Raw genomic sequence first — 72,089 nt, forward strand, 5'->3', positions numbered from 1 at the left:
CTCAAGGTCTTGTTCTTGGCAGAAATATTGTCCCGATCCCAGGGGTTTACAGAGGACATGTGTATTAACTGCTTTGTTACTGAAAATCCCGAGGTCAGCCTCTGCCTAGGATGACCCTAAAGCTGTTCTGATCCTCTAAGAGGCATGGGCACCCAGCTAGAAATAGCTAAATCATTTTTGAGTCATTGTAGCCTGTGCACTGGGGCCAAGTTTGGGCTGAATAGCAAGGGGACAGAAAAGGGGGTGTGAATTGAGGCCAGAGCTGGGGAGTGGAAGAGGTCGACTGATGCTGTCATAGTCAGCTGTACTGGGTTACACAGGGTCCCCCTCAATCCATATCCACCCAGAACCTGTGAATGGGACCTTATTTGCGAATAGAGTCTTTGCAGATATAATCAAATTAAGAGGAATTTATACAGGATTAAGGGCTTCCCTGGTGGCTCAGACAGTGGAGAATCTGCCTACAGTGTGGGAGACTTGGGTTTGATCCCTGGGTTGGGAAGATCCTCTGGAGGAGGGCAAGGCAACCCACTCCAGTATTCTTGCCTGGAGAATCCCCATGGACAGAGGAGCCTGGAGGGCTACAGTCCACGGGGTCATCAAGAATCGGACACAACTGAGTGACTAAGCACAGCACATACTGGATTATGGTGGGTCCTAAAACCAATATGACTGGTGTCCAGCAATAAGAGGGACATTTGGACATAGAAACCCAGACACCCAGGTACACACACACACACAGAGGAAAACACCCTCCCTTGTGAAGCTGTAAATCACTGTTCTTAGACAGTGTCCTCTGCACCTTTCACTTGGGCTTTTTTATTGTCACAGTAGCAAAAATAAAAGCATTTTCTTCTAGTATCACTGACTGATCTTATTTACATGAAGTCATCTGTACTCGCTGGCCTTATAGCAACTTCTCCCATCTGGATTCAACTTTTTGAAATTAGGTATTAATTATTTATTTCTGGCTGCCCTGGGTCTTCCTTGCCCTGCTGGGGGCAGGCTTGTCCAGTTGCAGTGAGAAGGGGCTACTGTTTAGTTGTCGGGCGTGGGCTTCTCATTGCGGTGTCTTCCCTCGTTACAGAGCATGGGCTCTAGGGTGCATGGGCTTCCGTAGTTGTGGTGCACAGGTTTAGTTGCCCTGAAGCATGTAGAACCTTCCTGAACCAGAGATAGAACCCGTTTCCTCTGCATTGCCAGGCAGCTCACCAGGGAAGTCCTCATATTTAATTAATAGTCATTAATAATCTCAGTCTGGATATAAACCAACAGTAAACAAAAAGAAAATGATGGTGACCCACAAAGAGAATGCCACGTGATGATGCAAGAGGGATCAGTCGTGAGCAGCTGCAAGGCCAGGAAGGCACAGGAGTCTGGAGACGAGAGGAGCTGGGAAGAGGTAAGCCAGGATCGCCCCCTAGAGCCCCTTGCTGAGAGACCGCGGTGATGCTGACACCTTGACTTTGGACGTCTAGCGTCCAGAACCATGAGAGAATCAATTCCGTGTTCCGCGTCACCCAGCCCGTGACGTGGCAGCGCTGGGAAACGTGCAGAGTCGCTTCCAAGCTGCTCAAAGGCCAGCCTCCTGGTGCTCACACCCCTGTGCGATGCTTTCTTCTCTTCTGTGGCCCGGACCTAGAAAACCTGTTCCCAGCTGATACAGCAAACACGATGAAATGCCGTTTCCGCAGCTGGGTTATCAAAGGCTGAGTTCCATCCTGCTCACTCTGTCTTGCTCTCTCACTTGCTGTCTCTGATAGATCTGGTTGTCATGACATAAGCTCCTTATGGAGAGGCCCTCCTGGCAAGGAACGGAAGAAGGTTCCAGCTAATGAAGAGCTGAATCCCACCAATGGCCTCAGGGGCAGACTTCGAAGTAGATTCCCCCCCGCCCCCAACTTTTGCTAGTTGGAGCCTTGTGATGACTGAAACCCCTGCATCTTGATTACACCTTGAGAGACTCGGAGCCAGAGGACCCAGGAAACTGTGCCTGGATCCTGTACCCAGAGAAACTGAATAATAAGCTGCGAATTTATTGCTTGAAGACACAGAATATTGGGGTAATTTGTTACACAGCGATGATGGATAACTAACAGGGGCAAAGAGTAGGTCAAGGCAGGTGCTCGGGAACAAAAAGAGCCTGAGCTGGGGCCCCTTCTTCAGTGAGCGCTGTGTGCCGGGAAGAGGGAAGACGGTGACAGAGCCCCTAGGAATGTGCACAGACATCCATCCTCCACGTCACACGCACATTCCCATGCCAGCGGAGAAGGCGGCCACTCAAATCTAAGAGTTAAATGTTGTTGTTGAAGGCCGTGTGCTTTGGCAGAACTCCCCTGAAGGGAGACATGGGATTCTTTCCTTATGGACTGCTTCAGACAGACTCAGAAACTTTCCCCAAAGTCATTCTTCATTTACTGCTGGGGCTTCTCTTCCGCATCTGGTGTTGCCTGGAAGGAGGTGTGGAGAAAAGAGGAAAGGCGACTGGATTAGGAGTCAGGAGCCCTTGCTTCTTTTTGCTTTTTAGTTACTCGTTATTTGGCTGTGTCGGGTCTTACCCGCTGTGGGCTCTTCAGTGCATGACGGGGGATCTGCCTCACGGGCTCTTTCCAGCTGGGGCTCTCAGGCTCAGTAGCTACCGCTCGTGGACTTAGTTGTTCCACGGCACGTGGGGTCTTAGTCGCCCAGTGATGGGTCAGGGCCTCGTCCCCTGCATTGTCAGGGGGAGTCCTCACCGGACCACCAGGAAAGTCCCAGGAGTCCTCACTTCTGAAATTGGTTGTCATTCACCATGCTAGAGCCCTTGGCCTTTCAGAAGGGTTGGAGGCTAATTTCCTTGTCCTGATGCTGAAATGAAGGGGAGGCTCTTATCCAAAGAGCACAGGTGAGCAGTACTGGAAAACAAACCTGAGCATCCCCGTCCCCTCCTGCCACCCTTAGATCCAGGATGGGTCCAGGCGGGGGAGCTCCCTGATGCTGCAGCCGGTGGCTATGGCTCCGGTCACTGCATCGAGCTTGATGGGGGGAAGATGAAGAATAGGAACTTGTGGGTCCCTGAAGAGTCCTGGGAGGGAGAGGGGGGCACATTCCAGCAGGTATAGCAGCCCATCACAGACCAACGCGGGTGGATCATTTTGCCAGGTGGTCCTGAAGAGAGAATGAAGGCCCCTGGTGCATCACACTCTTTCTGAGAGCCTGGGCCGGGCTGCAGGTGCCGCAAGGACACACAAGGAGCCTTTCTATTGTGTTACCAAAAGTCTATGATGTTCCTACCGTTCAAATCTTTCTAACAGAAAGATTTTTAACAGATTTTTTTAAACAGATTTTTAAGCAGGTTTTCAACTGTTTTTTAACAAATTGGCATGATCTCATTTATAATCCAGGACCCATAGCTTTCAACTAATTTAGAGGACAATTTGGTGCCCCAGGAGAAAGCCTTATGACAGGATCACTTTTGCTAGAAGAACCCAAATTGTGTGAGTAGAATTAATTTCCTCAAGCCTCCCTACCTGTGTGCTTGGCTATGCCACAAACTTTCTTCTTCTTCCCTTTCCATATTTATACAGTCGGGAGTTCATTTATATAATATCGAAAGGCCTCTTCAGCACTCATATTTAACCTTTCCTCATAAAATAATCAGAAGGACCAGACAAGAAGTAGAGGCAAGTGAGCTTTCATGGGGCTCAAGCCTCAAAACCCAGGCATTACCTCCTTGGGGAGGACTCATGACCTCATCAGATTGCAGGCCTGATTAAAATGCTCCTCCAGTGCATGGCCAGGCACACATCCATGGATTGTAACTTAGGTGGTAATGGTTGATTTATGGATCTGTTTCCTCCACTGTCTGGTCAGCCCTTGTGCTAGAGACTGGCTTGTGTCTTATTCTTCTTGTATGCCCAGGACCTAATAGAGAGCCCGGCACATAAAAGACGTCCAGTAACTATTTATTAGAGGTTTCCCTGGTGGCTCAGATGGTAAAGAATCTGCCTGCAATGCAGGAGACCTGGGTTTGATCCCTGGGTCAGGAAGATCCCTTGGAGAAGGAAATGGCCACCCATTCCCGTATTCTTGACTGGAAAACCCCGTGGACAAAGGAGCCTGGTGGGCTGCAGTCCATGGGGTCACAAAGAGTCAGACATGACTGAGTGACTAACACACACACAACTATTTGTTGAATTCATGGGTGGCGAGATGGATGAATGAATAAACGGTTCTTCTGCCTAGGGTGGGAATCCTGTTTATTGAAAATACAGTCCTAGGAAGTTGGGTCTCTCTCTTGGCACATGGCTTGCTGGTGACAGTGGCATGGTATGGTGAGATAAGCATATATTAAATGGTAAGAAAATCCTATCTCAGGATCCATGCAGACCCATGGGGTTGGGTGGAAGCACATCTACTTTCTGCTCTAACAATCTGTGGAGCTTGGAGGCAGAGATAATTAATTCATGGCATATGTGGAGACAGATGTTAGGGAAATGGGACAAAGATAACAAGGTCAATACAAAAAGAAAGAAAGGGATATGAATACTGCAGGGATGGGGTGGGTAGCCCCATGAAGTCCTTAACACTTATTTAACTGGAAATGCCCAAGCAGAAGGTCAAACTCAAACATAAAGAAATAGATGTTTAGAAGATTAAGAGGTTTGTCCAAAGGCGATAAATGAGTGCATTGAATCGATTCTCCTTGCATAGTAAGGATTTCCTCCAATGAGAAGGGTATTGTAAAGGAATTGCTTAACGGAGAATCTTTGATTCTAAGTCATTGTTTAGACCAGGAACTGACACAGAAAACACAGCCAAGGACAGACAGGACCAGTAATTGGTGGTGATGAGGGTGGTGGTGGCAGATAGTCTCAGATACTGCTGCGGTGTGGGAGATAGCAGAGGAGTGGACATGGGGCTGTGGAGGGAAAGATGCTCATCCATTAGCTGCAAGGGTGTGATAGGAAGAGCTGATTTGGATTTGAATTGCTGCCTTACCACTTACTAGTTGTGTGCTCTCACTGGATGTATAAAGCATCCACCTCTGTTTTTCCCACCTCTGTTTCTTTATTCATGCAATGGTTAGAATAATACCTATCCTTCAGAACTTGTTGTAAAGATGCAGAAAGATGTGTTTTTGGAAGCAAGTAGCAAACGCATTGGGTCTAGGTTCTGCTTAGAGGGCTGGAGCAATCCAAGGAGATGCCTCAGGCACAGAAACTGCTTCCAAGGTAGGATATTTCAGAGGAAGTTTCAAGGAAGGAATGGTTTGTGCAAAATGGCAAGGAGGAGAGTGCAGCCTGGCAGATGGGGCTCTCTCTGCTCCACATCTGATAGGAAATAGAGGTAGTATCCAACCACCTGCAATTGGAAAGAAGTTTTGGACCACAGATTCAGGCAAGGAAGGAGATCCTGGATTCAGAGCTAGAAGAGAAGAGGAAGGGAGGAGATAGGTTCTTATTTAAAATGTGGGTGATAAATTCAGCTGTTTTCCTCTGCTCAAACCAAGATCCCACTAATAGGAGTGTTGAAATAAAGGCATGTCCTCATGAAGACAAAGACTGGGAAAGGGAAAAAGAAAGCAGAGGCACATCAGAGAACTTGGAAAGCTAGAAAACAGATGGATAGGTAAAATTTAACTTTGTGTAGCAGTTTGTTTTTTGTTTTTGCCGTTGTTTGGTTTAGTCGCTAAGTCGTGTTTGACTCTTTGCGACCCCATGGACTGCGGTGTACCAGGCTTTCTCACATAGTAGAGGAAGCTGAAATGAAATAATCATGAGGCTCTTGGGTGAGAAATCAAGAAATCGACTGATTTTTCTTCTAGAACCCTGTAAATACTCTGGCCTTTAAGGCCACAGGTGTCTTTAAAAACGAAGGTTAAGGTTGGGGCTAAAAAGTAAAAGATTGATTGAAACTCTACAAGAATGAGACTACCTAGATTCCTTATTCTACTCTAGGCAACCAGACAACTCTCCTTCCCCATACCATGCAGGAGACTGGAGGTTTGCTCTTTGGAGCAAAGGTTACCAGAGGACATTAGAACCCAAGAATACCATACACAGCTTGGGTAGAGTGGGGGATGCAGATTGCTGTACTGAAAACTGGGAATTGGGGAATAGAAAACCTCTAGTCCTTTCAATAGAACACTGTAAAATAGACAAGCTGGCCTTAAAGAGAGAAGAGGCTTATAGATACTGAAGTTGAGAAACACGCCTTGCAAAATTCCTTGACCCCTGCAGAAGCATCCTAGTGGGAGCCCACCACTTGTCAGGTTAGCTTATGCACACACAGCTAATCTTCTCTACAGTGCCTCACTTTTCAATGTTAAAGGGTACTTGAAACACTTATGTAAAGCCTTTAAGTGAAAAATATATAATAGAATAAAGGAACTTGGGGAAAGTAGACATAAGGCAGAAAGCAGAGAAGGGGGAACTATGGAGTAAAGGCTTCCCGGGTAGCTCAGTTGGTAAACAATTTGCCTGCAATGCAGGACACCCCAGTTCGATTCCTGGGTCGGGAAGGTCCCCTGGAGACGCAATTAGGCTACCCAGTCCAGTATTCTCAGGCTTCCCTTGTAGCTCAGCTGGTAAAGAATCTGCCTGCCATGCGGGAGACCTGGGTTCGATCCCTGGGTTGGGAAGATCCCCTGGAGAAGGGAAAAGCTATCCACTCCAGTGTTTTGGCCTGGAGAATCCCATGGACTGTAAAGTCAGCTACAACTGAGCAACTTTCTCTTCACATGGAGGAAAACTTTTAGTGTGTAGCCTCAAAAAGACAAGAAACAATGTTGATGCTTTTTTTAAAAAACCTTTTAAAATAACAAATACATTTTTCTTGAAAATTAAGGGAGCCAAAATAACAAAGCTTGATAGAAAGAACAAATATATATATATACATATATATATATGTATATATATATATTTGAAAAAAATTTAGGCACTGGAATAAAAATGCAAAGTGATGGGAAAGAGTAGGCAACAGATAAGCACCCTATAAAATTAGTCCAGAAAGTTCAAAGTCTCATAAAATTTCCGGAAAATGAAGACATCAGACTTGAGAAAACTGTCCAAAAACTAGTATGAGAAATTTTTCCATAGTTGAAGTGTTTCCAGATTTAAAAAACTAACTTTATGCTCAGCATGATGAATAAACTCATTATGAAATTTCAGATAATGGCAGTAAAATGGAAATCCTAAAAAAACTCCCAGAGCAAAAAGCAAGATCACATGCACAATATTAGAAATGATATTTGCATTAAAGTAATCAACAGTGATCTCAGAAGCCAGAAGATACTTCACTGCTGTAGAGAAATGCCTTCAAAATTCTCAGGGGAAAAGGATTCTTCTAGATTGCTATACAGAGTCAAGAGAAAGATATGCAATAGAATTTTCATGACACACACCCATTGTCCATAAGCTACCAGAATGTTGACTCTTCATCTTGATAAGGCACCGTGAAGAAAGAGGAAAACAGGGAATGCAGAAATCCAGGTCTCCAACAGGAAAGCAGGAAAAAAATTTGCAGTTGACAGCAGAGATGCAGATCCAGAAGGCAACCCATTCTGAATAATCAGGAAGATGGAGAGATCTTGGGAGCATGCTTCCAAGGAGGGTGGTGGGGGAGAAAAATCACAAATCTCATGTGTTGGATGTATTGAGAAAGATTTTCTGTTTCTGGCAGAGTTCAGGAATGAAGTTAGAGTGAGTGATATGTAGATAAATGGGGTGAGCGAGTCCAAACTTGAAGCAGTCCTTAACTGCAGGAAAAACAAAAGGTTGTTCAAAAAGGTAAATGTAAGCAGAGAACATTTATGAATACAATTTATATCAATGTAAATAATACATGTATGACTATATATTTAGCCTAAAGTTATATAATAATTATTTTGGAAGCTGACAGCATGATGAAGAGAAGTGTATGTACATGCATGTATGTGTGTATACAGGCAATGTGTTTAGGAGGTATAAACTTTTAAATCCCTTTCAAAAATACAGTCAACAGACAATATATAAATATTTTATATGCACCCTGGTTGGAAATGTGAGGCCAATTTCCAGAAGAATTTGCTATGAAATTTAAAATATTTGCCTCTAGGTAGGAAAACTTCGGAGAAAGCAATGGCACCCCACTCCAGTACTCTTGCCAGGAAATTCCCAGGGACGGGGGAGCCTGGTGGGCTGCAGTCCATGGGGTCGCTAAGAGTCAGACATGACTGACCAACTTCACTTTCTCTTTTCACTTTCATGCATTGGAGAAGGAAATGGCAACCCACTCCAGTACTCTTGCCAGGAAAATCCCATGGGCGGAGGAGCCTGGTGGGCTGCTGTCCGTGGGGTTGCACAGAGTTGGACATGACTGAAGCGACTTAGCAGCAGCAGCAGCAGGAAAACTTGGGGCTTTTTGAAGGGGTGGAGGACTATTTTTTTTCCAGTCTAAGCATTGAATGTTGTATAGTTTTATATGGCTGCTATAGCACTTAACACAAACTAGTTTATTGACTATGCCAAAGCCTTTGACTGTGTGGATCACAGTAAACTGTAGAAAATTCTGAAAGAGATGGGAATACCAGACCATCTGACCTGCCTCTTGAGAAACCTATATGCAGGTCAGGAAGCAATAGTTAGAACTGGACAAGGAACAACAGACTGGTTCCAAATAGGAAAAGGAGTACGTCAAGGCTGTAGATTGTCACTCTGTTTATTTAACTTATATGCAGAGTACATCGTGAAAAACGCTGGGCTGGAAGAAGCACAAGCTGGAATCAAGATTGCCAGGAGAAATATCAATAACCTCAGATACGCAGACGACACCACCCTTATGGCAGAAAGTGAAGAGGAACTAAAAAGCCTCTTGATGAAAGCGAAAGTGGAGAGTGAAAAAGTTGGCTGAAAGCTCAACATTGAGAAAACTAAGATCATGGCATCTGGTCCCATCACTTCATGACAAATAGATGGGGAAAACAGTGGAAACAGTGTCAGACTTAATTTTGGGGGGCTCCAAAATCACTGCAGATGGTGATTGCAGCCATGAAATTTAAAAATGTTTACTCCTTGGAAGGAAAGTTATGACCAACCCAGACAGCATATTAAAAAGCAGAGACATTACTTTGCCAAGAAAGGTCCATCTAGTCAAGGCTATAGTTTTTCCTGTGGTCATGTATGAATGTGAGAATTGGATTGTGAAGAAAGCTGAGCACCGAAGAATTGATGCTTTTGAACTGTAGTGTTGGAGAAGACTCTTGAGAGTCCCTTGGACTTCAAGGAGATCCAACCAGTCCATCCTAAAGGAGATCAGTCCTGGGTGTTCTTTAGAAGGACTGATGCTGAAGCTGAAACTCCAATACTTTGGCTACCTGATGCAAAGAGTTGACTCATTCGAAAAGACCCTGATGCTGGGAGGGATTGGCGGCAGGAGGAGAAGGGGACAACAGAGGATGAGATGGCTGGGTGGCATCACTGACTTGATGGACATGAATTTAGGTAAACTCCGGGAGTTAGTGATAGACAGGGAGGCCTGGTGTGCTGCGATTCATGGGGTCACAAAGAGTCGGACACAACTGAGCGACTGAACTGAACTGAGCTGAGGTGACTCAAAGCAACAGAAATTTATTCTCCCAGAGTTCTGGAGATCAGACGTCTGAAATGGTTTTCTGGTATAAACCAAGGGGTAGGCGAGGCTGTGCCCCTTCCAGGGATCCTAGGGGAGAATCTTTCCCTTACCTTTTCTAGCTTCTGGGAGCTCCTGGCATTCCTTGGCTTGTAGCTGCATTCAGTGTTTAAAACCAGTGTCTTCAAATCTGTCTTTGTTCTACTTCCACATGGCTTTCTCTCAGGGTGTAACGTCTCCCTCTGCCTCCTTCATGTGAGGATACAAGTGGGATTTCCCTGGTTAAGAAATCCACACAATGGTTGACTCCACGCTTCTACTGCAGGGGACATGGATTCAATCCTGGTCAGGCTAAGTAAGATCCCACATGCTGCAAAGCACAGCCAAAAAAGAAAAAAAGGATACACATGACTGCATTTAGGGCCTACCTGGATAATTCAGGATAATTTCTTTAACACAAGATCCTCAACTTAATTACATTTACTTAATCACTCTTTTTCCAAATAAGGTAATGTTCATAGGTTTTAGAGATTAGGACATGGATATATTTGGGGGAGGGAGGCTATTATTTAGCCTACCACAAACATTAAAAAAAATCTTTTTCAATACATTTATTGAAAAATACATTTATATATGATATATACATACATAGAGGAATATGTACCTTTTTTTTCCCCCACTGTAGTCATCACTGGAATGCTACAGTCAACTTTATTTTTTTATTTTTTTTTTAATTTTTATTTTTACTTTATTTTACTTTACAATACTGTATTGGTTTTGCCATACATTGAGTTCTACCTCATGTCTATAGCAGTTCTTGAATAGTACACATTTATTACTCATGTAAAATGGTAATATGTGAGAAAAAAATAGGGGAAAAGATTTCATGCTTTGGCTGATATATATCTGAGGCCAACTAGTTCCAAGTGTTTCATTTCAACTTTAAACACAAGGCAAGCCTCCAGTTAAATGACACCAACATTCACATTGTTTCCTCGAAGACATATGTGTGTTGCAAACATGTGGCTACCAGAAGCCAAGAGCTCAGGAGGTTGTAGAGTGGCTTTGTGGGGTTTCCAAACATTGAGGAGTGGTTTTAAACCCAATCTAGGGAGCCATTTGCTCTCAAACGTGCAATGTATCTGCTTCTTACCCTCTGGATTTCTTCAGTTTTTCTCAGATTTCAGGATCTGACTGTACTCTAAACAAGTTACAAGTGTGAAAGTCTAAGTGTTAGTCCCTCGGCCATGTCCTACCGTTTGCAACCCCATCGCCTGTAACCCACCAGGCTCCTCTGTCCATGGAATTCTCCAGGCAAGAATACTGGAGTGGGTTGCCATTCCCTTCTCCAGGGGACCTTCCCGACCCAGGGAGTGAACCTGGGTCTCCCACAGGTTCTTCACCATCTGAGCCACTGAGGAAGCCCTAAACTAGTCGAAAGGGGCCTTAAAGATCACTGGGTCCAACCCCAACATAGTACAGCTTAGGTAATAAAAAGAGGATCTGGAATAATGATTCCCAAGGCAGCTAAGGCTCCTGATCTCTGGTGTCTAGAGCTGATGCTAGCATTGATCGGAGCATCTATGCTTCAGTGCTTTTTGTTAGTCCATGAACCTCTGGCTCTCAGTTCAGTTCAGTTCAGTCACTTAGTCATGTCCAACTCTTTGTGACCCCATGGACTGCAGCACGCCAGGCCTCCCTGTCCTTCACCATCTCCTGGAGCTTGCTCAAACTCATGTCCATTGAACTGGTGGTGCCATCCAACCATCTCATCCTCTGTTGTCCCCTTCTCCTCCCACCTTCAATCTTTCCCAGTTTCAGAGTCTTTTCCAGTGAGTCAGTTCTTTGCATCAGGTGGCCAAAGTATTGGAGTTTCAGCTTCAGCATCAGTCCTTCCAATGAATATTCAGGACTGATTTCCTTTAGGATGGACCGGTTGGATCTCCTTGAAGTCCAAGGGACTCTCAAGAGTCTTCTCCAACACCACAGTTCAAAAGCATTAATTCTTCAGCATTCAGCTTTCTTTATGGTCCAACTCTCACATCCATACATGAATACTGGAAAAACCATAGATTTGACTAGCCGGCCCTTTGTTGGCAAAGTAATGTCTCTGCTTTTCTTTTTTGAAAGTGGCATTTTTAAAATTAATTTATTTTTTTATTTATGGATAATTGCTTTACAGAATTTTGTTGTTTTCTTTTTTATTTATTTATTTATTTATTTTTATTTTTTTTATTTTTTTAATTTTAAAATCTTTAATTCTTACATGCGTTCCCAAACATGAATTGTCAAACCTCAACATGAATCATTTATAGGTACACATATAACTGTCCCCTCCCTTTTGAAGCTCCCTCCCATCTCCCACCCCATCCCCCACCCCATCCCACTGTTCTAGGTTGATACAGAGCACCTGTTTGAGTTTCCTGAGCCATACAGCAAACTCCCATTGGCTATCTATTTTACATATGGTGATGTAAGTCTCCATGTTACTCTTTCCATACATCTCACCCTCTCCTCCCCTCTCCCCATGTCCATAAATCTATTCTCTATGTCTGTTTCTCCACTGCTGCCCTTGTAACTAAATTCTTCAGTACCATTTTTCTAGATTCCATATATATGTGTTAGAATATGATATTTATCTTTCTCTTTCTGACACACTTCACTCTGTAAAATAGGTTCTAGGTTCACCAACCTCATCAGAAAGGACTCAAATGTGTTCCTTTTTCTGGCTGAGTAATATTCCACTGTGTACCACAGCGTCTTTATCCATTCATCTGTCGATGGACATCTAGGTTGCTTCCATGTTCTAGCTATTGTAAATAATGCTGCAGTGAACAATGGGATTCACGTGTCTTCTTCAGTTTTGGTTTCCTCAGGGTATATGTCTAGGAGTGGGATTGCTGGGTCATATGGTGGTTTTATTCCTAGTTTTTTAAGGAATCTCCATACCATCTGCCATAATGGCAGTATCAGTTTACATTCCCACCAACAGTTCAAGAATGTTCCCTCTTCTCCACACCCTTTCCAGCATTTATTGTTTGTAGACTTTTTGATGATGGCCATTCTGACTGGTGTGAGGTGATATCACATTGTAGTTTTGATTTGCATTTCTCTAATAATAAGCAATGATGAGCATCTTTTCATGTGTTCATTAGCCATCTATATATTTTCTTTGGAGAAGTGTCTGTTTAGGTCTTTTCCCCACTTTTCCATTGGGTTGTTTGCTTTTCTGGCCTTGAGTTATATGAACTGCTTGTATATTTTGGAAATTAATCCTTTGTCAGTTGTTTCATTTGCTATTATTTTCTCCCATTCTGAGGGTTGTCTTTTCACCTTGCTTATAGTTTCCTTTGCTGTGCAAAAGCTTTTAAGTTTAACCAGGTCCCACTTGTTTACTTTTGCTTTTGTTTCTGTTACTGTAGGAGGTGATCCACAGAGGATCTTGCTTTGATTTATGTCGTCAAGTATTCTGCCTATGTTTTCCTCTACGAGTTTTATAGTTTCTGGTCTTACATTTATGTCTTGAATTCATTTTGAGTTTATCTTTGTGTATGGTGTTAGGAAGTGTTCTAATTTCATTCTTTCACATGTAGCTGTCCAGTTTTCTCAGCACCATTTATTGAAGAGACTGTCTTTGCCCCATTATATATTCTTGCCTCCTTTGTCAAAAATAAGGTACCCATGTGTGCCTGGGTTTATTTCTGGGCTTTCTATCTTATTCCATTGTCCTAGATTTCTGTTTTTGTGCCAGAGCCATACTGTCTTGATGACTGTAGCTTTGTAGTATAATCTGAAGTCAGGAAGGTTGATTCCTCCAGCTGCATTCTTCTTTCTCAAGACTGCTTTGGCTTTTCAGGGTCTTTTGTATTTCCATATGAATTGTGAAATTTTTTGTTCTAGTTCTGTGAGAAATGCCATTGGTAATTTGATAGGGATTGCATTGAACCTGTAGATTGCATTGGGTAGTGTAGTCATTTTCACAATATTGATTCTTCCTACCCAGGAACATGGAATATCTCTCCATCTGTTTATGTCACCTTTGATTTCTTTCATTAGTGTCTTATAATTTTCTGTATACAGCTCTATTGTCTCCTTAGGTCAGTTTATTCCTAGATGTTTAATTCTTTTTGTTGCAATGATGAATGAGATTGCTTCCTTAATTGCTCTTTCTGATTTTTCATTGTTAGTATATAGAAATGCAAGTGATTTCTGTATAGCAATTTTGTATTCTAAAACTTTGCTAAATGCACTGATTAGCCCTAGTAATTTTTTGATACTATCTTTAGGGTTTTCTATGTACAGTATCATGTCATCTGCAAACAGTGAGAGCTTTACTTCTTCTTTTCCAACCTGGATTCCCTTTATTTCTTTTTCTTCTCTGATTGCTATAGCTGGGACTTCCAGAACTATGTTGAAAAATAGTGGTGAAAGTGGACATCTTTGTCTTGTTCCTGATCTTAGGGGGAATGCTTTCAGTTTTTCACCATTGAGAATAATGTTTGCTGTAGGCTTATCATATATGGCCTTTACTGTGTTGAGGTAGGTTCCTTCTATGCCCATTTTTTGAAGAGTTTTAATCATAAATGGGTGCTGAATTTTGTGAAAGGCTTTTCCTGCAACAATTGAGATTATCATCTGGTTTTTATCTTTCAATTTGTCAATATGGTGTATCACATTGATTGATTTGCATATATTGAAGAATCCTTGCATTCCTAGAATAAACCCAACTTTTTCATGGTGTATGAGCTTTTTGATGTGTTGCTGAATTCTGTTTGCTAAAATTTTGTTGAGGATTTTTGCATCTGTGTTTATCAGTGATATTAACCTGTAGTTTTCCTTTTTCGTATTGTCTTTGTCTGGTTTTAGTATCAGGGTGATGGTGGCCTCGTACAATGAGTTTGGAAGTGTTCCTTCCTCTGCAGTTTTTTGAAAGAGTTTTAGAAAGATAGGCATTAGCTCTTCTCTAAATGTTTGATAGAATTCTCCTGTGAAGCCATCTGGTCCTGGGCTTTTGTTTTTTGGGAGATTTTTGATCACAGCTTCAATTTCACTGCTTGTAATTGGGTTGTTCATAATTTCTATTTCTTTCTCATTCAGTCTTGGAGGATTGAACTTTTCTAAGTATCTGTCCATTTCTTCCAGGTTATCCATTTTATTGCCATATAGTTAATAATAATAGTCTCTTATAATCCTTTGTATTTCTGCATTCTCTGTTGTAACCTCTCCTTTCTCATTTCTAATTTTGTTAATTTGATTCTTCTCTCTTTTTTTCTTGATGAATCTGGCCAAAGGTTTGTCAATTTTTGTTTATTTTCTCAAAGAACCAGCTTTTATTTTTATTAATCTTTATTATTGTTTCTTTCCTTTCTTTTTCATTTATTTCTGCTTAGATCTTTATGATTTCTTTCCTTCTATTAATTTTGGGGTTTTTTCTTATTCTTTTTCCAGTTGTTTTAGGTGTAAAGTTAGGTTGTCTATTGGACATTTTATTGTTTCTTGAGGTAGGATTGTATTGCTATAAATTTCCCTCTTAGAACTGCTTTTGCTGCATCCCATAGGTTTTGAGTTGTCATGTTTTCATTGTCATTTGTTTCTAGAAATTTTTTGATTTCTCTTTTGATTTCTTCAGTAACCTGTTGGTTATTTAGAAATGTGTTGTTTAATCTCCATGTGTTTGTATTTCTTACAGTTTTTTTTTCTTGTAATTGATATCTAGTCTCATAGTATTGTGTTCAGAGAAGATGTTGATTTCAATTTTCAATTTTCTTAAATTTACTGAGGTTTGATTTGTGAGCCAAGATATGGTCTATCCTGGAGAATGTTCCATGTGCATTTGAGAAGGTGTTTTCTTCTGCATTTGGATGGAATGTCCTAAAGATACCAATGAGATCCATCTCATTTAATATATCATCTAAGATGTGCTTCCTTATTAATTTTCTGTTTTGATGATCTGTCCATTGGTGTGAGTGTGGTGTTAAAGTCGCCTGCTATTATTGTGTTACTGTCAATTTTTCCTTTTATGTCTCTTAGTGTTTGTCTTACGTATTGAGGTGTTCCTATGTTGGGTGCATAGATATTTACAATTGTTATGTCTTCTTGGATTGATCCCTTGATCATTATATAGTGTCCTTCCTTATCTCTTGTAATCTTTATTTTAAGGTCTGTTTTGTCTGATATGAGGATTGCTACTCCAGCTCTCTTTTGCTTCCCATTTGCATGGAATATATTTTTACATCCTCTCACTTTCAGTCTATAAGTGTCTTGAGGTCTGAAGTGGGTTTCTTGTAGACAGCATACATTGGGTCTTGTTTTTGTATCCATTCAGCCAGTCTGTGTCTTTCAGTTGAAGCATTTAATCCATTTACATTTAAAGTAATTATTGATATATATGTTCCTATTCCCTGGGATTTCTTTGGAAGGAATTATGCTAAAGCTGAAACTCCAGTACTTTGGCCACCTCATGTGAAGAGTTGCCTCATTGGAAAAGACTCTGATGCTGGGAGGGACTGGGGGCAGGAGGAGAAGGGGACAACAGAGGATGAGATGGCTGGATGGCATCACTGACTTGATGGAAGTGAGTCTGAGTGAACTCTGGGAGTTGGTGATGGACAGGGAAGCCTGGTGTGCTGCGATTCATGGGGTCACAAAGAGTTGGACACGACTGAGCAACTGAACTGAACTGAACTGAACTGAACATTTTCTTAATTGTTTGAGGTTGATTTTGTCGATCTTGTTTCTTCTGTTTCTTGACTATATAAGTCCCTTTAACACTTGTTGTAAAGCTGGTTTGGTGGTACTGAATTCTCTTAACTTTTGCTTTTCTGAAAAGCTTTTTATTTCTCCATCAATTTTGAATGAGATCCTTGCCAGGTACAGTAATCTTGGTTGTAGATTTTCCCCTTTAAGTACCTTAAATTTTCTATGCTACTTCCTTCTGGCCTGCAGAGTTTCTGCTGAAAGATCAGTTGTTAAGCCTATGGGGTTCCCCTTGTATGTTACTTGTTGTTTTTCCCTTGCTGCTTTTAATATTCTTTCTTTGTATTTAGTCTTTGTTAGTTTGATTAGTATGTGTCTTGGCATGTTTCCCCTTGGGTTTATCCTGTATGGGACTCTTTGTGCCTCTTGGACTTGGTTGACTATTTCTTTTCCATATTAGGGAAAATTTCAACTATAATCTCTTCAAAATTTTTCTCATACCCTTTCTTTTTCTCTTCTTCTTCTGGGACCCCTATCATTCAAATGTTGGTGCATTTGATATTGTCCCAGAGGTCCCTGAGACTATCCTTAATTCTTTTCATTCTTTTTATTTTATTCTGCTCTTCAGAAGTTATTTCCACCATTTTCTCTTCCAGCTCACTGATTCGTTCTTCTGCTTCAGATATTCTACTATTGATTCCTTTTTAATTTCAGTAATTGTGTTGCTTGTCTCTGTATGATAATTCTTTAATTTTTCTAGGTCTTTGTTAATTGATTCTTGCATTTTCTCCATTTTGTTTTCAAGGTTTTTTTTTTATCATCTTTACTATCATTATTCTGAATTCTTTTACAGGAGGTTTGCCTATCTCCTCTTCATTTATTTGGACTCCTGTTTTTCTAGCTTGTTCCTTCATTTGTGTAGTATTTCTCTGCCCTTTCATTATTTTTTTTTAACTTATTGTGTTTGAGGTCTCCTTTTCCCAGGCTTCAAGGTTGAATTCTTTCCTTTTTTTTTTTTTTTTTTTTGGTTTCTGCCCTCCTAAGTTTGGTTCAGTGGTTTGTGTAAGCTTCGTATAGGGTGAGATTTGTGCTGAGTTTTTGTTTTTCCTTTGGTGGGCAAAGCTGATTGAGGTGGTAATTCTATCTCCTGATAATTGGGTTTGTATTTTTATTTTGTTTGTTGTTTAGATGAGGCATCCTGCACAGGGTGCTACTGGTTGTTGGGGTGATGCCAGGTCTTGTATTCAAGTGGTTTTCTTTGTGTGAGTTCTCACTATCTGATACTCCCTAGGGTTAGTTCTCTAGTAATCTAGGGTCTTGGAGTCTGTGCTCCCACTCCAAGGCTCAGAGCTTGATCTCTCGTCAGGAACAAAGATTCCACAAGTGGTTTGTTATGGCATTCAGTTCGTTCAGTTCAGTCGCTCAGTCGTGTCTGACTCGTTGTGACCCCATGAATTGCAGCACGCCAGGCCTCCCTGCCCATCACGATCTCCCAGAGTTCACTCAAACTCATATCCATCGACTCGGTGATGCCATCCAGCCATCTCATCCTCTGTTGTCCCCTTTTCCTCCTGCCCCCAATCCCTCCCAGCATCAGAGTCTTTTCAAATGAGTCAACTCTTCGCATGAGGTGGCCAAAATATTGGAGTTTCAGCTTTAGCATCATTCCTTCCAAAACCCCCAGGACTGATCTCCTTTAAAATGGACTGGTTGGATCTCCTTGCAGTCCAAGTGACTCTCAAGCGTCTTCTGCAACACCACAGTTCAAAAGCATCAATTCTTCGGCACTCAGCTTTCTTCACAGTCCAACTCTCGCATCCATACATGACTACTGGAAAAACCATAGCCTTGACTAGACGGACCTTTGTTGGCAAAGTAATGTCTCTGCTTTTGAATATGCTCTCTAGGTTGGTCATAACTTTCCTTCCAAGGAGTAAGCGTCTTTTAAATTCATGGCTGCAGTCACCATCTGCAGTGATTTTGGAGCCCCCCAGAATAAAGTCTGATACTGTTTCCACTGTTTCCCCATCTATTTCCCATGAAGTGATGGGACCAGATGCCATGATCTTTGTTTTCTGAATGTTAAGCTTTAAGCCAACTTTTTCGCTTTCCTCTTTCACTTTCATCAAGAGGCTCTTTAGTTCTTCTTCACTTTCTGCCATAAGGGTGGTGTCATCTGCATATCTGAGGTTATTGATATTTCTCCCGGCAATCTTGATTTCAGCTTGTGCTTCTTCCAGCCCAGCATTTCTCATCATGTACTCTGCATATAAGTTAAATAAGCAGGGTGACAATGTACAGCCTTGATGTACTCCTTTCCCTATTTGGAACCAGTCTGTTGTTCCATGTCCAGTTCTAACTGTTGCTTCCTGACCTGCATATAGGTTTCTCAAGAGGCAGGTCAGGTGGTCTGGTATTCCCATCTCTTGAAGAATTTTCCACAGTTTATTGTGATCCACACAGTCAAAGACTTTGGCATAGTCAATAAAGTAGAAATAGATGTTTTTCTGGAATTCTCTTGCTTTCTCGATGATCCAGTGGATGTTGGCAATTTGATCTCTGTTTCCTCTGCCTTTTCAAAAACCAGCTTGAACATCTGGAATTTCACAGTTCACATATTGCTGAAGCCTGGCTTAGAGAATTTTGAGCATTCCTTTACTAGCGTGTGAGATGAGTGCAATTGTGTGGTAGTTTGAGCATTCTTTGGCATTGCCTTTCTTTGGGATTGGAATGAAAACTGACCTTTTCCAGTCCTATGGCCACTGCTGAGTTTTCCAAATTTGCTGGCATATTGAGTGCAACACTTTCACAGCATCATCTTCCAGGATTTGAAATAGCTCAACTGGAATTCCATCACCTCCACTAGCTTTGTTTGTAGTGATGCTTTCTAAGGCCCAGTTGACTTCACATTCCAGGATGTCTGGCTATAGATGAGTGATCACACCATTGTGATTATCTTGGTCATGAAGCTCTTTTTTGTACACTTCTTCTGTGTATTCTTGCCACCTCTTCTTAATATCTTCTGCTTCTGTTAGGTCCATACAATTTCTGTCCTTTATCGAGCCTATCTTTGCATGAAATGTTCCCTTGGTATCTCTAATTTTCTTGAAGAGATCTCTAGTCTTTCCCATTCTGTTCTTTTCCTCTGTTTCTTTGCATTGAATACTGAGGAAGGCTTTCTTATCTCTTCTTGCTATTCTTTGGAACTCTGCATTCAGATGCTGATATCTTTCCTTTTCTCCTTTGCTTTTTGCTTCTCTTCTTTTCACAGCTATTTGTAAGGCCTCCCCAGATGCCATTTTGCTTTTTTGCATTTCTTTTCCATGGGGATGGTCTTGATCCCTGTCTCCTGTACAATGTCATGAACCCCAGTCCATAGTTCATCAGGCACTCTATCTATCAGATCTAGTCCCTTAAATCTATTTCTCATTTCCACTGTATAATCATAAGGGATTTGATTTAGGTCATACCTGAATGGTCTAGTGGTTTTCCCTACAAACAAATATGCAAAAATGAGAAGCCAAAGATGAACCCCAGACAAATATCACTTACAAAATCAGGCAAATAATAATTAAAATAGTGGAATATACACATATACATATATACCCATGCGCAAAGTCAAAATAGTCCAACAAAAATAAGGCACAGTAGGTTGACCCAGCGAACAAAGGAAACCAACAATTATATCTACCAGTTAAGAATAAAGCTAACCCTTGAGAGATAGCAAAAGAGACACAGCTGTATAGAACAGTCTTTTGGACTCTGTGGGAGAGGGAGAGGGTGGGATGATTTGGGAGAATGGCATTGAAACATGTATAATATCATATATGAAATGAATCGCCAGTCCAGGTTTGAGGCATGATACTGGATGCTTGGGGCTGGTGCACTGGGATGACCCAGAGGGATGGTACAGGGAGGGAGGAGGGAGAAGTGTTCAGGATGGGAAACACGTGTATACTTGTGGCAGATTCATGTTGATGTATGGCAAAACCAATACAATAATGTAAAGTAATTAACCTCCAATTAAAATAAATAAATTTATACTAAAAAAAAAAAAAGAACAAAGCTAACTAAAGCACAGACTGGAAAACAAACCTAGAAAAGGGGCCTAGTGGGGAGTCAAGCAATGAAAACAAAACTAACAAATATGTTGAGTGGAAAGGAAAGAAAGAAAAAATATATATGCAAAGTTAACTAGAGGTAGATGAAGAAGATTTATATACTTTAAAGAGTAATTGCAAGGGGAAAAGAACAGTAGGAAAGGCAAAGAAAGGAATAAATATAGAAAAAATATAATAGGTTTTTAAAAATTAAAATTATAAAAAAGAGAAAAGAAAAAAAAATGGAAGAAGGAAGAAAAAAGAAGAAGGAAAAAAGGAAAACTCCACAGAAATGCAAAAGCCCAGTGTAGAGGCAGAGGTTTATAACACCAATAAAAAATGTGACTGAATATAGAGATACACATGAAAAGAAAGTGAAAGTCCAAGTTGCTCAGTCGCTCTTTGCGACCCCATGGACTGTAAAGTCCATGGAATTCTCCAGGCCAGAATACTGGAGTGGGTAGCCTTGCCCTTCTCCAGGGGATTTTCCCAACCCAGGGATCAAACCCAGGTCTCCCACATTGTAGGCAGATTCTTAACCAGCTGAGCCACAAGGGAAGCCCAAAAACACTGGAGTGGGTAGCCTATCTATCCCTTCTCCAGCAGATCTTCCCGACCCAGGAATTGAACCGGGGTGTCCTGCATTGCAGGCAGATTCTTTACCAACTGAGCTATTAGTGAATCCAACAGATATACATATATACCCATAAGCAAAATCAAAACAAGAAAAGAAAAGAAAAAAGGAAACTCCACAGAACTACAAAAGCCCAATGTAGAGGCAGAGGTTTATAACAACAATAAAAAATGTGATTGAGGGGGAAAAAAAAAACAAAAACTCAAACGCTTAACTAGATTTCATAGTGCCAATAAAATTGACAACTACAGCGGAGAGGGGGAAGGGGGAAAAATCCAAAAGAATCAACAGAACAAGTCAAAACATAAGAATAATAAATGTTTTTCTTGAGTCACTGCTGTCAGATTCCTTTCCTCTCTAGAAGTCACAGTCCACCTCACCTCCCTAGGATGCCCTCCAACACTCTGCTTGTCTCTGGACCTGCTGTGGGGGCAGCTCCGATTCTAATCTGGACCTACTCCTGTGTGTTCTTGTGTCCAATGTCCACAGCTATCAGAACCAGTGCTCTTTCTTTTGTGGGAACTCTCAATGACCTTTTATATATTCCATAGACACAGAGTCTGGCTAGTTGATCATGCGGATTTAATCTGCAGCTTGTACAGCTGGTGGGAAGGTTTGGGGTCTTCCTTAGCCACACCACCCCTGGGTTTCAATTGTGGTTTTATTTCCACCTCTGCATGTGGGTCGTCCACTGGGGTTTGCTCCTGGAGCTTCCCTGGAGGACTTGGGTTTGCTCCTGTGAGGTTCAGGTGTGGAGGTGGTGCAGCTGCCTGGGTCACAGGGGTTCTGGCAGCACCAGGTATTCAGAGGGGTTGGCGGCTAAGGCACTGGGAAATTGAGTGCTCTAGAAGGGTATGGCAACTAGTATGGGCCAATACGTGCCAGTATTCTTGCCTGGAGAACCCGCCTCCCTGATAGAGAAGCCTAGCAGGCCACAGTCCATAGGGTCGCAAAGAGCTGGACACGACAGAAGCGACCCTGTGTGCATAGATGCATGACATTTTTTGCCTGTGGCAGCTCTGCCCCAGTGACAGTTGAGCGTGAAGGTTGTGCAGCTGCTTGGCTTGCGGATGCCCTGGCAGCGCCAAGTGTGCAGGGACACAACTGCCTCTGCTGCAGAAGTTATGGCCCTATCAGAGTCTTATTTTGAGTCTCTTGTAGCTGGAGATCAGAAGGCCTCTTTGCCCAGTCTTTCTCCATAGCTCCACCCATTCAGGCACTTAGAGGGCTCCCCTGCCTGGGGTCCTTCTCTGTTGTTCTGTGCATCAGGCACATAGAGGGCCCCCCCTGACTGAGGTCCTACTCTGTAGCTCAGCGAGTCAGGCACTTGAGGAGCACCCTGGGTGGAGTCCTGCTCTGTAGTTCAGGGCCTCAGGCGTTTGATGGCCCAGCCTCTCTATTGCTCAGCTGCCGATGCTGGCAAGAGGGGAGAAAGAGGCTATGGTGATGGCTCCACCCCCTACACATGACTCAGCAGTATCGCCTTGCTTCTGTGGCTGCCTGCCTTTCTTCCACAGGCATTTCTCACCACAATCTCCTCCCTCACATCCCCTAGATTTGTCTCTCTGCAGTCAACAGCAGCCCTCGCCCTGGGATTGCTCCACAATCCCTAAACTCCCAGACGCTGCATCTTCCAGGGAACCTGAGTCCCTGTCTGGGGTACGTATGGGTGTGGCGAGGACTGTCTGATTCTCATTCCATTTAGGCTGCCACAGATCAGCTGTTTCACTCTCAGCCTTAAATGTTTCTCCTCTGGATCAGACAGTTGCCCTGAAGTGGGGATCAGACCCCTGCTTCACTTCCCCCACCCGCCGAGGGCAGGTCTAGTCCTGTTTCTTCCCCTAGTTTCTTCATCCTACTGAGTTTTGCGTGGTTCTATATATTCTTTTCCTCTGGTCAAGTCCTCCTGTCCACTCTCAGCTGGTGTTTTGCATGGACTTCCGTGTCTGAAGTATTCCTGATGTGTCTGTGGAGAGAGTACTCCATGCCCACCTACTCCTCCGCCATCTTGATCTGTCTCTGTTTTTTAATATGCTGTCTAGGTTGGTCATAGCTTTCCTTCCAAGGAGCAAGCGTCTTTTAATTTCCTGGCTGCAGTCACCATCTGCAGTGATTTTGGAGCGCAAGAAAATAAAGTCTCTCACTGTTTCCATTGTTTCCCCATCTATTTGCCACGAAGTGATGGGACCAGATGCCATGATCTTAGTTTTCTGAATGTTGAATTTTAGGCCTACTTTTTCACTCTCCTCTTTCACTTTCATCCAGAGACTCTTTAGTGTTTCTTTGCTTTCTGCCATAAGGGTGGTGTCATCTGTGTATCTGAGATAATTGATATTTCTCCCGACAATCCTGATTCCAGCTTGTGCTTCATCCAGCCTGGCATTTTGCATGATGTCCTCTGCGTATAAGTTTAATAAGCAGGGTGACAGTATACAGGCTTGATGTACTCCTTTTGCGATTTAGAACCAGTCTGTTGTTCCATGTCCAGTTCTAACTGTTGCTTCCTGACCTGCACACAGATTTCTCAGGAGGCAGGTCAGGTGGTCTGGTATTCCCATCTCTTGAAGAATTTTCCACAGTTTGTTGTGATCTACACAGTCAAAGGCTTTGGTGTAGTCAACAAAGCAGAAATAGATGTTTTTCTGGAACTCTCTTTTCTGAAGTAGATGTTTTTCTGCCTCTAAGTTCTCTGTAATTTTGAAAGTCCTGGCAGCAGCAGAGAAAGTAGGCTTATTTGGACTCCAGAAAATATAAAATGAATCCGAGAGTTGGTGGTACTAAAGCCTGGATCTGAATAAGGCATCGGGTGTTGTCAAAGGAAAACTCTGAGCCAGCGGGTCAGAGTCATAGGTTAAAGGCCTGTGCATAGGAGCCTCGGCTGGGCCTCCTTGCTGGGGCAAAATTAGTCAAAGATTATGACAAGGCTATATGTTGTCACTCTGCTTATCTAACTTATATGCAGAGTTCATTGGGCTTCCCAGGTGGTGCAGATGATACCACTCTAATGGCCAAAAGTGAAGAAGAACTAAAGAACCTCTTGATGAGGGTGGAAGAGGAGAGTGAAAAAGCTGGCTTAAAACTCAACATTGTAAAAACTAAGATCATAGCATCCAGTCCCCCCATTTCACGGCAAATAGATGCTCCCTGGAAGGAAAGCTATGACAAACCTAGTCCTGCCCCTCCGAGGGCAGCCTGACCCTAACCTTAACCTAGGAGCATGCTGAGTCTAGGATCAGAACACGGGTGCTTACAGCAGTGGGGGTGGGGGTGGGGGGCAGGGCCAGCCTCAAGGTCCCAGTTCCTCCCTCCTGAATGTGCCTTCCTCTTGAAGGAAAGCTTGAAGCCTTCCAAAGAGTCCCCATTTCAATTAACATTAACTAAAATCTGACATTTTGCCACAACACAAATCTAGCTCCCACCTCTCCAACCTCAACTCTTATTTCTTTCTCTCCTCGCTCACTCTGTTCTAAACACCCTGGCAATTCTTTCCATCTTTCAAGCACACCAAGGTCATTTTTATCCCAGGGACTTTGAACTTGGCTATTCCTTCTGTCTGGAACCTTCTTTTCCCTTCCAGGCTCCTTTCTATTCTCTCATTTCTCCTCTTAACGTAACCAATCCAGAGTGGATTGACCCTCCCCAGGCCACTCGATCAAAATGGACCCTTTCCTTATTCTGCTGCAATCTACAAACTTGTTTATTTTGTCACCATCCATTATTTGGTTTGTTTCTCTGTCATATCTTTCCTGTTGGCTCAGATGGTAAAGAATCCGTTACAATGCAGGAGGCTCGGGCTTGATCCCTGGGTCAGGAAAGATCCCCTACAGAAGGAAAGGGCTACCCACTCCGGTGTTCTTGTCTGGAGAATTCCATGGACAGAGGAGCCTGGGGGCTACAGTCCATCAGGTCGCAAAGAGTCAGATACGACTGAGTGACTAACGTTTTTCTGCCCTATCAGAATATAAGCTCCATGAGAGCAGAAACTTCATTTTCCTATTTTCTCAGTTCCTAGAATATTGCCTGCCATATAGCCAATGCTCAGTAACTATTTCTTCAGTGAACCAATCAGATCTTCTAGATTTATTTCCAGGGCAGGCGGCATGTGACACTTGTACAGTCAAGCACAGCCACTGAGCTCCTGAATCAGTGTGGCTGTTGAAATGTCTCTAACAAGCAGATCTCAGTCACCAGGAAATTTGGTGCATGGGTTCCAACTACCCAGTTCCCAATCCCGCTGCATCTTTGGTATTTCTGGACTGTCCTAGGGGTCACTTGCACACAGGGATCTCTCTAACTCCTCCCTCAGGACAAGGACCCTCTTCTTTGTCCAGAATTACAGAGGATAGGCATTTGTTGGCTCTTAAAGAAGCTGAAGCAGCCCTTCTGACTCTGGTCCGTTGATGGGTCACCCAGATTTGAAGTTCCAATGGGCTATTCTGGTTGGGAGCTAAGAAATGCAGGGTTGGTTTGTTGGTTTTTAATCCTGTCTTCCTTCACAAGGAGCACCCTCCTGCCTCAGAACCTTAGTTCTCTGTTTTATGGCTAAATCAGTGGCCCTACATCCCTCCCTGGAGGTGAAAGGAGCCTGCTCTGATTGAGTACCTATATATCCCAGACATACAGTAGGTGCTTTACCAACACATACTTACTTGATCCTCATAATAGTTGGAAAAGAAGGACATCACCATTTTACAGACAAGGACACTGAGGTAGTTGCCTCAGTTATCAGAGCTAATCTATTTCAGAGTCAAGGCATACGCTTACATCTCCCTGATCCCTAAACCAGAGCACTTTCCATTTTGGAGTGAAATGAGAAGAAGGAGTGCTTTTGGCACACCAAAGGGAACACCCTGCTCCACTGGTCCAGCTGAACTCAGCCCCACCCGCTCCACACTGTCCTCAGATCCCTAGTTGTCATTTAGACAAATTGGCTCCTGGGTCAAGAGAATTGACAGTGATGCTCCCATCTTATGACGATCCTTAAACTAGCACAGATTGATGTGAGGAGGCAGGCTGGACTATTCCTAGTGAAGGAACACTGATGGAAGATGGCTAATGGCCATCTTAATTCAAAGGCTTTCTAGCCAGTTAAGTGACTTGCAAATACTTGATAATCCTTCATGATCAAGTTGTGCAAATGTATTACGCAGGGTGGTGCTGGAAAGACTGTATCAGCATAGAGTGATGGCTGACCCTGACCAGGAGGGAGTCTATACTGCGCCAAGGTTCTCACACTCCACATCGAACTCATTTCTAACCATGAGAGACCCTGGGACCAACACCCTGTGGAGTTCAGTCTACAGACTAGGAGATGAATCCAGACCTACTTCCTTTTTCTTGCAGAGGAGTGGATTGGGCTGAGCACTATGTAAAAAAAAAAAAAATCATCTTTGCATCCTATAAAAAAGGCAGAGGCATGGGAGATCAACTTGTCAACATTCATTGGATTATGGAGAAAGCAAGGACATTCCAGAAAAATATCTACTTCTGCTTCACTGACTCCTTTAAACCCTTTGACTGTGGATCACAACAAACTGGAAAAGTCTTCAGGTGGTGGGAGTACCAGACACCTCACCTGTCTCCTGAGAAACGTGCATGCAGGTCAAGAAGCAACAGTTAGAACCAGACATGGAACAATGGACTGGTTCCAAATTGGGAAAAGCGCATGACAAAGCTGTATGTTGTCCCTCTGCTTATTTAACTTATATGCAGAGTTCATTGGGCTTCACAGGTGGTGCAGATGATACCACCCTAATGGTCAAAAGTGGAGAAGAACTAAAGAATCTGTTGATAAAGGTGAAAGAAGAGAGTGAAAAAGCTGGCTTAAAACTCAACATTCAAAAAACTAAGATCACGGTATCCGGTCCCATCACTTCATGGCAAATAGATGGGGAAAAGTGCAAGCAGTGACAGATTTTCTTTTCTTGGGTTCCAAAATCACTGCAGATGGTGACTGCAGCCATGAAATTAAAAGACGTTTGCTCCTTGGAAGGAAAGCTATGACCAACCTAGAGAGCGCATTCGGAGAAGGCAACGGCACCCTACTCCAGTACTCTTGCCTGGAAAATCCCATGGACAGAGGAGTCTGGTGGGCTGCAGTCTATGGGGTCGCTAAGAGTTGGACACGACTGAGCGACTTCACTTTCACTTTTCACTTTCATGCATTGGAGAAGGAAATGGCAACCCACTCCAGTGCTCTTGCCTGGAGAATCCCAGGGATGGGGGAGCCTGGTGGGCTGCCATCTGTGGGGTCGCATAGAGTCGTGCACGACTGAAGCGACTTAGCAGCAGCAGAGAGTGCATTAAAAAGCAGAGACATCACTTGGTCGACAAAGGTCAATATAGTCAAAGCTGTGGTTTTTCCAGTAGTCATGTATGGATGTGAGAGTTGGAACGTAAAGAAAGCTGAGCGCTGAAGAATTGATGCTTTTGAATTGTGGTGCTGGAGAAGACTGCTGAGAGTCTCTTGGACTGCCTGGAGATCCAACCAGTCCATCCTAAAGGAGATCAGTCCTGGGTATTCATTAGAAGGACTGATTTTGAAGCTGAAGCTCCAATCCTTTGGCCACCTGATGCAAAGAAATGACTCATTGCAAAAGACCCTGATGCTGGGAAAGATTGAAGGCACAAGGAGAAGGGAGTGCCAGAGGATGAGATGGTTAGATAGCATCACCAACTCAATGGACACATATTTGAGCAGAGAAACGAGACAGACTGGCGTTGCATTCCACTCCAGCCTGAGGAGTCCTTACACCCTGCCTCTCAGGGTATCCCAGGCTCTCCATCTGAGGAACTCCAGGTTCTTTGCTGTCTGTAATAAGCTGTGATTTTATCAAAAGAAGTGTGTTCTAAAGCCAGAACAGATTGGCCTCTTTAATAACTGGCCATCCAATTCATAGCTCCATGCTATGACATCAGTGAGTTTATTCCTCTCTCTCTGGCATCTGCTTTATAAAATTATCATTATGGAGTAATAAATTTTAAAGCAAGCCTTAGAGTGCTCCCCAAACTTTACTCTTCACCTCACTCAGCCTTGTAATCTCTGGGGGTTGGGGATGTAACACACATGAAAAGGAGCATCAGAAACCAGTTTGGTTTCTATGTGAGTCTGTTTCGGTGTTGTAAATAAGTCCATTTGTATCAGATTCTGTTTTTAAATAATTCTGTTTATTTTTGGCTGTGCTGGGTCTTCGCTGCTGCATGGGCTTTGCTCTAGTAGCAGCGAGCAGGCTCTACTCTCCTGTTGTGGTGCTTGGGCTTCTCATTGTGATAAATTCTCTTGTTGCAGAGCACGGAGTTAGGCACGCCGGCTCAGTAGTTTTGGCTTCTGGACCCCTGAGCACAGACTCAATAGTTGTGACCCGTGGGCTTAGTTGCTCTACTGCAAATGGGACCTTCCCAGATTAGGGGTTGACCCTGAGTCTCCTGCTTTGGCAGGAGGACTGTTTACCACTGAGCCACCAGGGAAGCCCTGTGTCACATTTTAGATTTTACATATGAGTGGTGTCATGTAATATTTGTTTTTCTCTTTCTTACTTCACTAAGGATGATAATCTCGTCTTGCATTCATGTTGCTGCCAGCAGCATTATTTCATTCTTTTTTGTGGCTGAGTAATATTCCACGGTGTGTGTATGTATGTGTTATGTATATATGTGTATGTGTGTATATGCGTTCACCCATCGATGGTCATTTAGGCTGCTTTCGTGACTTGGCTATTGTGAATACTGCTGCTCTGAACATTGGAGTGCATGTATCTTTGCAAACTGGAGTAAAACTCCCATGTGTCAATACCTTCATATTCACGAAGGAAAATGACTTGCAACCTGGAATCTTTGCTAAAGCAAAATTTGATGAAGCCTAAAGGTAACCTGAAGTCATTTTCAGATGTACAAGTGCTCAAATTCTTCACATGCATTCTTTCTTAGAAAGCACTTGTGTACTAGAGGGAATTATTTGAGAACAAGGAAGGCATGGAACATGGGAAAAGGGGGAACTCAAGAGACAAAAGTGGCTAACGTGGTTCCCAAGGAAATGGTAAACAGAAATCTCAGGATGTGAACTGGACAGCTTTCTTGACCTGAGTAAGAATATAGAATGCTCCAGAAATGAGATCTCTGTTTCTTTATTTATATTTTTTCTGACCAAGCCATGTGGCATGCAGGATTTTAGTTCCCCAACCAGGGATTGAACCTGTGCCCCCTGCATTGGGAGTATAGAGATTTAACCAATGCACCAGTAGGGATGTTCCAAGGTCTCCAGGTTAAAAGCTGCTACTACTATTACTACTACTTCTAGTTGCTAGGCTTGCCTGGAAAATCCCATGTATGGAGGAGCCTGGTGGGCTGCAGTCCATGGGGTCACTAAGAGTCGGATACGACTGAGCGACTTCACTTTCACTTTTCACTTTCATGCATTGGAGAAGGAAATGGCAACCCACTCCAGTGTTCTTGCCTGGAGAATCCCAGGGACGGGGGAGCCTGGTGGGCTGCCATCTATGGGGTCGCACAGAGTCAGACACGACTGAAGCGACTTAGCAGAAGCAGCAGGTTATCATCTGAAAAATGAATTTAAGAAAGCTGAAGAAATATTGGGATAATCAGGTTTCTATATCAAAAATTAAACATTTAAAAATATTTATTTACTTATTTATTTATTTGAAGTATCATTGATGTACAGCATTATATAAGTTACAGGTGTCTAATATAGTGACTCAAAATTTTAAAGATTATACCCTATTTATAGTTATAAAATATTGGCTATATTCCCTGTGTTGTACAATATATCCTAGTAGCTTATTTTATACATAATAGTTGGTTATATTCACTAGTTGGTTGTATCTTTTAGATTCCATATAGAAGTGATATCATACAGTATTTGTCTTTCTCTGTGTGGCTTATTTAACTTAGCATAATGCCCTCCAGGGCCTCCCTGGTAGCTCAGTCAGGAAAGAATCCCCATGTAAGGCAGGAGACCTGGGTTTGAGCCCTGAGTCAGAAAGATCCCCTGGAGAAGTAAATGGCAAACCACTCCAGTCTCCTTGCCTGGAAAATCTCATGGACAGAGGAGCCTGGTGGGAATCCATGGGATCCCAAAGATTTGGGCACAACTGAGCGACTAACACTTTCAATGCTCTCCAAGTCCATGTTGTTGCAGATGGCAAAGTTTCATGCTTTTTATGACTGAATAATATTCCATCGCATGTATATACCATAGCTTCTTTATTTATTCATCTCTTGATGGGCACATATTGTTTCCATATCTTGGCATTGTAAATAATTCTACTATGAACTAAGCATTTCAAAAATTTTACTTGTTTATTTATTCTTGGCTGTGCTGGGTCCTCATTCCTGTGCCCAGGCCCTCTCTAGATGTGGTGAGTGAAGTCTAGTCTTCCTGGTGGTGAGTGGACTTCTCGTGGCAGTGGCTTCTGTGTTGTGGAATACAGGCTCTAGAGCCCGGGCTCAGTGGTTGTGGCACACGGGCTTAGCTGCCCCTCAGAGTGGGGAATCTTCCTGGACCAGGGATCAGACCCATGTCCCCTGCATTGGCAGGTGGATCCCTAACCACTAGACTACCAGAGAGGCCTCTAAGCATTTTTTTGAAGGCAGTTATTAATCCAAGAAGGCCAAGATTATATGTGAAAGGAAATAGATCACAATAAAATTTTCTGGTTAGCAGCCAACAGTGTTTATATGGCTCCAACAATGCAAACACTGTTCTGATTTAATACAAAATGGAAATAAAGATTAATCGTATTGGGGAAGGGGAGAAGGGCAGAGAGAGTGTGAGATGGATGTGAGTTTAACCCTTCTTGCCCACAACAGGAAGTTCATGTCTAAGTTGGAAAATCCAGAAAGCATATGCTTTAAAAATATGAAAGTACATCCAGAAAAAGCAGCTAAAAATGTTGAAATAGGTTCCTATGGGGGTAGTGTAGCTGAACAGTGGGGGAAGAACATGCCGGCAGCTAATGTATTTATTATAAGCCTTTAGTCACTTAAAAAAAAAAATGAATGCATGTAGTACTGTGAAAAGATTGCTTTTTTAAAAAGTCATGAAATAATGTAAATAATTAACATATTTTTAAAGAAGCTTAATGAGATGAGCTCTCAGAAGTCTGGCAAGCCAAGCTACACAGAAGGACCCCATTTCCTGAGGCTCTCCTAGAAGAGTGTTTTCACTGGACAGTTAAGCAGATGAAAAGTCTTGCTTGTTTTTGCTTCAGATGTATTTTACATAAATACACATACAAGATACAACCTTACAGATAAAGTTAAAGACAAACGTGCCCCTGATTTCAGTATCTAAGCTTCATCCCGCAAAGCAATTAGGATTAAAAATTTAAAGCCCTTGTTTCCAGTCTGTGCTGTGCTATGCTCAGTCACTTCAGTCATGTCTGACCCCATGGACTGTAGCCCGCCAGGCTCCTCTGTCCATGGGATTCTCCAGGCAAGAGTACTGGAGTGAGTTGCCATGCCCTCCTCCAGGGGATCTTCCCAACCTAGGGATTGAACCCACAATCTCTTATGTCTCCTGCATTGGCAGGCAGGTTCTTTACCACTAACACCACTTAATGCTTCTTTTTAAAATATAAATTTATTTATTTTAATTGGAGGTTAATTACTTTACAATATTGTATTGGTTTTGCCATACATCAACATGAATCCGCCACAGGTATACACGTGTTCCCCATCCTGAACGCCCCTCCCTCCTCCCTCCCTGTACCATCCCTCTGGGTCGTCCCAGTGCACCAGCCCCAAGCATCTTTTTTAAAAATGTTTTACTACATATCCAAACACACTCACACACATATCTGCCAAAACGTATTCATTTACTTTTTGAAAATTTCCCATGCATACTACTATAATGCATGCATATGTAGAGACCCATCTGGTTCAGGTATGGGACTCAGTTCCGTTCAGTTCAGTCACTCAGTCATGCCCGATTCTATGTGACCCCGTGCACTGCAGCATGCCAGGCCTCCTTGTCCATCACCGACTCCTGGAGCTTGCTTAAACCCGTGTCCATCGAGTTGGTGATGCCATCCAACCATCTCATCCTCTGTCATCCCCTTCTCCTTGCACCTTCAATCTTTCCCAGCAACAGGTCTTTTCCAGTGGGTCAGTTCTTTGCATCACGTGGCCAAAGTATTAGAGTTTCAGCTTCAACATCAGTCCTTCCAATGAAAGGTATGGAGCTAGTTTATTCTTTTTTTCCCATCATTTAACTACACCAGAATTTCTTTTCCTTCCATCCTTTTTCACTTTTACAAACAATATGGCAGTGGATCTCCTTATACAGGCTTCCTGCTATACACGATCATAAGTTTCTCCACGGCATCATCTTGAACAGAATTGTTGGGTTATAGGGTCTCCAGCACATCGTTTGCTTTGCCAGCTCACTGGGTCAGCAATGTTTTCAAACACAGTTAAATAGCTACAGAGTCAGGCTTCTGCGGCGATTGGCTTATACAGACAGGGCCCCAGATGGGGGTTGGAGGCCATGGTCTAAACTACCATCTGTGTCACTGTTCCAACACTGCTAGAGTCCCTGTCCCCAGAGATGCCACTTTAGGACCAGAGCAGACATGTGTTCATTCACATTCTTTCCCACAAGCTGGTATCTGGCATCTAAACAGTGGCTGAGGTTCTTTTCTCTTTTACACATTTGAGGGGAGAGGGCTACTTAGCATTCTGCTAAGAAGATGGAGCAAGGCTGAACTTGTAATTGAAACAAGGAATGGGTAAGATGTGGATGGAGACAGTCTTCTCTTTATCCCATTAAATCAATATTTATTGAGAATGTGTCAAACTAGACTATGAAGTGGAAAATACCGTAAGAAAGGGACAGTTCCCTTCTGTCTGGACATGGGACATGTGATTTGGGGAACCTGCTTCATCTACAGTCCAAAGAAACAGCCCCTGGACTTGGATAACCAGGTCCATTGTAAACCATGGTATTAACATACCTCACCTCTCATTACTGAAAACTGTCTCAGCTGGTTGGAGGAGGGATGGTCACCTGACTCAAGGAAACTACTCAATACGTATGATCCACACTCTTCATCAAGAAGATGAGTGGCACCAATCATATTTGCTTAGGATGCTCTGGACGGCAAGTGGTAGAATCCATCCTCAAACTGGCTTCAATAGAAAAGGTTTTCTTGTGACAGGCGGTTCTGCGGAAGAGTAGGTTATAGGTGTGGCTGAGGTTCAGTGTTACGTCCCTGTAATTCATGATGTCTAGACTGTTCTGGCCGGCTCCCCTTGATCAGACGAGGGACACCAGAAAGAAGAGTGGAGGAACCGTCTAGTTTGTGGAGGCCTTGGGATGAATATCGGCCCCATTAATCTGATTGGACCGGCTGAAGTCATGTGCCCACTCTGGACCAATAGCATTCGCCAGGAGAAAGTCATGCACTGACTGGCGAAGCCTGGATTCTGAACCCATCAGTAGAAAAGGGATGTAATAATCGCTGCTGCTGCTGCTGCGTCACTTCAGTCGTGTCTGACTCTGTGCGACCCCATAGACGGCAGCCCACCAGGCTCCCCCGTCCCTGGGATTCTCCAGGCAAGAACACTGGAGTGGGTTGCCATTTCCTTCTCCAGTGCATGAAAGTGAAAAGTGAAAATGAAGTCGCTCAGTCGTGTGTGACTCTTCACGGACCCCATGGACTGCAGCCCACCAGGCTCCTCCACCCATGGGATTTTCCAGACAAGAGTACTGGGGTGGGTTGCCATTGCCTTCTCCAATGTAATAACTAACTATACCTAATTTATACCAGTGGCAATTGTCTCCTGAATCTGGGGATCAGTTGGCTTCCTGTAAGTTACGTGAGCTCCATTAGGGAGGAGGAAGAGAGAAAAGGATACTGAGCAGAAAACCGACAGTGCCCGCTTCTGTAATAACCATATTTTAGTATCGTTGCCAATTGATAAGAACCAAGTACCTGGACTTGGTTCACTCCATAGCTGTAAGTTTCCTCCTCTCCACCCTTAAACCCAGCTGCCACAGTCAGTAATCAAGGGAAAAGACAAGCACATGGAAATATAGATTTTATATTCCTTTGTGTTTCTGTTTACGCAGAGGGTCTCGGCCAGGCATCAAGGAGAAATGGCTTTTCTTTGCATTCTGAGGTCGCTCTTTCACCAGTCTAATTTTGCTTGGATGTGCAGTAAGACCCATCTTGATGATGAGTGAGGGCAGGCAGATGTTTCAACCTCACTGAGTTTATATCATCTCCGCACAGATGGGGACAGCTGAGCACATTGCGTGCCAATGACCGCAGCATCCCAAATTCCATTGGGTCACTCACTGCACTTCCAACTGTCATAACTGCGCACTTGCTTCCTGTGGAGACACTTGCAGGGAACCTACATGTCATTCAAAGGGCCTTCCAGAACCCTAGTTTCTCTAGGTAAGAAATGGGGATGATGGCCCCCCCCAGCAATTTGCAGGGGTGAGGGATGGTTCATGTAGCAGAATGATGTACACCGCATGGAATAATGTCACATAAATGTCCTCAGATCTGGACATTGCCTCTGGCAGTGGTATAGGAGGATAAAAGAATCGAGATATCCAGAGTCATCCAATGTGAAAACGTGATTGTATCAATAACCATGAATAGTTCGATGGTGGCTGTGGTTCCCTGCTGGCGCGTGCAGCCTGGATGAGACAGGCGGTGGCTTCAGTGCCATTACCAGGACTTGGCTCCAAGGCCAGCCTATGATCTCTCACTAAACTAAGTACCTCACAGGTGAATGGATGTCATAATACCATTAGGATGACTTTCATTCCACTGGAAGCGATTCTCTAAGTAAATTATTCACCAACCTCAGTATTTTTCCAGTGAGTAGTAAAAATCATCTTGAAATATACCTCACAATCAATCCCCACACACCATGGGCCACGATAGCCAACCCATCTCATTTGGATCTTTAATTTAAATACATACAAATTTACAAGGCCAACAAGAAGCCCCAGAGCCTGAACACAGCTCAGCTGGACAAGATGAAACCATTTGAACTAATAGGCCAGCAGGCTGTCTCACCTTCAATAAAGGTGGTTAGCAGAATTTTCCAATTAACACTCACACCTCCGCCAACACACACACCGTTCTCTGCACCTGCGAGGGGCCGCATAGGCTATAAATTGAACCCAAATCATAAGGAAGTGCAGTGGCTGGGGCTCTGAGAAAAATGCTATGATTAGTCTCCTCTGGGCCTTTTCAGGTTGCTGTAATGGTTTTGGACCTCAAATACCAGGGACTGTCTTTCCTGAAGCAGCACAATTACAGGTAATTGCTTTTGGGAAGAGCCAAATAGCAGATGACTTCTCCTCTGACCGGATTTGTTTTAATTCTCAATAAACAGAATAATAGCGTCCTTTGCTCTGCTCTCCAGGTCATTAGGGAGGCTCGGGCTGTGACCATCCCTGGCCACAAGACCTGCAACCAAATGCAAAGCGGTAAACAGTGTTCAATGGATAATTATCCTCTGTTATTGTTCGGCTGCAGAGGAAATGGCCCGTATCTATCCGGATTCTGCTTTTGGCACCCAGAGCCATGTTGGAGGGGAAATGCACAATATGGAGACAGCCAAAGAGAGCTTGGGCGACCAGATGAAGGAGACGTTTCTCTAAATATCCTGTCCTCTCCTCTTCCCTGATACCGAGGACAATGCCATCCATTGGGGTGGGGGGAGAGGGAGGGACTCAACGTTCCTATGAAAAGATAACAAGGCAGAGTGAGGACTCAGCAAGAATCTATCCCAGTGCACGAGGAGCATCCTCATGGTGGCTTGCCACGTCTGTTCCTACTCCGGTAATTTTCCTTCACCTAAGCCCTGCCCCTGTCTTAGTGGGTGACCCAGCTTCCATATGGACCTCTCCCTCCAGACACCATCTCCCTAGACCTCTGCTTCAGCTCCTGCCCTGACACCCACTCTGCTTCTGGACTGGGAAAAGTGAAGAAAGAACTCAGGCTAGGTAGTAGACTAGAAGCCTGGTGGAGTACCAAGTGCTTTCAGCGCTTTCCCAATCAGTCTTCATAATAACCCTGTGAAGAAGATACTCCTCTTGTCCTTGCTGTATATAAGACAGCTAAGGCCCAGAGGACACAGTAAGAAGCAAGCTTTAACCCTGGGTCTATGTGGCCCAGCCCCCAAATCTGCACATCTTCCCCTTAGTTGCTCATGCAAATCTCAGACAGACTGCGCTTAGGTTTCTTCTCCCAACCCCTGCCCTTCCCTGGTCCAACTCTACTGACATAACTCCAGTCCTTCCACTCTGGTCTGATTATGTCCTGAGGCTTTGGCCACCCAGGCAGGCCTAATCCACAGTTGGGAGCTGACCTCAGATCTCCTTTTTAAGTCAGGAAGCAGTCCAGAGAGAGAGAAAGACATGCATGTGCGCACACAACTGGAATGGGCACAGCTGATCCCAGGAGCTGGCTGGCAGGTGATCCCAGCATCTAACAGGGGCCAGGTGTTCTGACCCCAGGGCCAGAGCTGGGCGCTTCCTGCAACATAACCTTCCAGGCAGAGAACGCCGAGAGAGCTCTGACTTTGCTTCAAGAAGTCAATGGACAAAGAGAGCAGGGTGATCTGAAGAGCTGTCCACCAATCTCTACCAGCCTGGGGGAGGGGAGAGATGAGCAGAGTGGGGATGGAGTAACTGGGAAAATAGGGGAGGCTGATGGGGTGAGTCCCAGAATAGAGGCCCATGTGTCTTTCGCCTCATGCCAGGAGACTCTGGGGCTGAGCTGGGGGGAGTAAGGAGTTGAATAGTGTCCCTCTAAACTCTTATCCTGAAGTAGGAAATGGCAACCCACTCTAGTATCCTAGCCTGGAATATCCCATGGATAGAGGAGCCTTGCAGGCCACACTCCAAGGGGTCACAAAGAGTCGGACACGACTGAGCAACTGAGCAAGCTCATATCCACCTCGATCCTGGGTCCTCAGGACATGACCTTATTTAGAAATAGGCTCTTGGCAGATGTAATTAGTTAAGGACCTCAAGATGAAATCATCTTTATTGGGGGGTGGGGGAGGGACCCTAAAGCTGATACCTGGCGTCTGTATCAGATGGTGACAGAGCTGAACGTAGAAACTGAAGGCAGAGATGGAGTGAGGTTCCCACAAGCCGGGGAGCACCAGGGGCCACCAGGAGCTGGCAAGGCAAGGAAGGATCCTCCCTGAGAGCCTGTGGAGAGACGGTGGCCCTGCTGACACCTCGACTTTGGTCTTCTGGCCTCCAAAGCCACGAGAGAATAAGTATTGTGGTTCTGAGCCACAGAGGTACAGGCAGCACCACCACGTGTGGAACCAACGTGAGAGATGAAACCTCTGCTCCTGTTCACCGGACGCAGCCTCCTCCGGCAGATCTATACCTCTTTTTGCTTGCTTTCATCTCCCTTGTTTCTAAACTTCTTCTCTAAGAGAAGAACAACATTTAAGAGAGAGGGCACCCCATTGCTCTTAAGCTTCTGCCATTGTTCTTCCGGTCCAGACCTTGTGGATCTTGACTCTCCTTCCTGCCTGGCTTCACCTTTGCCCACTCCTCCAGGTCCAGGCAGGACCATCTTAGGATCCTCTGTTGCAGCCAGGAGACCTCAAAAACCCACTCCCACCCAGACGAACCCAGTCCAGCCAAGGATGTGGGTCTCCTCCTTCTGGGATGGGAACCCGATCAACAAGGTAGTCATGTGAGAAGATGGCCTAGACCCAGCCTTGTTCAGGAGACTGACTACCCAGCCTTGTGAGGAAGTTCCAGGGCTCCCAGCATGCCAACCACTCTGATGGAGAGTGGTGGTCCTTCAGTTGAGGACAGGCACATCCACACAGCCTCCTGATCGCTTGATCCTTCTCTGACTTAGCCAGGAGAAGAAGATGGGCATCGTATCAGACACTGTGGCCCTTTGACAGGTGCTGAGAATCTTATTTGTCTACACGTCTACACAGGAGACTGTCTCTCATCTCACTCTGCTCACCTGACCAACGGGGCTGCACCACCCCTGACCTCTGCTATCTGGAAGCCTGAGAGGGCCAGTGACGGGACAGATGACTACAGAGGACACAGTAAAACCAAGGGACTGGGCTTCCCTGGTGGCTCAGCAGTAAAGAATCTGCCTGCCAGTGTAGGAGACACGGGGTCGATCCCTGACCCGGGAAGATCCCACATGCCGCGGAGCAACTAAGCCACAACTATTGAGCCCGTGCTCTAGAGCCCAGGAGCCGCAACTCCTGAGCCCATGTACTGCAACTCCTGAAGCCTGTGTGCCTTAGAGCCGTGTTATCCGACAAGAGAAGCCACACCGCAGTGAGCAGCCCACACATCACAACTAGAGAGCAGCCCCCGCTCCCTGCAGCTACAGAGAAGTCCAAGCGGCAGCGAAGACCCAGCACCATCGTAAAATAAATAAATAAAAGCCAAAGGGCTGATAAACTCCCTTCAGATGCATCAAATGATCCAGTCCGCAAGCCTCTTCCTCTCAGAATCCAGGCCCTAGCAAGCTGGTTAGGCTCCCTCCTTATTTTCTAAGTGATGGCTGGCACTTTGGGGACAGTGACTTTGCATTTCACAGTTAGTCAACCCCTGATCAGAAGCATAATCCTCCATCGTTCTTTATCAAGGACGAGCTGTCAGAGCAATTTAGAACTCAGACATGAGAAGTGCATTGCGGGGGGCGGGGGTTGCGGTGGTCTCCAGGCCACGTGGTGGGGAAGGCTGGAGATCTTGGTGAGGCTGCAGGCAGGCAGCTGGTGATGGATGAAGGGGTGGGAGATGGGCTGGGGGAAGCTATTCATCTTCATGCCTGAGGTGCACCCATGTGCGGGAGAAGGTTGTAGTGGATCTGAAGCTCACTTGGGATGAAGCCAGGAGTGAAGGACTGGTTTCTATTTACCCAGACAGTGGCAGGTAACATCTTCTGCCTTAGGGAGAAGGAGAAGGCTTGACCTTTGTGTGGGTGTGTGTTTTGTCTTACCCATCAATGACTATGATCCCCCTGGAGGAAGCTTATTCGCTCAGTTGTATCCAACTCTTTTCAACCCCATGGACTGTAGCCCACCAGGCTCCTCTGTCCATGGGGATTCTCCAGGCAAGTATACTAGAGTGGGTAGCAATGCCCTCATCCAAGGGATCTTCTCAACCCAGGGATCGAACCCAGCTCTCCCACATTGCAGGCAGATTCTTTACTATCTGAGCCACCAAGAGAGCCCAAGAATACAGGACTGGGTAGCCTATCCCTTCTCCAGGGGATCTTCCCAACCCAGGAATTGAACCGGGGTCTCCTGCATTGCAGGCAGATTCTTTACCAGCTGAGCTACCAGGGAAGGAAGAAGCAGGGGTTAGAACAAGTCTATGATCATGCAGCTGGCAGGCTTTCTTGTCTCCAGAGCTTCCTGGATGCTAAGGCAAGGCTTGAGCAGGCAGATATTAGGGAGCGGGGGGCTGCTCTCCCACCTCAGCATGGCAGTTCCATGTGTACTCTCTCATGCCCTCAACTTTTGTGGGATATTTGGCTTCACAAAGGGATCCTGCTGTTTTGTATTTTTCCAGGGCACGATGGCACTCCCATGAGATGTTGGTGTTCCTGACTCAGACCAATTTGTTCTTCTGAAATCTGATCATGGAGAGTTTTTCAATAATTAAAAATAAAAGACATGAATATGATTTCCTCAATTATAAGATTTCCTCTCCTGCCCGCCCCCAAAACACTGAAGCCTGTGGCTTCCTGTCAAAACCAGAATCTTGAAAACATAATGACCAATTTAGCAGGCAATTGTATATTTATTATATTCTCTTTGGCTTAACCTATCAATATTTCACCATGTTCTGCAAAGAGGAACCATCATTTCTAGCTGCTCTGCTGCCTGAATGCTAAGAAAAGTTGTTTCTTGTTGCATCTGAAAAGCTAGGTCTAAAGTGTACCAATATGAAAAGGCACCCCCAGAGGCGCTGGGCTAAGGAGAAGAGCTGGGCTCTGGACGCCCAGGGCAGCCATCAGCGTGGTAGCTTTGCCAACATTCTTGCGTTTTCTGCATATTCTTTTGTTTTTAAAATCTGGGCTCCAGAATCAACTCTTGATTCTGGACTCTTCTACACTTAATTTTTTAAAAAATATTTATTTATTTGCTTATTTTTGGCTGCACATGGGCTTTGTCTCTAGTTGAGGAGAGTGAGGGCTACTCTTGATTGCGGTGTGCGGGCTTCTCATGGTAGCGGCTTCTCTTGTTGCGGAGCACAGGCTCCTGGGTGTATGAGCTTCAGTAGCTGCAACACACAGGCTCAGTAGTTGCGGCACACGGGCTTACCTGATCTGCAGCACGTAGGGTCTTCCCAGGCCAGGGATGGGCCCATGTTCCCCGCGTTGGCAGGTGGGTTCTCAACCACTGGACCACCAGAGATGTCCATTTGCTGCATATTCTTGCCTTTTGCTTATGAAAATGCCAATCTGTATAATTTGTAAACCACGTTAATCAAGGCCGAAGCTATTTATGGTAGACCCTTAGAAAGCTACATTTAGAAAGGGGACAGGAGGTTATTAGCAAAAACATCCTAAAAACAATTAGCTAGATCCGGGGAAAGAACCAAAAGCAAAGTCTAGATGCAAATAATTGAATCTTCCAATACTTTTCCATCCAGATGGCCATTATGGTTTGAATTGTATCTCTCTGCCCCTTGGACTCGTATTCTGAAGTCCTGGCCCCCAGGACCTTGGAAGGTAATCTTATTTAGAAATAAGTTCCTTGCCGAAATACTTGGTTAAGATGCAGTCTTGTGGAGCATTTTGCCTTAATCCAATATGCTGCTGCTGCTGCCAAGTCACTTCAGTCGTATCCGACTCTGTTCGACCCCATAGATGGCAGCCCACCAGGCTCCCCCGTCCCTGGGATTCTCCAGGCAAGAATACTGGAGTGGGTTGCCATTTCCTTCTCCAGTCCAATATGACTTGCGTCCTTAAAAAATGGGGAGATTTGAACACTTAGACACATGTGCAGAGAGAATGCCAGGTGAAAATTGGGATTATAGTACCTTAAATCAAGAAACTGCCAGATGCTAGAAGAGAGGCCTGGATCAGATCCTTTCCCAGCACTTTCTGAAAGATCATGGCCCTGACGACTCCTCGATCTTGGACTTCCAACCTCCAGAAATATGAACTAGTCAATTTCTCTTATTTAAGCCATTCAGTTTGTGATTCTTTTGTTACCACAGTCTAGCAGGCTCAGACACTAATTATCCCATCTCTTGCAGAGGATGGGGGCTCTGGGTGATGCTCAAGTGGTTTGGCTTGCCTGTAGGGCTTCCTCCATCCCTCCATTCGTTGTTAAAATGAAGGGTCCATTCCCTTAGGACTAGGAGCCCTATTTTCTGAAGTTACATCAGCTGAGAATAACCCTGACCAGCTAGACAGACTGGAAGTTGGTTGTGATTAGAAGGCTTAGGGGTATTTCTTATTTTATTTTTTTTTTAATATCCCAAGCAAGGCATACTTAACTCCTAATTCTACTTCTTGATTAAACATTAAAGGTTTGCACTGGCTCAGCAGAACATGGAGTTATCTGTTAACTTGCAATCATGCTAAATTCATAAATCTAATTTGACTCTGGCATGAAGCCAAGAACAAAGGCAAGATATTAACTTTTTCCAACTATGAGGACTAGAAATGAAAATTATTGTTTTTTTTTTTAATTGATCAAGTTAACATAATTTCTAGAGGCCACACACAGATCTCCTCCATGTGGAGAGAATAGGAAATGGGAAAAAGAAGCTCATCCCTTTTCAGCCCCTCAATTGCAAAAATTCAATCAGCAAAGATGTCACCAAAGTCATCTTGTATGGAGTTGGCTTCTGACTTATAGAGTTCTACAGAGGTCACCTTGTATAAGCTCAGCTTTTGATGGACGAGAAAGTGAGACTCAGAAGGTTAATGCAGGTCAGAGTCATTTGCTGAGGCCCTGCTATGTTTCAGCCACCAACATGGCCCTAGAGGTGTCAACGTGAGTTGTGTTCTCTGCCCTTAAGGATCATATGGCCTAATGGGGACAGAGGACAGTGATGCACAGAACCCCAGAGCAGTGCAGAGGAGAAACTTTGGGACCTTTAGAATGGTGACCAAGGGTGGTTTTCTGGAGGAGAGACGCTCAGCTGAGCCTGAAAGGGTGACAAGAGCTGACCAGGTGAAGGAAGAGACAGACAGGTGTTCCAGGAAGTGAGGACCATGTGAATGACAGCCCAAAGCTAACAGTTCAGTTCTCCAGCCACGCATGCAGGCCCTCATCTGTTGTTCCAAGGAGCCTGGGCATCCCTAGGAAATGATGGGAAATCCTTGCAGTGCTGTGGGGAGGACCAGGCTGGCCTGTGTTTGTGTAGAGATGGCTCTGGCTGGCAGAAAGGGGAAGGCTGGACTGGAGGGAGCTGGTTTGGGAGAGACTCGTTGTCAACAGTTCAAGTGAGAGGTGATGACGATCTGGACCAGGGCAATGATGGGGCCAAGAAACCGAGGTGTGACCGGACCTGGAAATCCACAGGATGGAGGGCAACAGAGGTGATAAGAAGGGCAGCAAGGTTCCCGGTTTGGGGTCAGACTAGGGGGTTGCAAGTGACAGAAACCCAACTGAAACCATCTCCAGCCCTGGGCATCCTGGGACTGTTGTCTCTGGGGACTCTGGGGTGTTTCTGAATTATTTCTCCTGCTCTCCTCCCCACTACCCCATTTCAGAACCTATGTGGGCTGCACCCGTGTGCTCAGTTGGCAGTGGGAGGGCACCCAGCTGTGGGCAGCTCCAGGCCTACTTCATCTCAGGATAGAGATCCCAGAGGGAGGAAGGGGCCTCCCTCAGAGAGTGTCTGCACATGCGGGCACAGGAGACCCTGGGTATGCTGGTCCCACTGACATACCCACGCCTGGACCAGTCACCGTGGCTGGAGGCAGGGAGGTGGTCAGCAGAAAGAAGAGCTGACCTTCACCTTCATAGTGCCACTAACAATGGATGGAAGGAAATTGAAGCTGGCCCCTAGCTTGAGACAGCCCAGTCTGAACCTATGGGCAGTGGGATGCCCAGGAAATGGCTGAACACACTGAAGTCTAAGGCTCTGGAGCCAACAACAGACAATGCTTGGGCCCCACAGCTCAACTGCCTAGATGCAACTGGGCTGTTGGACTTACTGGTTGTGTGACCCTGGGCAGATTTCTTAACCTCTCTATTCTTAGTTTCCTCATCTTAAAAATAGGGTTCATTCTGTCCTTTCCTTAAAGGGTTGTTGTGATAATGAAACCATATAACTCATGATAGGGGATTATCATGAAGCCAGACATAAGTAACACTGTAGGAACATGACCAGGGATGTTCAATAGGGTTGATCAAAGTGCCTTTGACCTCAGAAGACAGCGAAGTAGCTTGCACATGCAGAAGAGGGTCATAAAGGTCAGACACAGTGGGCTTCAGAGCCCCAGCCGAAGCTGAGACCTTTGGGGGAAGCCCTTTAAAAAAAAAAAAATTAGGGACTTCCCGGGTGGTCCACTGGTTAAGAATCTGCCTTGCAATACAGGGGACGTGGGTTTGATCCCTGGTGGGGGAACTAAGATTCCACAAGCCTCGGGGCAACTACTGAGTCCAGAGCCAGGGCACCACAACTAGACAGTCTGTGCACAGCAAAAAAATCCTACATGTTTGGCCTAAGACCCAACACAGCCAAATAAGTAAATAAATATTCTAAAAAGCAAAAACCAACTTAGAAAAGATACTATATATTTAGCAGGGGAAAATGCTTCCAAACAAATTAACATTTAAATAAACCAACAAGCAACCATACTTCAATTGAAAAAATAAAATTAAAAAAAAAAAAAACTGTTTAAACTCATGAGATAAACCAACAAGGACCGCTGCTAGAAGGGGCTGTGTGAATGCATGTGAGGGGATGAGGGGTTGATGAGGCCTGAGTGTTCTAGGAGCCTGTGGGGAAGTGATGACTTTCCCACTCAGCTCCCAGCGGGAGATTCAATCTCAGCGCCACATGAGCTCTCTGCTGTGACAACACTGCCCTCATCTTTCATCCAGAGGAAGGAAAATCCTCTAGATGCTACCTCGAGGGGAGGCAGACACGGGGCTGGGGAACCAGCTTGAGGGGTACCAGCTTTCCTTGAGATCTTCCTGGTCCCAGATGCAGGCTTGGGGCTTCCCTGGTGGTGCAGCGGTTAGGAATTTGCCTTGCAATGCAGGGGACATGGGTTCAATCCCAGGTCGGGGAACTAGGATCCCACATGCCTTGGAGCCGCTAAGTCAGTGGGCCACAACTACTGAGCCTGCACACCGCAGCTAGAGAGTCCATGCACCACAGCAAAGATCATGCAACTAAGACCCAGCACAGCCAATTAAATAAATAAATATTAAAAAAAACAAACAGGCTCTTTTCTAGATTCTCCTTCCTGCCTCTCCCCCTTTCCTCTCTCTCATCCTTCTCTTCATGTGTCATGTTGCTCTTCCATTGGGACCTCTTTCTGCTCTCCATCTAGACCAAGTCTTCCCCCACTTGGGCGTTTTTGCATTTGCTGTGCCCTCTAACTGGAAGGCTGCTCCCTCTGCCTTCACCCAGCCGGTTCCTTCTCAAGCCTCATAGCTCATCATAAAGTGTCCTCTCAGGATGCCTTCCAGGGTCTCTGCATCTCATGTAGGTCCCTGCCCCCACCCACCATTCTTTTCCACCTACAATCCTGCTGACTCCCCTTTTTTCTTTCTGTGTAAGTTTCATCGCAGCACAGTTGCTGCAGTGGAATGTTGAGAAGTTTCTACTGTACAGCTGAGTGAGTCAAGGTGCATATACATACATCCCCCCTTTTTTGGATTCCCTTCCCATTTAGGTCACCACCAAGCCTTGATTGCAGCCATGAAATTAAAAGACGCTTACTCCTTGGAAGGAAAGTTATGACCAACCTAGATAGCATATTCAAAAGCAGAGACACCACTTTGCCAACAAAGGTCCGTCTAGTCAAGGCTATGGTTTTTTCCAGTGTCATGTATGGATGTGAGAGTTGGACTGTGAAGAGGGCTGAGCCCTGAAGAATTGATGCTTTTGAACTGTGGTGTTGGAGAAGACTCTTTGAGAGTCCCTTGGGCTGCAAGGAGATCCAACCAGTCCATTCTGAAGGAGATCAACCCTGGGATTTCTTTGGAAGGAATGATGCTAAAGCTGAAGCTCCAGTACTTTGGCCACTTCATGAGAAGAGTTGACTCATTGGAAAAGACTCTGATGCTGGGAGGGATTGGGGGCAGGAGGAGAAGGGGACAACAGAGGATGAGATGGCTGGATGGCATCACTGACTCGATGGACGTGAGTCTGAGTGAACTCCAGGAGTTGGTGATGGACAGGGAGGCCTGGCGTGCTGCGATTCATGGGATCGCAGAGTCAGACACGACTGAGTAACTGAACTGAAGCCTTGAGCAGAGCTCCCTGCACTATAGAGTAGGTTCTCTTTAATTATCTATTTTATAATGCTATGTCACTTTAGTCATGTCCGACTCTTTGCGACCCTATGGGCTGTAGCCCACCAGGCTCCTCTGTCCATGGGATTCTCCAGGCAAGTATACTGGAGTGGGTTGCCATGCCCTCTGCAGGGGATCTTCCCAACCCAGGGATTGAGTGCCCATCTCTTAGGTCTCCTGCATTGGCAGGCAGGGTCTTTGCCACTAGCGCCACCTGGGATGCCCTATGGGTCAGCAGTACATTGCCTTAACCACTGGGCCATCTATTTTATACATAGTATCAATAGTGTAGATACGTCAGTCCCAATTTCCCAATCCATGTCATCCTCCCCTCTCCCCTTGGCGTCCATACATTTGTTCTCTACATCTGTGTCTCTATTCCTGCTTTGTAAATAAGATCACCGGTGCCCATTTTTCTTCAGATTCAGCATGCATGCATTAATATACGGTATTTGTTTTTCCAACTTACTTCTGTCTGTATGCAATCTCTAGGTCCATCCACGTCTCTGCAACTGGCAGAGTTTTCTCCTTTCTCTGGCTGAGTAGTATTCCATTGTGCATGGCATCACACCTTCTTCACCCAGTCCTCTGTTGATGGGCGGTTACATCGTTTCCAGGCCCTGGCTATTGTAAGTGGTGCTGCAGTGAGCATTGGGGCGCATTGCCTTTTTAAAATAGTCTCATTTATCTTCGGTTGTGCTGGGTCTTTGCCATGCATGGGCTTTCTCAAGTCGCAGCGAATGGGAGATATGCATCGTTGCGGTGCTCATGCCTCGCCTTGCAGTGGCATCTCTTGTGGAGCATGGGCCCTAGAGCGCTCGGGCTTCAGAAGTCGCAGCACTCGGGCTCAATAGTTTCAGCCTGTGGGCTCTACAGCTCAGGCTCAGTAGTTGTGGTGTATAAGCTTAGTTGCTCCTTGGCATGTGGGGTCTTGCCAGACCAGGGGTTGAACCTGTGTCCCTGCATTGGCAGGCAGATTCCTCTCTACTGCACCACCTGGGAAGTCCCTGAATGTATCTTTCTGAATCATGCTTTTTCTCTGGGTAACTGCCCAGGCGTGGGGCTGTTGGGTCACACAGTAATTCTGTTTTTAGTTTTTTAAGGAACCTCCATACTGTTTTCCATAGTGGATGCACAAATTTACCTTCCCACCAACAGTGCAAGAGGGTTCCCCTTTCTCCACACTCTTTCTAACATTTATTGTTGGTTTTGTGATGATGGCCATTCTGGCTGGTGTGAGGCGACATCTCACCTCTATTTGCTGCTGTCTGTCTGGATAGAAGACTACCTCCGTGAAGGAGAGGCCATGACCATTCACTGCTACATCCCAGGACCACAGAGCTGTGGCAAAGTAAGCCCTGAAGACATCTGTGCTGGATGGATGCATGGATTCATTAACTATTAAAAGAATGAGATAATGAAGCAAAAGTCCTTGGGATGCCAGAGTCATTAACGCATTGTACTTCTTTGCCTTCCTTTACTTTGGAAAGTGAATTTGCCTGTTTGGTTTGATCACCTGTTGGGGACAAAAAGAGCCAAGAACAATTGAGAGAAATCCCGGGGCAGAGACTGGGGGTTAGGGCAAGTGAGAGACCCAGACTCTCTGCATGAAGTATATTCCCTGGTCCTCCGACGTGTAGGAGATCCTCAGAGCTCATGTGGAATTGAATTATGTGGTATTTGTTTTTGTTCTACCCGTTTGAGATATTTCTGGACAGGCTCATCGCACAGATGCTATTCAACAGAGGTAACAGATATCTGACCCTTGAACATACATTCTTGCTAAAACATGAACACCTTAAACCCAGAGCCAGCTTGGATATAGACAAAAAGCATGGAGCTGAGGGGCTGGCCAGCTCTGCCTCAGTCTAGCTGAGAGTCTGAGCAAACCACCTGATCTCTCAGGGCCTCAGTTTCCCCATCTGTGTATTGGAGAGATACTCATTTGCCCCAGCCATCTCCCAAGGTGGTTGTGAGTCGTCAGGCGGACTTCACGAACCCAAGAGCAACCCCTGGGGTGCCTGCTGGCCCCATGTCTCCTTGGATGTGGACAGGCCTACCTCTCACCTGCTCTGTGGGACCAGCTGGGTGCAGCTGCCCATTTGAGCTGGTACAGAGGTCTCTGGGTGGGGCCAAACCTCCAGGAAACATAACCTCTGGGATAGGGCAGTCCTCATGGAAATTGGCCTCTTTTTGCAGAGGAGAGGCAGATGGGCTTGGGAGCGTGTGGGTTATGGTTTGCTACAGACTGGCTGTCAGGAGCTGTAGCAGCACTGACCCTCTGTCTGACTTCGGGCCAATCCCCTCCTTCCCCTTCAGGGCTGTGACACCCTCACCTCTACAGTGTGTGTTGGGGGGGGCACCATGGTTCATGAGTTGGAGATCTGAAGCTAAACCCTTATCCATCGCAGAGAATAGATATAAACCTAAACAAGGAAAACAGATACCCGGAAACTTATCCATACTCCCCAGTCAAGAACCCTAGAAAGGTGGGTCTTCAAGGGACCTCCAAATTCTGTATAAGCTCGTGGTTTATTAGGACAGACTCAGGTGTAGTCAACCACAGTTCCTCTACTAAACCCAAGGCAGGGATGTTCCCTGGGAATTCCAGAAGCCAGGGCAGCCTGAACATTCCCACAGCTCACTGCAGCCCACCCTGAGCCTGTATCCAAACCTGGCCTTGGAGGGACGTGCCAGACAAGAGGAAGAACCCAGGTGGACAGATGACTGATCTAATGAAAAAGGCATTAAAATCCAAGTGGGGCTCAGATCCTTCAAAGGAAGCCAGTCCCTCCGGCGCTCTTTCCGCTACTCCGCATGGAGCCAGCAGAGGGCAGAAGAGAGCAACGCTGCTCTTTTCCCAGACTTGTCCGGGCGACACCAGTCTCGCCAAGGGCATACGACAGGCAGCACGAACCATCATTCCCCGGTTTTCTTAAAAATTTGTCAACGTATAGGTTGTTCAAGTCACTTCATCTTTCTGAGCCTGCGTTCCTGTATGATACAGTGAAGAGAATAGTACATGCCTCACAGGAACCCAAGGTTTAGACGACATAGCACCTATATTTAGTGCTTTCTGGCACACAGCAAGTACTAAAAATAGTAGCCACTACTACTGCCATTATCCACTGATTTGCACAATGCTTCACTCATTTCTTCAATCATTTTAATTCATCAAACATTTATTCATTTAGTGTCCGTTAGGTTAAAAAAAAAGAAAAACAAACTGCTAGCTGCTAGGAGGGTGGGGGAGAGTTTCAAAGATGACTCAGATATGGTCTCCCAAGAGGAGGGAGAGAAAACATTGCGAAATAGCTACAATACGCTGTGGGAGACTGAAAGGCCATCTTCTTGGAATGTTGAGCCTTTGGAATAAATAGTTTATTGAAAACACAGATGCACAGGCCTCAGCCCAGAAACCCTTTTCTCCAAGGATGGCGTTGGCTCATTTGCATCGTTCCAAGAGCTGCCCAGGTGATTCTGCTAGAAGGCTAGGCTCAGGGAAACCACTTTCTTGGACATTGAAATATGCATAGGGTTGACTCTCCTGAAGGTGAAGGCCCCCAGGGCCCCTGCTCCTTCCCAAGGAGGGTGCAGGGGTCTGGGTTAGGATTGCAGACGTTTGGAACGAGAGGGACGCAAGGCATCATCCCCAGGTAGACGCCTTCTCCGCTTCCCCAGTGGCGTGTGGTCCCCTGGAGTCTTTGCCTGACTCTCGTGCCTCTCCATCCTTAAAAAGGGGAATTGCATCCAGGGGTTTTCAGATGCCCTTGTCTGATGTTATATGGCTTTTGCATGGACGTCACTGCTCTGTAGGGCAGCCTATTTGCAGAGCAGGAGTAGAGACGCAAATATAGAACGGACTTGTGGGCACCAAGCAGCGGGTGGTGGGGTGGAAGGAAGGGGTGGAATTAACTGAGACCAAGTTGACATATATCCACTACCGCGTGTGCAATAGATAGCTAGTGGGGAGCGGCTGCGTAGCGCACGGAGCTGAGCTCGGAGCTCTGTGGAGACCTTGACGGCTGAGATGGGGTGGGGGTGGGAGAGAGGCTCAAGAGGGAGGGGATGTGTGTGTACACAGAGCCCAGTCACTTGTTGTGCAGCAGAAACTAGCGCGACATTGTGAAGCAGTCATGTACTCTGCGCTCAGCTGATAGGTCATGTCCGACTCCTTGCAACCCTGAAGCAGTCATGCTCCAATTTAAATTAAAAAAATTTTTAATTTTTAAATAAATAACTTTTTTCTTTAAAAATCAGAAAAAAAACCAACAACAAACAAACTTGAAGTGTGAACTTCAAGAGAAATCTGCTCCATGCCTCCCGCTGCGCCCTGGGACCCTCGGAGAGACGGCAGGCCCTTTCCTCTGGAGGCAGACTCTGCCTCCTGCTCTGTCTCGCTCATCATCATCAGGCTTCAGTTAAAACAAACGACCTGCTCACTCTTCCCCAGGGCCCTTTAGCGCATCACCTACCGTCCCCAAATTCTCTTTCTTTCTCTAATCTTCTTCCACTATTGTACCTGACTCTGAGCTACTATTGTACCTGACTCTAAGCTACTTAAACCCTCCGGGATTTTGTCCAAATGCTGCCTCCGCTGTAAAGCGGTCCCTGATTTCTCCCAAATCAGGCAGCTTCTCCCGTTTGTATCTCCGTGGAAAATGTTATGTCATTATCCTCGTCATCAATGTCAGCTAACATTTGAGAGAGGGCTCACTACATGCTAGGCGTTCTGTGTGCTTTATTTGTTTTTAAAGTCTTTATTGGCATCATTGCAATAGATCTTCCGTTTTATGTTCAGGTTTTTAGCCACAAGGCACGAGGGATCTTAGCTGCCTGGCCAGGGATCGAACCTGCACCCCCTGCATTGGAAGGTGAAGACTTAACCCCTGGACCACCAGGGAGGTCCCACACGTGCTTCATTTTATCAGCGCCTTTCACTCACCTATGCTATTGCTTTCAAAACTATTTCCATGGTGTAGGTGAAGAAACTGAGGCCCAGGGTGCTTAACTTACTTCGCCACAGAGACTCTGCGCTCTATTCCGGTAGTTTCTGCAGATATCTCATCTTAGTGCTAGGCTGAAGACTCTACCTGGTCATCCTGAATGCTGTCAGTATTTCTCACGTCCTGTTAGGAGACCCTGAAAACTCGTACTATAGGACACAGCTGTCTCTAGGAAGATAACGATGGCAGGACCCAGTGGGTGGGGTGGAGAGTCGATGCTATCTCTTGGGACACTTAAAAATTGCAACAAAAATTACTGAGAAGCCAAAAATCAAGGTCAACCCCACCCTAGCCTGAGGCAGTGGACTCTAATTGTGTCTAGCAGTCTGAACATCATCAAAGGCTCCGGGTTCAGACCTGAACCTTACGCAGCATCCCAGGAAATGTTTAGGTAATGGAGTTTATTTAAGCGCAGACTTTTAGAGGGAGCCTTCCCTGGTGGTCTGGTGGCTCCGTGCTCCCAATGCAGGGGACCTGGGTTCAATCCCTGGTCAAAGAACTAGACCCCACTTGCAACAAAGAGTTTGCATGCTGCAACTTAGAAAGGATCCCGCATGCTCCAACTAAGACCCAGAGCAGTCATGTATAGACTCTTTCACCTCTTCTCCAGCACCACAGTTTGAAAGCGTCAATTCTTCAGTGCTCCGCCTTCTTTGTGGTCCAACTCTCACATCTGTACGTGACTACTAGAAAACCCAGAGCTGTGACTAGGCGGACCTTTGTTGGCAAAGTGAGGTCTCTGCTTTTTAATAGCTCTCTAGGTTCATCATAGCTTTCCTTCCAAGGAGCGAGCATCTTTTAATTTTGTGGCTGTGGTCACCATCCACAGTGATTTTGGAGCCCAAGAAAATAAATTCTGTCATTGTTTCCATTTTTCCCCCATCTATTTGCCATGAAGTGACGGGACTGGATGTCATGATCTTAGATTTTAGAATGTTGAGTTTTAAACCAGCATTTTCACTCTCTTCTTTCACCCTCATGAAAGTGAAAGTAATTTTTTTTCTTAAAAAGCCTTCATATATATTTGAAGCCTTTTTAAGAAAAAAAAATGCTGAGGGTGGAAAAATAACAGCCACAACACAAGTGAAATCCAATTTTGAATTTGGCTGTTGTACTAGATGGGAATGGTGGGCACCGTGTGTGTTGCAGGGAGGGGTAGAGAAGGGGAAACCTCTTTTGCAAGGCCTGTGATAGAGCAAACACAAGCTCCTTCCCTTCTGCACAGCTGCTTTTTAATTCAAGAAGTTGCTCAGATGGGACAAGCTATCTGTCCATAATTGTCCCAGTGGCAGCCAGCATTAATGGAATCTGTAAAACCAGCCTTTGGAGACCAGGTATTTGAAAAATGACCACCAAATGTTTAAGCACTAGGAGGTTTATTTTTCACGGGGGCAGCCCTAAATCCCAGATCCTTCTTTTTCACTCTGGCAAATTTTTTCTCTTGGCTTTTCAAACCCCCAAATGAATAGAGAAGAAAAAAAAGTGAAGTGAAGTGGTTCCAGTTTGCAACAGGAGTACAATTTCAGTTGATTTAAAGTGGGGACCAACAAAGATAATGATCACAGAGAGACTGGAATTAGTCAATAAATAAGGTTCAAGGTCTCAAGCCTGGCTCCTCTTTCTTTAGCTTTAAGGGATGAGAGTCAGAAGAGAGATGGTTTCATTGATCAGGTTCCTGGGGAAAGCGTGAAATGGTTCATCCCATGGTTCAGGACCCAGACCAAGTCATGGGTGGCACTAAGACTTAATCTGGAAATGGCCCCCAGCAGTATGGGTTGACTCATAGAGATGCTCTTTAAACAATTTTTTATTTTGTATTGAGATATTGACTATGCCAATATCAATATTGGCTGTGACTGTGTGGATCACAACAAACTGTGGAAAATTTTAAAGAGATGGGAATACCAGACCACCTTACCTGCCTCCTGAGAAATCTGTATGCAGGTCAAGAAGCAACAGCTAGAATTGGACGTGGAACTACAGACTGGTTCCAAATTGGGAAAGGAGTATGTCAAGGCTGTATTGTCACTCTGCTTATTTAACTTATATGCAGAGTACATCATGAGAAATGCTGGGCTGGTTGAAGCACAAGCTGGAATCAAGATTGCCGGGAGAAATATCAATAACTTCAGATATGCAGATGACACCACCCTTATGGCAGAAAGTGAAGAAGAACTAAAAAGCCTCTTGATGAAAGTGAAAGAGGAGAGCGAAAAAGTTGGCTTAAAACTCAACATTCAGAAAACTAAGATCATGGCATCTGGTCCCATCTCTTCATGGCAAATAGATGGGGGAAACAATGGAAACAGTGAGAGACTTTATTTTGGGGGGCTCCAAAATCACTGCAGATGGTGACTGGAATCATGAAATTAAAAGATACTTACTCCTTGGAAGAAAAGCTATGACCAACCCAGACAGCATATTAAAAAGCAGAGACATTACTGTGCCAACAAGGGTCCATCTAGTCAAAACTATGGTTTTTCCAGTGGTCATGTATGGATGTGAGAGTTGAACTGTGAAGAAAACTGAGCCCTGAAGAATTGATGCTTTTGAACTGTGGTGTTGGAGAAGACTCTTGAGAGTCCCTTGGACTGCAAGGAGATCCAACCAATCCCTCCTAAAGGAGACCAGTCCTGAATATTCACTGGAAGGACTGATGCTGAAGCTGAAGCTCCACTACTTTGGCCGCCTGATGCAAAGAACTGACTCCCTGGAAAAGACCCTGATGCTGGGAAAGATTGAAGGTGGGAGGAGAAGGGGACGACAGAGGATGAGATGGTTGGATGGCATCACAGACTCAATGGACACAAGTTTGAGTAAGCTCTGGGAGTTGGTGATGGAATAGGGAAGCCTGGCGTGCTGCAGCCCATGAGGTTGCAAAGAGTTCGACATGATTGAGTGACTGAACTGTATAGCCAGTTAACCATGTTGTTGATAGTTCCAGATGGACAGCGAAGGGACTCAGCCATACCGATACATGTATCCATTCTTCCCCAGGTTCCCCTCCCATCCAGGTTACCGCATAACATTGAACAGTTTCCCTGCTATACCGTAGGTGCTTGTTGACCATCCATTTTAAGTAAAGCAGTATGTACACGTACATTCCAGTCTCCTTCTATCCCTTCCCGCCATCCTTCCCCCACCTGATAACCATAGGTTCATCCTCATAAGCCTGTGTGTTTCTGTTTTGTAAGTAAGATCAGTTGTATCATTTCACTGTAGACGCTTCTCTTTCTCTGCCTTATGTCCATCAGTGTGATGATCTCCAGGCCCATCGGAGTTGCTGCAAACGGCAATATTTCATTCTTTGTAATGAGTGAATGCTATTTCCTTGTGCCGATGTACTGCAGCTTCTCTATCCGTTTCTCTGTCGACGGACAGTTAAGTTGCTTCCAGGTCTGGGCTGTTGTAAACAGTGCTGCAATGACATTGGGATACAATACACGTGTCCTTTTGGACAATGTTTTTCTCCTGATATATGCCCAGGAATGGGATTGCAGGATCATATGGTAGCTCCATGTTTAGATTTTTTTAGGAACCGCTTTTTAGAAAAAAATGTTTAATTAGAGGATAATAGCTTTACAGTGTTGTGTTTCTGCTGTACAACAACGTGAGTCAGCTAAAAGTGTACACATATCGCCTCTGTTTTGAGCCTCCCTCCACCACCACCCCCACCCCACCTCTCTAGGTTATCACAGAGCACCGACCTGGGTGCCCTGTGTTATACAGAAGCTTCCCACTAGCTATCTATTGGACACATGGTAATGTATATATGTCAATGCTACGCTCTCAATTAAGGAATCACTTATTAGTTGCCGCCTTCCCAAGAGCTTTGGCTACTCCCAGCTGGATATTCTCATCATCTGAGCAACTGGATCCTTGGGTTTTAAGGACGTGGGGACTTACCAGATGTTGCCAAGCAGTCCATCAAAACAACCACCTCTCCATCCTTGGTCCTCCTCTTCCCCCTACTCCATCCCATTCTGGCTCCCAGCCACAGAGAACTGTTTTACTTCCTTCCACGTCTAGCATCCGACATTCACCATCCGGTGAAACGTGGTCATGGGGATGGTGCAGAGTTAATACAGAAAAAGTGCTCAGGACTGACTGTGGTGCTCTGTACACACTCAATGTTACGATACTTAATATTTTTCTGATTTTCCCACAGGGTGATAAATGCTGTGCTGCGTGTGTGTGTGTGTGTGTGTGTGTGTGTGTGTGATGGTAGGGAGGAGCGGCAGTAGTTAGCCCATTGCGCCATGTGAGACTAAGAAAGGAGGTCAAAGAAAGCTGCAGATGTGAGCTAATGTGACATGCCTTTGGAACAGGAGTGTCTGAGTTTATATTCTGAAGAGCAGGATATATCCTCAGGGTAACTGAGGAAGGAGCTGTAGATACAGACAAGAGGGGGGTGCCCAGGCAGAATTGGCAGCTTTGTCCATAGTTTCTGAAACCTTTCCATGTCTCAAAAACAGAGATTAACATATATATGCGACTATACTTAGAATAGATAATTGGACTTTCCTGGCAGTCCAGTGGTTAAGACTCCGGGCTTCCAATGCACAGGTTTGATCATTGGTTAAGGAACTAAGATCCCACATGCTGTGCAGCAAGGTCAAAAAAAGAAAAACCTTTCCTAATGAAATTTGAAAAATAAAAAATGAAATAGAATAACAAGCAAGAACCTACTGTATGTTACAGGAAACTCTGCTCAATATTCTGTAATAATCTAAATGGCAAAAGAACTTGAAAAAGAATATATATATATATATCACTGAAGCACTTTGCTGTACACCTGAAACTAACTCGACATTGTAAAGCAACTTTGGTGGTGGTTTAGTCATTAAGTCGTATCCAACTCTTGTGACCCCATGAACTGCAGCCCGCCAGGCTCCTCTGTCCATGGAATTCTCCAGGCAAGAACACTGGAGTGGGTTGCCATTTCCTTCTCCAGGGGATCCCCCACCCAGAAATTGAACCCAGGTCTCCTGTATTGCAGGCAGATTCTTTACCAACTGAATTACAAGGGAATACCCTTAAAGCAACTTTAGTCCAATATAAAATAAAAATAAAATAAAATAAAACAAATATTCACTGACACTTAAAGAAAAAAAAAAAAGGCAAGCAAGCAGAGATAAAGGAAAAAGGAATCTGAGGGATCTAGGCTCTAAGCCCAAAAAAGCTTTTTCCAGGATTGACATTTTGCAGAGAGTTTCATATTTTATCTTGAAAACCTGTTTTAAGTTTGTGCTCTATTCTGTAATAGAATCTGATACAAAACCCAAAGCGATAGAACCCTAGCAACAGTCTCCATATTTACCAGAGGTATTTCCCTGCCATGCACCCCAGAAATCTGCCTGCCCAGTGTGAGAAACAGCACTGTTAATGATGAATGGATGGAAGATTTGAAGAGGGAGAAAGGTGTGCTTAAGTTCACATTTCAGAAAGATGGATTGGTGGGTTGCAGGAAGCAAGTCAGATGGCTGGAACACTGGTCCAGAAATAGCTGCAGTTGTTCGTTGCCTGACTGAAGGAGGGGGATCTGGCATGGGCTCGACAGGGTACTGCTCCGGGCCAGGTCCGAGGCTTCAAGAAGCCTTCCTCACCCTTGGGAAGACTTGTCGCAGTTTGTAGTTGTTTGCAGCTCTCACATTTTCTTCTTTGATTCCTTAGTTTAAAGGTTCCTGGTCTTGGAGTTTCAAGTCCCAGGTAATGTCACTGATTCAGGCTTGAACAATGTCTCTGTGTTAAATGACACCTTGGCAAGCCCCAGCCAGCATGGCGGGAGGGGACAGGGTCATTCATCATTCCTGGGAGGTCTCATGTGCAGAGCAGAACGCTGTGGGAAGCCCTTTGGTCTACAGTCTATGCCAGTCACCAGCACTTTGCCATGGGTGCCGGGGTCTGCTTTGGTCAAGCTGGGCTCTGTGGTCTGTGCTGGGATGGGGTGTCCTGGTGCCCATGTCTAACCTTCCTTTGTACATCCGGTTCTCGTGGAACCCCTCAACCCCCCACGCCCATATCGTGGTCGGGGGGAGCGCTGTCTAGGCTAGCCCACTGCCGCCTCTTCCCACCCTCTGAGCCTCTCCCCTTGCCACACCATCCACCTCCATCTTCTCTCTGAGCTTTCTTACTCTTCTCTGTGTCGTTTGTCTTCTGGGTACATGACAAAAGGGTCAGACAGGGAAAGATTAAAAAAAAAAAGGCGGGGGGGGGAATTTATCTGTATCAGTTGGTACTAAAGATCAATTAACATCTCTCCCATTTATTCTAACACGTGGGCCTTTGCTCCTGTCCCCTCCCATTGTCCCAGCAAAACAGCTTCTATGCTGTAGGGGTCCTTGTTAGTATGCATTTTCCTCTGAACTGAGTGTGGGGAGTTTAATAACTCCTGGTCAGAGCTGTTCAGAAAAGCTAACAATGCAGGTAGTAAGAGATAGAGCCAGAGTTAAAACCCAAGCCGTCTGGTTCCAAAACTCATGCCCCAAACTAACCCACCTGCAAGCTCAGTCGCTTCAGTCAAGTTCGACTCCTTGCGACCCTATGGGCTTGTGGCCCACCAGGCTCCTCTGTCCTGCAGCCTGGACAATTTTACCGCCATCATCCATTGAATGAATAGATGAATGAAGAAAGAAAGAAGGAAAGAAGATTCATGAAAGGAAGGAAGAATGGAAAGACACAAAGAAAAAATATGGCCATGAGGTTGATACAGCCTTGAGGCTTTTATAAAATTTATTTTTAAAACAATTTTAAAATTTTTATTGATTTTTAAAAATTTTGGCCATGCCTTGTGGCATGTGGGATCATAGTTTCCTCACCGGAGATCGAACCCCTGCCCCTTGTATTGGAAGCACAGAGTCCTAACCACTGGACCACCAGGGAAGTCCCCAGCCTTGTGTTCTATCCATTTCCATTATGAGACTATTTCTGCCTTGTTCACAGTAACCAGAGAGCATCCCTTTGATGGGAGCTTGGTAGAACTGGGCGCACACAAGCACACTGTTTGGCAGTCAGGTTGGTGACTTTGGGGCTGAGATTTAGGAGATGTCTTATATCCTTTGTGGCTCGTAGACAACATCTCACCCACTTTGTGTTGATTTCACCTCCTATTTAGGTCACAGCCAGAGCTGCCAGATTTAGCAAATGAGCCAGGATCCCCAGTTAAATCTGAATCTCAGATACACAATACATCATTTTTAGTATGAGTATGTCTCAAATGGGGCTTCCCAGGAGCTGCTAGGAGTAAAGAACCCGCCTGCCAATGCAGGAGACGTAAGAGATGCAGGTTTGGTCCCTCGGTCGGGAAGATCCCCTGGAGGAGGGCATGGCAACCCACTCCAGTATTCTTGCCTAGAGAATCCCATGGACAGAGGAGCCTGGCGGGCTACAGTCCATGCGGTTGCACAGAGTCGGGCATGACTGAAGCAGCTTAGCCACGCGCATGTCACAAATATTTCCTGAGATATACTTGCACTAAAAGTTATTGTTTCCTATGAAATTCAGGTTTCACTAGGCACCTTGCATTTTATCCGGCAATTCCACTCACAGCACACCAGCAGGGAAAGTATTCTGAAGCAGGAGATCTTCCAAAGCCCCTTGCTCTCTGCTGGAGAGAGCTCTCCACTCCAAGCCAGTGTGGAGACAAGGGTTTTCTGCTCCTTCTGTTGGACTTACTGAACAGACACCCCAGTCCCAGGCAGGGGGTAAGAGCAGACTCTGGAGGATAAGAAGAGGGAAAGAGATGGGCTGGGACAGACAAGGAATCTTCTGGCCAGCCCTGATGACCTAGGAGATGTTGCCCAGTCATCTTTGACCTGCCAGATGATTCCTCCAGAGGTTCTAGGAGTTAGGTGGTCCAGCTGGCCTGGGAAGGCAGGAAGAAGCAGAGGGTATGGGAATGAGTCACTTTTGGGGTCTCTTGGCTCTCACAGTAATTTGCCTATGGAGTAGAACCACAAGTCTAGAATATGTGAGTTTGGGTTGCATGCCAGCTACACCATTCAGTCAGTTCAGTCGCTCAGCCATGTCCCCATAGACTCTTTGCCCCCATGGACTGCAGCACACCAGGCTTCCAGGCTTTGCAGTCTATCACCAACTCCCGGAGCTTGCTCAAGCTCATGTCCATCCAGTCTGTGATGCCTTTATCCCTAACCCAACAATACCCTCTACTGCCCACACACGGAGTGCCCTCAACCCAGCCCATTCTGTTTTTAAAGAATGCTTTAAGTAAGCAAGGCTTGTCTTTTCAATGTAATTTTGTTTACTTATTTATTTAGGCTGTGCTATGTCTTTATCGCTAAATGGGCTTTTCTCTGGTTGTGGCGAGTAAAGGTTGTCTGTAGTTGGGGTTTAGGGGCTTCTCATTGCAGTGGCTTCTCTCGTTACAAAGCACAGGCTCTAGGGTTCACAGGTTTCAGTAGCTGTGGCCTGTAGGCTCAGGAGTTGCAGGGCCCAGGCTCTAGAGCACAGGCTGAATAGCTGTGGGGCACAGGCTTTCCTGGTGGCTCAGAGGTTAAAGTGTCTGCCTGAAATGCGGGAGACCCGGGTTCGATCCCTGGGTCAGGAAGATCCTCTGGAGAAGGAAATGGCAGCCCACTCCAGTATTCTTGCCTGGGGAATCCCATGGATGGAGGAGCCTGGTAGGCTATTGTCCACGGGGTCGCGAAGAGTCAGACATGACTGAGCAACTTCACTTTCACGGGCTTTGCTGCTCTGAGGCATGTGGGATCCTTCCAGATCAGGGATGGAACCTATGTCTCCTGCCTTGCAGGCAGATTCCTTACCTCTGAGCCCCCAGGGAATTCCCCCAATTCTTAATCTTGTCTCTCACTTTTACTCTACTGCCAGCTATTGGATTGATCATTAGGAATTTAATCCTCCCTCAATCCATCCATCAGCTGATAAACAAGAAGTAGTCATTGAGTGCCTACTGAGTACAAAAAGTGTGTCTTTTAGTTCCCAGAGTAAAGATGAACATCTGTCCTCCAGGAGCTGATAGTCAAACTGAAACAATAAAACTTGATTATGGAGAAGAAATGGGCAAATAACAAGATGGTTCTGCTATTTATGAAACAATCATTAGACAACTATCACCATTTTGAGTACTAGAGACAAGGAAAAGAAGACTGGGAGCTCACTTCTGCTAGGCAAGATCCAGAAATAAATAGCAACTGGCAGGCACAGAGAGAGGCCCCTAACCCAACCTGCAGACTTAGGAGAAGGTTGTGACGAGGTGGTGAAGCCCAGTCTCTAGAAGGAGAAGTGGAAGTCAATTAGGTGTATGAAGGTCACTGTGCTTGTCCATAGAGGGGAATGGATGTTTTAGGCAGAAAGAAGAGCAAATATCAGGGTTTCCCAGGCAGCGCAATGGGAAAGAACCTGCCTGCCAATACAGAAGACGTAGGAGACGTGGGTTCTGTCCCTGGGTGGGGAAGATCCCCTGCAGTAGGAAATGGCACCCCATTCTAGTATTCTTGCCTGAAAAGTTCAATGGGCAGAGGAGCCTGGCACGTTGCAGTCCATGGGCTCACGAAGAACCAGACACGACTGAGCAGCAGAACACAACATACCTCCTACTTGAAAGCTGTGACAATTGCAAGGTCCAACATGGCTGGAATGGAGTGAGGTGGGGAGATGGGTTATTCAGATGTCCGATTCCTAAAGGAGGGAGGGAAATCCTTACTAAGGAGTGCGGTCAGGAAGGCCTCATGCAGGGATTGACCCCAGCTGGATGAACTTGTCCCACTGAAAGTTCAGCGCCCCTTGGGCTAAGGAGGCTTGCAGAGACAGAGTTGCTAGACAGACCCACTGGGCTGGGCATAGGTGGGTGGGTCGGTGGGTGGACCCACTGTGGGTCATGGGAGCATCCACCAGGCACCCCCATTAGGAGTGCCCCACAGGACGTGGGTGCCTTCAGAGGTGGGAAGAGCACAAACATGAGTAGGGAAAGGAGGAGATTACATTTCTTGAGCCAATCACTCTCCTGAAAGGTCTTAAAAGTTTTCTCGTTTGACTGCCGTAACAACCCGGCAAGTTGCACATTAGCTAGATGGTCTGTAGGAGGAAGCTCAGTGTCAGAAATGTTAAATAACTTCCCCAAGGTCATTTGGGAAGAGCCTGGATTTATAGCAAGGTCTGTCGGAATTCTAAGCCAGCGGGAGATGCCTTCTACCCCTCAGTTCCCTTTGAGAGCTTAAATATTTAATCCTGCCTCCCCCATTCATTGTGTAATTAGATGCAGAAAAATTTATTCACCAGAATTCCTCCTGGGGAGTGACCAGTGAACTTGTCTGGAAAATATACTTGGATGAGCTGTTTTGGCAAGGAGGGTGCAGGGAGATTCTGAGAGCATCTTCAAGCAACCGAAGTGGTCTCCTGATTGCAGTGCCTGAGTCAGAAGCACTGGGGGATGTTGGCTTTGTATTTGAACCTTGCTTTTCTTTAAAAGACTGTTAATTGGTTCACTCTCTGGCCTCAGCATCTCCTGTATCTTTAAGTACAAACACCAGCTCTGAAGAACCTAAATCCTGACCCTAAGCTCTTGGATGATGCCAGCCTGTCACTCATCTATTCATCATGGGCGTGGCACTCGTGCCCAGACAGCAACTTATGTGTGCCAAGTCATAAGTAGAGAGTGATGCTCTTTGCTCTCTGTGGCCCTGCAGCATGGTGCCATTGTTCACAGAATTTGAATTGGATGTCACTATCAGTACACAATTTTGAGCACACCTTCCGCATACATGTATAGGTATTTCCTTATGATATTTTATATAATATCAATCATACACATGGACCAGTGCTTTGGATGAAATGTTTGTGTCCTGCCCAAGTTTATTGGATGACCTGAGAGAGTAGTGTTGACATATATACACCATCATGTATAAATAAATTCGATAGCTAGTGGGAAGCTGCCATATAACACAGGGAACTCAGCTCAGTACTCTGTGACGACCTAGAGGGGTGGGATGGGGAAGAAAGAGACTCAAAAGGGGGAGGGGATATATGTAGACATGCAGCTTGATTCACTTTGTTGTACAGCAGAAACTAACCCAACATTGTAAAGCAATTATGAAAAAAAAAAAACCAAAAAGTGAAAGTGTTAATCTCTCAGTCATTTCTGACTCTTTGCGACCCCACAGACTGTAGCGCACCAGGCTCCTCTGTCCATGGAATTCTCCAGGCAAGGATACTGGAGTGGGTAGTAATTATCTTCTCCAGGGCATCTTCCTGACCCAGGGATGGGACCCAGGTCTCTGGGTTGCATTGCAGGCAGATTCTTTACCATCTGAGTCACCAGGGAAGCCCAAAGCAATTATATTCCAATTGAAAAAAATGTATCTGTTGAAGCCCTGATCCCCTCAATGTGATGGTATTAGGAGGTAGGACTTTTTAGAGCTGATTAGGTCATGAGGGTGGGACCTTCATGATGGGATTAGTGCTGTTTCAAAAAGAGATGGTCTCTCTCAGCCATGTGAAGAGACTGCACAAAGGCAGCTGTCTGCAAACTAGGAAGCAGGCACTCATTAGACACATCTGTTGACACCTTGATCTTGAACTTCCCAGTACTAAGAACTATGAGAAATAAATGTTTTGTTTAAGCTCCCCAGTCTATAGTATTTTGTAATAACAGCCAAAACTAAGACAACCACTGTTCCAATAGTTTGCAGAGATAATAAAACAAGCACAAAATAGAAGCTCTAAAGCAATGAGGAGTAGGTGAAATACACAGTATTCGTTTATGACAAGGCATCGTGAATAATACTGGATGCACGTACATGCCTCAAATAGTCATTTCGGCAATTGCAACCTTCTGGGCTGACTTTTTCTTTTCAGATTAGATCAGAGTTGTTTCGCGTAGAAATCAGGCTGATGGTGAGCTGGCACTGGGAGGACCCTGGCACTCACCGTGTTAGCGTCATTTTTGACCCAGGGTTTCTTTGCAGGAATCTTCTGAAGCTGCTTGTCTGTGTTGTAAGCATTGGTTTAGTTACAGCTACATGAACATTCTCTTTGCTGTGCACGCAAGCTGGACCCGTTGCAGTGTATCAGCGAGTGGAAGGAGAGAGCTTGGCTGTGTCAGTCCTCCAGTCTTCAGCTTGACCCTGAGCTGAATCGGGGTGCCAGTGTGAACATACTTATGAACTCTGAGTAAGGCTCAGTTCATATTTCCAGATGAAGATCAGTGGGGACTTCGCTGGTGGTCTAGTGGTTAGGAATCCACTTTCCAATGCAGGGAACGTGGGTTCAATCCCTGGGTGGGGAACTAGGATCCCACATGCTGCGAAGCAACTGAGCCCTCAAACTGCAACTACTGAGCCCATGCACTGCAATGAAAGATCGTATATGACACAACTGTGAGGCCCATTGCAACTTAAATAGATACCATAAAAATAAACATTAAGGAAAAAAATGAGCCTTTAAAAAAAAAAAAAAACCCTTTGTTAAAGATCAGTGGGGATAAAGATCAGGTAAAGTAAAAGTAAAGATCAGTTCTCGTTTTACCTTCTCAGCATTCCCTGGACCATCTTATACACCCTACTTTGAAAATGACCCCTTCTGGGGGAAGGGGAGGCTTACCCATATGAGCCAGCGAATCACACTGCTGAATGTTTAGGCATCAACTGTGATGCTCGCAACGGACAGAATCCAGATAGTGGAGGGAGTGCACAAAAAGGGGACCTTGACTTTGTCTAAGTGACCGGGGTCCTCTCCTTTAAAGACACCATTTGAGCCGAAGATTCGAAGGCAAAAAGTAGTTTCTGAGAATCAAAGGACAGACTTCCGATAGAGGACACCACTTTTGAAAGGCCCTGAGGTCAGGGGAAGGGGACTCCACGAGGTGAGGGGAAGGGGACTCCACGAGGCAAGGGAAAGGATTTGGTACACAGAAAATGTGGGGGGATCAGTGGCACGATATAAACCCTGACATCTCTTAGACAGTGGGGACCCCATAGAACACATTTCCAAGAAGCTGCTGAGAAAAGTATCTCAAAATAAAGAGAGACTAAGGGACTTTCCTGGTGGTCCCGTGGCTAAAACTCCACACTCCCAATGCAGGGTCCTGGGCTCGATTCCTGGTTGGGGAACTAGATCCCGCATGTCACAAATAAGACTTTGCATGTGGCAACAAAGTGCAAAGATTCCTTGTGCTGCAACTAAGACCTGGCACAGCTAAATTAACCAATAAATAACCTCTTAAAAAGGAGAGAGAGACTGAGAGGTTGGGAAACAGAGTTCAGGATCAGGATCCTCTGAGGAGGGCTGTCCTAAGCCCACTGAGATTGAGCCAAGAGCATTCTGGAGACGAGAGAGGCTAATAATGACAAGGGCAGTGAAATGTACAGGGAAAGTCAGGGATTCTTTGACAACAACCCCGGCTGCTGATAAAAACTCTCACACACTGTCCGCTGGCAAGTCTTGCCTCATTTTAAAAAATTACACTCTCTACCCCCCTGCCCTCACTGCAGTGCTAAATTAAACATCAGGTCCCCTGCCACATGGTATGGCTCAACTTGGCTCTGCTCAGTCTCCAGGCATAGAGAAGACAAAATGAAATACAGATTGTCTTATAACCTGCATTTAATTGATGCCACCTTACACTTAAGAATGAAAAGAAGACCCTACAAAGACATTTGAACATGCACACACATCCTGCAAAGACTGAAAGAAGGAAAAAAAAAAACACCCTACTCCTTAGTCTCAGTCGCATTCAATGAGCAAAACACACTTCTTTACTCTGGGTAAATATCTTTGAATCCACTGGAAACCATTTACAGAGCTCGTATTGAGAAACTAATATTTACCCTGAGAAATATTTGTGCTCTTGGGAGGCAGCAGGGTGTAGGCCAAAGAGCAATTCTGGAATCAGACAGACTCAAGTTTGCATCTGGAACCTCTCAGTTACTTGCTATGTAAACCCAGAAAGCTTTCCTGAGTCCCCAAAGCCTCAACGTCCTCATTTGCAAAATGGGGGGAAAATATTTACCTGTCAGTGTTCTTATAAAGATTATACGAGGTGATGAGCACAAATGATATACCTTTAGTGCATATGAGTTCCCCATCCGTGTGTGTGTGTGTGAGTGCTTGCCTGTGTGTGTATGCATGCACCCGTAGGCACATGTATGCCTGTCCATGGCGTCATCTAACAAAGAGTTATCGAAGAGGCTACAAATGGCAGGTCCTTACCCATTCATATTTCAACACTAGCCCAGGACAAATAGTAATTCTGGAAAATTTGGGATGCTTTTTGAACTTCCCAACTTGGTAGTTTTTGTGACCTACTTGCAGGCATGTGATCTTGGCCGAGTCACTTAGAGTCTTCTTATGGTATCATGCATGTGCTTGGAAATACCCTTAAATTCTAGGAAGAAAAGAGAAAGGAAGGGAGGAAGAAAGAGAAAGAAAGTAGGGAGGGGGGAAGGGAAGGAGGGAGAGAGGGAGTGAGGGAGAAACGACAGTAGAAAGCAAAGCTTCGAGGATGGAGAGTGCTGTGAGCCTGGGGGTGTATGGAGGGAAGAGGGCCGGAAGTCTAACCCTTGCGGGTCCTGTGGCTCCCAGGGCATGAATGGATGCCAAGGTAAGTTCCATGCTGGTTTTATTTCTGTCCCACAGTCAACTTTCCATAAGAACCCTCTTCTCAATTCCCAGTGTGATGGGACAAAAAAGGAAGGCCTGACTTTTATTCAAAACCACTCCAGAACTCGTGGCCACAGTGAAAGAATCAAACAACTCAACTGGACTGCAAACAGGTTTTTGTTTTCTTTTTTTTTAATTTACCATTTTAGCTATTTTAAAAATTTTATTTATGTATGTATTTGGCCACGCTGCACAGCATGTGAGATCTTAGTTCCCTGATCAGAGATCAAACCCACACCCCTTGCCTTGAAAGCATGGAGTTTTAACCTCTGCACTACCAGGGAAGAACCCTGCAAACAGATTTTAACTTCCCAATCCTCAGTCTTTCCTCAGATCAGATCTCATTTCTCCATGGTTGGTAGGTATCAAGCAAACCTTGGCTAACAGTCCCAACTCTTCTCTAAAGGGCATCACTTAAGCATGAGGTCCCGGAGGAAGCGAACCAGGCTAGGAAACAGATAGGGAAACTGAGGCCCAGAGTCATTCCTGCTCTTGCCTGAGGCTGTATCGCTTGACTTGGCGAGGGAAGATGGACATATCCACCTTCCGTGTCATATCCTCTGTTCGTACTTACTCTGCAGAATTGGGGGTCCTTGGAGCTGGACAATGGGGCAGCCCTGGATGAGGCTATCAAACTTGGATCTTGACCCCTTAGCCCAGTGCCCCTTCCTCCATACTCAGGGAGCATCTTACCGAGAGTCTGACTTTTGAAGCAGTGAATACTCAGCAGTGTAGGAACTATTTTCTGAGCTTCAGCTTCCTAAAATGAGGGCGGGAGCTTGCCAGACCTGCGCTCAAGTTAGCACAGCGTGCTTGCTCTTAGAGTCTGGTGCTGAAGCAGCTTCAGCACCAGCTGAGTGAGAGGTTGCAGGAGGGGAAGCTACAGTTGCATCAGAGAGCATCAGGGGCAAAGGGACGGTTGGGAGTTTAGCTCCGATCCGCTCACGGAGTTAAGACAAGCAGCAACTAGCAGAAGGCCCAGCTGGGAAATCTGGAGGAGACCTGGCTGCCAAGGGCAGTGTGGTGAAGGGTTAGGGTGGAGGCTCAGGTCAAGGTTAAGAAACCAGAGGAGCTGTTGAAGACGGGGCAGGCTTTGCGCCTTAAGGACAGGCTTTTCGACTTGAAAGGGTCTTTCTGTGGCTATAATCGAAGAGCGAGTGATGTTGAAGAGTATAAGAAGGAGCTGGGGAAGAGGGGCTGGGATTTGGGGTCTCAAGTGTCCAGAAAAGCCATCTTATTGTAATGAAATGCCCCCCAGAGCCAACATCGTGATGCAGAGAGAGGCCAGTTGTGATGCTAGAGTGGGCATCCACACTAGATTCCCGGGCCCGCCAGCCTGCTCTCTGTTTCCAGAGCACAGCTGCCTTAAGTGGGGTAGCAAAAAAAGGGAGAACCAGTATCTGACAGGCTCCTTTAAACCACCATCCAGAAACTCATAAAAGAGGACTGGAGGAACTCACCCTATTGGCCAAAGGAAATCTGGGTTCTTATCCTTCGCTTTCTGATCCGTTCAACATCGTCTGGGTTTTTGGCAAGGGTGGGATCTCCATGTCTCCTTGTTATATTTATTTTTAAAAAATATTTGTTTATGTATGGGTCTTCATTGCTGCTCAGCTTTCTCTAGTTGTAGTAAGCGGGCTTCTTGCTGTGGGGACCTCTCGTTTCGGAGCACGGGCTGTAGGGTTGGTGGGCTTCAGTAGCTGCAGCCCATGGGCTCTAGAGCAGAGGTTCTGTGGTTGTGGTGCACGGGCTTAAGTTGTCGCAGAACACATGGGGTCTTCCCGGACAAGGGATTGAACCCGTGTCCCCTGCATTGGCAAGGGGATTCTCAACCATTGGACCACCAGGACAGCCCCTCTCAGTGTTAAAAACAGATCTCATTGTCATGTCTCTCGCTGTGGACTAGGCTAGCCACTTCCAAAGAATAGCCTGAACCCAGAGGGAAGCCCAGGCTTTGGGCAGTTTTTAGGAGAAGGGCTGGTGGGACCAGGTGACGGCTATGCAGCCCCAGGCCTCCCTGCTGCAGTTTTTGACACATGCTTACTTCCCTGGGCTGGCTTACTGTAGCAGGCATCGAGAGGTCTCCCAAGCGGTGAGGGCTAATTATATCTCCAAGGAGCTATTAGAAGAAGACAGCCAAGCCCCATGCCTCCCCAGGGCTCTGATTAGCTGCTATGCCCCTCCCCATCTTCCGATCATGCCCTTTATTAGATCGCTGTTGGATTCCAACTAAGTTTAATTCAGCATGTGCATCTCTAAACATCCCGGAGATGACGCTGATGCTACAGACCTTTTCCAGAAACTGCCAAAGGTATCTGAGGCCACGAGCTCAGGAGCTCTGAAAACCATGATGCCTGTTTAATAGGAGCTTTCCGGGGAGCTGGCCCAGAACCTTCTGCCAAAATCTTTGCAGACGGTTCCCTCTTTCCATTCCCCAAGCACCTCGTTTAGATGGGAGGTGAATTTGCCTCCTTTAGGTTGCTCTATAATTGGGGTGATTATTCATTCCCATCACAAGACAGAACTGGGAGAAAAAGACTGGCTCGAGACCCCATATTCTCTGACCTGCGTGCTGCTGAACTTCATCCCTTTTCTTATATACCCTCTGAATGCTTGACGTCTGAGATTTGAGGAGGTCGGGCAAGGTCAGCCAGGCCCAACTGCCTCATGGTCGCTGTTGAGAAGTAACATCTCTGTTGTCATCCTATGATCAGGCACGGGGAGTAGGGCGGGAGGACGGGGGAGGAGATAGCTTGCCAGCCAGGAGGAAGGCGTCATGACTCGCAGCCTAGCCAGTCAGGTGTTCTGTCTGGGTTCCCTTGTAGGCCAGCAGGGGTCATCTGTGATTGTGGTTCACAGGAGATGGTCTAGGACCTGCGTGTCTGAGTACGTTGTAAGTGTTGCTGGGGAGACATGGCCCCATCCTGGGATGCCCGTTCATGGCCCCATCACTCAGCATGCCAAGGACCAGAGGGGACACTCTCTAAAAGGAAACCACAGTGTCCCGTTTATACACAACACTTCTGACACTGAACTGTGGGGGTTTTCCCTTATCCCAGCCAGTTCTCTGACACTAACCGGGTGTCTGACGATTCAGTTCAGATCTGACACTATCTACCTAGAGTTTGCGTCAGGTCCTGCACTGAAAGTCTCAGCCCCACAGGCTCCCCTTCAGAGGCTAATCACAAGCCTAGACCTGCATATTTCTGACCAATCAGCTATAAAGTAGGGGTTCCCCAACCTCCCCCTCAAGACTGATCATTTGCTCAAATGGCTCACAGAACTCAGGAAAGTGCATTATTTGCTATTTCCCATTTATTATACAAGATTGCAGCTTGAGAACAGCTGAATAGAAGAGAGGCACAGAACAAGGGATGGGGGTGGGAGGCGGAGTTTCCTTTCCAGATGCATCTCCCTCCCAAACACACCCTCGTGCATTTGCCAACCTGAAGGCTCTCCAAACCCAGCACTTTGGGGATTTTTATGGAAGCCTCATCACATAGCCATGATTGATTAACTCAGTTTCTCTCCTCCACCCAGAAAATGGCAAGTAGAGCTAAAATTTCTATGCTTGTGATCATGGAGTAGGCTTCCCAAAGCCCCTCCCTGAAGCTATCTAGGAGCCCACCCAGAGTCCCCTGCTTGGAACAAAAGACACTCATCAACCATGAACTTCCAAGGGATTTAGGAAGTCTGTATCAGGAACTGGGATTGACGACCAAATATTGGAATGAAACATGCTCCTAGCATCCTTATAGATTAGTAAACTACAAAGGTTTTAAAGCTTTGTCCAGGATCTGAGGATGAAAACCAAAATATACATTTATTGCTATATCACAGTTTGACACCCCCTGTCTCAAGTATTCAGCCAAGATCCCCTCCCTTCTGGCCGCCCTGCCCATCCTCCCTGTTCTCATCATTCTGGCTCCGTCATCTCACTCTCAGTATCTGCTTTAGGCTAGCGGCCAATTTGAATGAACTGTCAAGACCCCCTTCACTGGTTTTCCCATATCTTAACAAGCCTCCTTTCCAAAAAACCTTTCACTCCATCTCTGCGCATCCTCCAGATCTCAGCAACACTCAGGGTTACTAAGAAGAGAACCTGCCCATGGGCTCTAGGGCCGTGAAACAGGCTTGTTAGACAGACAGGTAAGTCAACAATTATAACCTAGTGTGATAGGATCCTTGATGGGCCTGGTATGGAAACACAAAGGAAGAAGACGAAACCTAGGCTTGGAAATTCAAGGAAGTTTTCTCAGAAGAAGAGAGTGCTCAGTGGATATATGTGTAACTGATTCATTTTGCTGTACAGCAGAAACTAACACAACATTGTAAATCAACTCCACTCCAGTGAAATTAGTTTAAAAAATAAAAATAAAGTGAGACCTGAAGAAGGAGCTGAGAGAATGTCCTAGGCAGAGAAAGCAGCATGTGGAAAGACTCAGGCCAGCGGAAAAACCAGGGAGGTTTAGAGATATGCAGAGAATTCAGTAACATAGATCAGTCTTGTCTGGGAGGATTCATGGGGACAGGTTTGCGTTCTGTTTTAGAAACAGGAATTGATTGGTCTTGAGCCATTCACAATCTGGGGGCAAGACCATACCTAGAGATAATGAAAAGCAAACCACGAAGCTAATCATTTAATATGAGAATGGAGCCAGTGATCTTATGTCTATTAACACAAACTTCATATCATTTATGAGAAATCTGATGTCAATCTGATTCATCTTTTTTGGGGGAGGGAATTATATGGCCTTTACTTAATCATTACCCCATTGTTGAAAATATAAATCATTTCTATTTTTTTTTAATTCCATAATATAATTGGAAAAGACTCTGATGCTGGGAGGGATTGGGGGCAGGAGGAGAAGGGGACGACAGAGGATGAGATGGCTGAATGGCATCACGGACTCGATGGACATGAGTCTAAGTGAACTCCGGGAGATGGTGATGGACAGGGAGGCCTGACATGCTGCGATTCATGGGGTCACAAAGAGTCAGATGCGACTGAGCGACTGAACTGAACTGAACTGAATATAATGATGAACATCTCTGAACATAAATCTTTTTTCTCTTCCCCTTCCTCTTTCTGGTTCTGTCTCTAAAAAGAATCCCATGACTGGAACTGCTGGGTCAAATGTTACAAGCATCCTAAGGGCCCTTTCTATTTTTATTGTGCCATGCTGCTTCTAAAAACAAACAAACAAACAAAATAGAAATTATAATACCCTCACTCCCCTTGGAAAAAGTCCTGACACTTCAGGAATCAGAAGCACTGAGTGTGATAGCCATTCCAACTTAATAAATTGTTTAAAAAGAAAGACTATTTCTCTTCATTATAGACATAAAGAACACACTGAGTTTTTTTTTTTCCTACATGAGGAGTGAATAGACCATTCAATACTCAATTAATTGCATGATGATTAATTATTGCCCAATTTTATTGGACAGGAAAAATAGAATCAACCATCATAGCAGTAATCCTATCTGAAATAGAGGTACAACCTTGTAGGGTAATGCCTAGATTTGGACAGGATGAGCAATTGAGCAAAAACTTGATATGCTTTCGAGAGTGTTTGGGTGGAGTTGTTCACCCAAGGTAGACGAGCAGGAATGTGAAGCCCAAGAGTGAATTAGCCTGAGATGTGTTATGTATGAGATGTATTGATAGGTGTGTGGAGCTGGGGTGTGCAGGACATCAGTACATGTTTTGCGCATGGCAGCTGATAGGAATCAATTGCACAGACACAACTGTCCTCCAACATCTAGGAAGGCAGATAACTTAATCAGAGCAATAATCTAGACAAACTTCTGGGACTTCTGGCATTATGAATTGGGAGACTGGAGGGAAAATTAGAGGAGAAAGAGAAAGCAATGACCACATGCTAGACGTTGTGCCAAGCACTTTATATACATCTAAATCTCGTAATAATGCTCTAAGACAGAATTATTCCAGTTTTTTTTACTATTTATTTTTGTCCATGTGGGTTCTTCACTGCAGCGTGTGGACTTTCCCTAGTTGCAGCAAGCAGGGGCTACTCTCTGGTTTAATTGCCCTACAGCATGTGGGATCTTAGTTCCCCAAACAAGGACTGAACTCATGTTCCTGCATTGTAAAGTGGATTGTTAACCACTGGACCACCAAGGAAGTCCCAGAATTATTCCAGTTTTACATGTAGAGCCTCCCCTGGAGGAGGAAATGGCAACCCACTCCAGTATTCTTGCCTGGAGAATCCCATGGACACAAGAGCCTGGCGGGCTACAGTCCCTAGGGTTGCAAAGAGTCGGACACGACTGGAGTGACTTAGCACATAGCACAGATAGGGCCAGTTGAGCAGAAAGGCTTTTCCCTAATTGCCGGGTCTGTCTGGTTCTTTGCATAACCATTGCGCTGGAGGTGAAATCTATATGGAGCTAGAAAACTTCTAAAGGGCTGGAAACTGTCCCAGTGTATGAGGTACAGCTGAGCCAGTGAAATGACTAGGTCTGGGCAGGAGCCGGACAAGATACTGCCCAAGGCTACTTTTCCAAGACTTGGGAGGTCTTCTTTTTGATCAAGAAAAACTCATGCTATGGATGGCTTAGCATCCTAAAGACCTTTCAGTCATCTGTTTTACCACCTGTGCTAATTTTTCTCAAGGCTGCTTTATTTGGGTTGGTGTAGACTTACTTTCAGTTAAATTAGGAGCAATTTTAGTCTGAGAGTTTTGGACCCCAAAGGAAAGCCAACTGATCGTACCAAGTTTCTTGGCTTTAGGATTCCAAAGATACAAAGACATTATAAACTGTGGCTTCTTTTAAGTAAATGTTTTCCTCAGTTCCAGCATCACATTGCTGGATCCTTGTGTCAGTCCTTGCAATTTTATTTCTTCCAGGTCAGCAGCAGATTATTGATTAAGGTTTAGAGCCAGAACCTGAGGACAGAGCTATAAAGGCTTCCTCGTCTTT

The sequence above is a fragment of the Budorcas taxicolor genome, chromosome 19 (assembly GCF_023091745.1).
Source record: "Budorcas taxicolor isolate Tak-1 chromosome 19, Takin1.1, whole genome shotgun sequence".
Lineage (NCBI taxonomy): Eukaryota > Metazoa > Chordata > Mammalia > Artiodactyla > Bovidae > Budorcas > Budorcas taxicolor.